Genomic DNA, 69,066 nt, shown 5'->3' on the forward strand with positions numbered 1-69,066 from the left:
ATTTAAGATGTAACATTAGTACTGATTTGAATGACCAGCCATGCAGTGTGATTCGAAATAAAGATATAGCTTTCTTACAGAGTAAAGCAACCCCTCTATAAAGAAACAAAATAAAACAATGAAAAGGAAAGAGAACAAAACTCACAGGACAGGAAAGACACAAATTCATATGTAACCACACTCAGAGGTTTACACGCAGCATTCTTATTAATTGTATTCTAATACAGCAAAAATCTACCACAAGAAATAGTCTACCTATAGCAGCATTTTGATACTGTGGATAGAACCAAAACACTTTAGTGTTTCAGTGTATCCCAAGTTGGTCTGTGGAGTTGAGCTGGAAAATGCCCTTAAGGAATTTTGAAGGGGTTACGGAAGATGACTTCAGAGATCAGTGGCTGTGTGTATGTGCATGTGTGTCTAATGATATTCAGCCTAGAGTTCTGCAATTGAAAAACGTAATAATATAGATTCCCGGTGCCTGCCCATCCAAAAAATAAGAAGAAGAAGAAAGAAAGAAAGAAAAAAGAAAAAAGACATAATAAAGTATCAGTTCTTATTTTGAAGGACAAAAAAAAATCAAAGGGGCTGATGCTTAGATAGTAACAAGCTGCCATTTGCTGACTTTGGTGGCCGACTGCACTTTTGGAGAAGAGGCTGGCCTGCCTTGTAGGACACACACTGCCGTCTGCAGGAGCAAGGTGATAGCCATAACTTACTTGCAAATGGCCTAGTGGAAAAAGCTTCTTTGTACTGTACTTGCCACTCTCTGTAAGCCTGTCATTGTTTCAGCAATGAAACAATGTTAAAATGTTTTTTTAGTTTCAAACTTTTCTTTGAACAAGTGCATGCCTTGTTGCTTTGACTCAGCAATTCCAATGCCAGGATTTTATTCTGCAGACGTACTGGCATACAATGTTTATGGCAGAGCGATTTGAAAGAGCAAAATACTGACCACCATTCACTGTCTGGTGGTTTGGAGCTGTCCATCCTCCACCTCAACCTGCCTTCACCTGACTCCATCCCTGTGGGTGGACCTTTCGATGAGGTTATTTTAGTTAAGATGTGACCCACCTCAGTCAGGAGGGGTCTTAACCCTATTATTAGAACCCTTCATAAGTTCAGTGAAATTCAGACATGAGAGAAAGCCAAGGGAGAAGTCAGAAGCCGAATATCAGTGGAACCTGAAAGAGGAGGCGAGGCTAGGAGAGGCCACCACGTGCACAGCCGTGTGACGGGGGAGCCAGGACCGGGCACCCCGGCAGCCAGCCCAGAATGCCACCTTGGGGAGGAAAGCAATGCTGTGATGCTGCCTTGATTTGGACTTTCTTTTTATCCTCAAAACCATGGCCTAATAAATCCCCATTGTTAAAGTCAACCCATTGCATGCTATTTGCTTGAGCAGCCAAGGAAATTAAAACCATGTCGGTCCATGAAAGAATGGTCAAATAAATACAATGAACTCATGCAATGGATAATCCACAACCCTCAAAAAGAATGAAGTGGATATACATACAAATAAACAGCCAATATATACTGAGTATTTAGCACATGGCAGTCCTATTCAAGTTCTTTCTGTATATTTCAGCTACTCTTACTCTCCCCGTCACACAGAAGAGAGAAGGGGTGGGTAAGTTGAGTCACATGCCGGAGATAACAGTTAGTGGATCCCTCAGCCAGGTGGGAGTCCAGTTCTTGCAAGTGGGTTCCAGAGTCCACAAGCTTAACCACATACAGACCTCCATACATTAAATAATTCAGACAGAACCCATGAAACACCATCAACAATGCCTGCTGTGGGGGAGAGAGGCTGGGGGAGCAATAAAGGAGAATTTGACTTTTTATGCTCCTCACTTCTTTACCCTGTGTCTTTATGACATATCACCATGTAGCCGTTTCTTACCATTAAAAACAAACAAAAACTCTTTTGAATAACCACTTAAATTCCAGCATAAAGAACTTCAAAAAATTCCACCTCAAGGAATTTCAGTCTCAAGATCAACTTGTAAGAGAAGTATTCATTTTATAAACAGTAAGGCATTGTGGTGAGGAAGCGGAAAGCATCAGAGCGGGCCGTGGGCTGTGGGGACCGGTCTTCGTGCTTCGGTCACTCCCCGTGCTCGGAGATCCAGATGCGCAGCGGCTCTAGCGGCATTTTGCTGACATGGAAACTGAGTTTCAAAAGTAGTTCAGAGGAGGGGGTCATTTTCGTTTGGTCACTTTTCAGGGATGCAGAGAGGGAGGGTGCTGGGCCAGCGCAGGCCAGAGGAGCCAGGAAAAGGTGATCCCCTTTCTGACCCTGACGCGTTGGGGGTTCGGGGGTGGGGGCGGGCGCGGTGACCTGGAGACGGTGGCTCAGGGACCGGCGGGCCTGAGTCGCCCCGGGGCGCGGTGGCGGGGAGGGCGCAAAGGGGCGCGGGGTTGGGCTCTGCGGACAGCGGCGCGGCGGGAGCTGGGGCTTCTCGTCCCGGATCGCCTCGGATCAAGGTCCCACATTAGCCGTGGCTTTGGGCCGGTCCCTTTCCTGAGCCTCCGCGGAGGCCCCTGAGAAGCAGGGAAACAGCGTCTCCCCGCCCGGCTGGGAGGCGGATAACACCAGGGACCCCGCACCCCGAGGACGGCGCAGGGAAGCCGCGACCCTCGCTCCCCACCGACCCGCGTCGCCAGGGGCTCCCCGGCACCCGCGCCCAGCGCGCCAATGCCCCGGGTGTCCGCTCCGCCCTCGGTGCCGGACTCGTCCCCCGGAGGTGCCCGGCGAGTTGGGCGGGGACAGGCGCGGCCCACGTGACCCAGCGGGCAGCCCCGGGACCTCGTCCGCCGCCGCAGGTCCGAGCGCCCCGCGCCCCGCCGCGAAGCCGTCCTTTGCCTCGCAGGACCCTAGAGAGCAGCCCCAGGACCCGGCCCCGCCGGTGCGTCCCGCGGAAAGGGCAGGTGAGTGCAAGGAACTGGAACAGCCGCGCCCAGGCCGCGTCACCCGGGCGCAGGGAGCGGCCACGGGTCTGAAGCACCCCCAGAGGCCCCAGACCTGGGTCCAGGCTGGTGAAGAGGGTGCAGCCAGCACCCCCTGTCCCGACCTCCAGGCCTACCCTGGACACCTCGATCGTGCTGGGGTCAAGGCCGTGTGGGGAGTGCCTCCTCCCAGGCTGGCCTGGCCTCCTAGGGCAGAGAGGCTCAAGCATAGCTTCTACATGGAGGGAGGGGATCTCTGCCTGGCCTTCCTTCTGAACCCTAAAAGCCCCAGCGCTCTTGGCTTCATCTTCTATTTGAGGACCAGCGCCCTGATCCTGGCCCTCGGGCCTGGCCAGGGAGAAGGGGGAGGGCTCTGTAGGTGCAGGGCAGGACCCCCTCACAAACCCCCAGAGACGCCACAAACTCGGATTCCTGGTTCCTCTCGGTGGTATCTAAATACTGAGAGCCCTGCTTCATTTCCCCAGAAAGCCGAGGTTGGAGCTTTCACATTTTCCTTTTCTTACCCAGCATGTGTGCCCGTCTGGTTGGCATAGCTCTTTCTGAGGGCTAGAAGCGGGGTGGGGAGGCCAGTTCCCCACTGGCCCGAGACAAGCACAAACGGCACCCACAGGTGTGCGTCCAGGAAAGGGCTGAGCTGGCCCAGTCCACCGACACCCACCACCTGCCCGATGCCCTCCCCTCCTGCTCACTGTCGGTCCAACTCCACCGACCTCAGCAAAGCCAGAGCTTTCCTGGGCATGGGCCCTCCCTGCCCGCATCTCCGGGCCCTTGCTCCTTAGACCCTACGGTCCCACCCCCACCTCGCTTAGCCTTGGCGTCTCCCCCTGAGATAGGGCAGCAGGGGGTGGCTCACGGGATTAGTGGAGGACAGGTGTAAAGGACTGGGGCAGGGCTGGGCACAGATGAGGAGTGGTTTTAGGGAAACCAGCCGAGGGGGTGGGTCTGCAGTGAAGAGGCCCAGAGCCCAGCAGGCCAAGGGGGAAAAGTGACCTGCCTGCTGTCTACCTGCCCAGGCTCCCCCTACCTGCCCAAGGGCTCCTTTGGTGCCTGGCGGTGATGGCTGGCATTTGGCCCTGACCTGGGTGGGTGGGTGGGCCTTCCAAGGCTGCCTGCCACATTCTTTTCAGAAGCAGCCCCCAGACGAAAGGCCCATTGCCCCCTCCCCACCACCCCCTCCCCGTAAAGTCCCCACTTAATTCTAACACCCCAGCACCATGCAGAGCTTCAGAGGGCCAGAGAGGCCATCTAGCCCGACCATTGGCCATGGCACAGGTGGGGAAACTGAGACCCTGAGAGGAGGCCTACGGCCCCCAGGCACAGGGCACAGGGCTGGCTGGCGCCTCATTTGGGGTGGAGCCCAGGTGCTGATTTCAACCCGTCCTCACCCTGGAGACCTGGCCTGGGTGTCGGGGCTAGAAATAAGACCATAAATGCATGCAGAGTCCAAGCCGCATGAAAATGAGGTTTACCAGCAACTTCCTCAAGGGCTGGGAAAGTGAAGCTTGGGCAGATGGAGGAGCTTGGGCAGGTAGGGAGACCTGGGCAGGTAGGGGGAGCTTGGGCAGGTAGGGAGCAGGCAGAGAGCTGCAGGACACCTGCCCAGGCCTCTTCCTTGGCCTCTGGAGCCGTTTCACAGCTTGTGGGGGTTGGAAGCACCTGTCTGCAGCACCTGTAGGAAGGGAAACAGCCCTTCCAGGTGGAAATCTGCTCCTTTTGCAGCTGAGGAGGGCTGGGGATAGTTTCCATCAGTGGGCAGCAGGCCCAGCCCACAGAAATCAACACAGGCCGGCTCAGGGCGGCCTCTGGGGAAGACCACAGAGGGTTAATGCCAGGGTGCAGCACCTGGCACCTCCACCTTCCCTCCCTCCTGCAGGAATGTGCCCACATCCGTGTCGGCCCAAACACCTGGCCCAGGCTAGAGTCCAGCTGCCTCAGCCATGGTTAGCTGGGAGGGCCTCTGACTGGGCTTCCCAGTCCCTGTTTGCTCAGCAGGAGACACCTCACGTCACCACTGCCCCAGTGTTGCTGGCCCAGGAGATGGTAAAGCTGTGTCGTCCCCTAGGAGGGCCCCCCTCCTTCTAGATGTCTTTTCGATTGGCCAAAATATGAAGTAACACCTTTAATGGCTCAAGATGACACACCATTGGAATTTAGTGGATTAGGTCCTGGTCATTTTCTAAGCCAGTTCCACTATCTCCTTCCTGTTTCTGAATCACCCTTTCTCCATTAGAACCAGTACACGGTCAGGGAAGGCTGCTGGTCGCAGAAACGAAGCTGTGATAAAATCTGAGCAGTGGAAGAGGCCCAGACCCAGGGTGTTAGCCCAGGAACCACATGACCAGGAGCTGTCTACACAGAAATTCAGTGTAGACAGATGGTGCCTTCTCTAGCCTCCTGCCCCCCTCCCCCCGCCCTGCCAGCCAGGGCAGGGCATCCTCCCCCTGGTTGTTCTGTTAGGGGGAGGGGGGCGCGTGGAGATGGGGTCTGGGGAGCAAAGCAGGAAGTGATGGAGAAGATGAAGCAGCTGAAAGACTGTTCCTTCCGCGAGCCCACGTGTGCCCGTGCTCTGGCCGTGCCTGGAAGAGGGACTGCCCCTTCCACACGCCAACAGACGCCCTGGACCCCCCACCCTTCAGTGTATGTGCCTGAGGCGAGCCACGGGGGTGCTAGCAACAGGGCCCCAAAATACCAGTGCCTTGCATTTCTGCATTTTCATGCTGAAGTCAAATACATTCCCGGTGTTATCTAAGATTAGATTCTAGAAATTGTTTTCAAAAGCTCCAAACCTCAGCATTCAGTGAATCCGCTGCACGGGAACAGCTGGACAGAGCAGTAAAGACCGAGGCCGTGGCCTTGAACCCATTAGCTCTGGGCCCCTGGCAGCCCGGGAGGCAGGCCCCTGGGAGGCCACACCCCTTGCAAAGGGGTGTTTGAAACCTGGACTGGTGCTGCTCCCCAACTCCCCCCGGGCCTCCCTCGGTTAAGGAAAATGGGGCGGGAGCTAAACGCAAACCATGGTCAAGATCTGTCAGGTGACTTCTAACATGGGACCCCCCCCTCAGTCTTTTCTCAGCTCTACTGGATATGTGTGTTTCAAAACCTCCAAAACACAGTTTCCAGCTTGCTTGAGCAGAGTGCAGTGAATAGGTTGTTTGTCACCTGCTGCGTTATCTACGGTATTGCCACCTCCAGGGTTGGGCCAGTCACGCTGCCCAGCTTCCCGCCCAGGGGCTGGGTGTTCTCTCTGGAGAGGCCAGGCCCCTGGTCATTTCCCATCCCGTTTCCCCTGCCATTGTCCCCAACTGCCCTCTCTGGGGGTCTCCAGACCCTCTGCACCCTCCCCTCGGTTTCCCTGGCCTCAGTGGCCTTTGCTTGTTGAGCTGGGAAGTTCAGTAGATCTCCTAACCAGAAACAAGCATTAAAGGCGTGAGGGGGAGGGGGGAGGGACTGGGGGAGGGGGGAGGAAAGATGGAGGCTCCCCTGGGGATGAAGCTGCGTGGCTCTGGGCAGGGGCCCTGACCCCTGGGGACTTTTTTGGCCATCGGCTTCCTTGTCACTGCCAGGTGCCCGGAGAGAGCCCAGCTCCCAGGCTGTGAACAGGCCACTCTGTTCCTTTTCTTTTGCTTTTCTCCCTCACACTTCTTAAATCAAGTCTGGAAACTTCTCCCGTAGGAGAAGGAGGGACCATGGCACGTCAGCTGGCTGTCACGGTTACTTTGTTCCTTCTGAAAACAGAATTTCAGTGGAGGCTCTTCTTTGGATGCAATTTTTTTCCAAGACATGGTAATTAATAAAAATGAATAGACCTCAGTCATCTATCAGAAAAGAACTTTTTGAACTTCTGTAATTAAAAAAAAATTATATATATATATATAACAATATTAAAAAGAAAGAGCTTTTTGTTCCCAATTTTAAAAACCAGAAAGCTGTGTGCTCTGAGGGAGCCTGGAGAGTTATTTTTGTTTTTAATGTTTTCTTGCCCAAAATATATATTGAGTTTTCCATGACAAGAGTTTGAATGGTTCCGGCACTTCAGAGAAGCCTCTTGCTGCTGTCCGCAGTAACAGTGAGGACGTGGAACAATTTCAAAAAATTGTTTTGCACTTACTAGAGGGCATAAGCCAGGGAACCGTTCAGTTTGGCCGATAGCTGTGGCACTCAGGAACCTCGTGGAAATGTTCACTTAAAATATAATTGGGGTGGTGCACAGAAAATGTCATGTTTCATAGTTACCCTGTTGTGCAACCAAATTGAAGCCTATTCGTAGCCCAGGGTAAGTTCTTCGAACATTTTCATGATCAGCGCTTTCTGTGTGCACACAGCCGGAGAGAGGGGCACCCCAGGGTGGGTTTTCAGGCTCCTCAGCTGGCAGTGGGCAGGATGGAGCCCTGTCTCGTGGTCCTGAGAAAGTGGATTTAGTCCTGGAGGCAAACGTGCTGAGGCCACACAGCGGTTTTCCAAGTTTCAGTTCCCCATGGCTGAGCCCATCACCCCAGCGCCTCAGCGCCCCGGCGTGTGACAGCAGGGCCCGCGCAGGCTCTACCACCACCCCGGGGGCCGGGAGTGGACAGCGCCGCTGCTCCTGCCGCGACAGTCACTGTCCCCTGGAGCTCGGATGGACAGTGCCTGGCGTGGCCTCACCCTCTGTCAGGAGCTGTGGAGAAGTGTTAAAAGGCTACCAGTCATGGGGACAGGGAATGCAGGGGTGGGGGGTAGCCAGGGGCGGCGCCCCTAGGGGGGAAGGGAGCTTTGCAGTTTTGCCCCCGCGTGCACGCACTCGGGGTGACGTCCTCCCCGGGACGGCGGTCACTGTAACTTGAGCATCCGTCAGTGTGCAGTGCCAGGTTTCGTTGTTTCTGATAAACCCTCCAGAGGAGGTCCTGCCTGGACTCTTTGCTCAGCCTCCTCTCTGGCCCTCGGGTCCTGCTCCCGCCCACCTGAGACATCCCCCAGCCACCCCATGGGCCCAGAGCTCTCTGCTACTTGCCCTCCCCCAAGTGAGAGTCTCCTCTTGAGCCTTGTGACTCACTGGGGTTTGAGGACCAGCAGTCACGTGAAGCTCCGTGCATGAGCTGCCCAGGGAGCTTGCTAAAATGCAGGCTCTGAATGCCTAGCCCTGGCAGTGCCTGAGAACCTGCATTTCTAACAAGCTCCCAGGTGCTGCTGCTGCTGGCTCATGGACCGCACTCCCGGCTGCAGGACTCCAAGTTTCTGCCTCTCTTGGTCGTGGAGCTTTGGATTTCTCTCCCTCTGCTCTTCTGACTCTGATTGGGATCAGCTCTGGGGCACTGCACTAAAGGGCAGTGAGGTCCTCTGACGCCTGAGTTCCTGACCAGCGGATTATCTAGAAGCACAGTGGAGTCCTGGCGGGTGGGGCCTCGCGGGGCGGGCTGGCCCTTTCTAACGCCCCCTGGCGTGCCCGTGTCCGGCCTCGGGTGGGCAGGGCCGCGCGCTGGGCGCTCTACCCGGCTGACTCCCCTCGTGTCAATAGGGCTCGCCTGCTGATTGTCGCCTGCCCCCACCCTGCCCCCACCTTTGGTTCTCCCCTCGTCTCCCGTCTCTTTTGCCTGTCCGTGGAGAGTGTGCAAATGTTCCCACCACACACGCGTTCTGTTTGTGGGAACCACGCTGCCGAGACTTCTCAGGGACCCTGGAGCCCTGACCCGCCCCACCCCAAGCCCGGAGCCCAGAAGTAAGGCAGGAGAACCTTCCTCACGCGGCACCTCCCCCGCCTCCTGCCCAGTGAGTCAGGCTCCAGGCGCCCGGCCCCGGGACCTGCCCGGTCTCTGAAACGCTGCTCGAGCGGGCAGGGGCACACCAACGCAGCCGTGCCCTTGGCACGTGGCGGGAGTGGACCTCTGCTCTGCTCCGTCCCCTCCCCACGATACTGCAGGGTGAGAAGCCTGAGGGATGGAGCATTTCTCCCCCGGCACTGAAGCCATGGGGACTTGTCATGCAGTGCAGAGAGAATGGGGCCCCAGGGATGTGCCATCATGGCACGTGGCCCTGCTCCAGAGTCAGCGTCTTTCAGAATTTTGGCATGAGGATTTTTTACACAGAGATTCACGTCTTTAAATTATGCAGTATCCAGACAAGCACTTGCTATCCCAGACAGTCATCTAGCTCAGGGACAGACCCCTCTGGGGAGGCGGGTGGCCTCCCCCTGTGCCATGCTCCAAGTTGGTTGGCATCCAGGTTCAGCTGTGTGACCTTGTGACATTCCAGGTGCGACCCTGACAGGAGGCAGAGATGGGGAAAAAGCTGGATCTATCCAAGCTAACCGATGAAGAAGCCAAACATGTCTGGGAAGTTGTTCAGCGAGATTTCGATCTTAGAAGAAAAGAAGAAGAACGACTCAAGTAAGTGTGTCCTGGCTGAGCCCACGAGGCCCCAGCATCCTCTGACCTAAGGGGGCCAGCACCTATGGGTGCTCTCCCGGTGGGCCACGGGCCAGGGGCGGGGACAAGGGCAGAGGCGGGAGCCAGGCCCTGGGAAAACTTTCTGCTTTCTGGGCTCGGTCTCCTCCTGACTAAAACGAGGGGCTCTGAATTTGTTCCCGGAAGTGTTTTCTTCCGCGGGGCCCAGCTTCCAGGGTGACAGCATCTCCTAAGCCGGGGGATCCTCAGGCCACATCGTTTCAGGCATAAGAGAGACGAATGGGGAAAGTCTGAGACCCAGAACGTGGGAATGAAAGGATTTTAGGGTGCACTGGCCTTTCGCTTCCCTCTCAAGGATGCGGTGTCCCCTTCCCGGGCCGGCCCCACTCCGTCTTGCCTCGGTGTTCTGCGGCCCAGCCTTGCCCACCGCCATCTCCCCCTCCTGCACCTCACGAGCCCGCGCCCCAGCCCCTAGCCTTTATGTATCCGCCAACTCCCTGACCTTCTTTCTTGGGGTCTTTTGTGGGTCGGGCAGGCCATGTAGAGAGGGAGCAATTTGAGCAAAGACTTGAAGTGGGCAAGGGAAGCAGCCAAGCTGGAGGGGGGTGGGGGCTGGGGGGTGGCAGGGGCGGCGAGCCAGGTGGAGGGGCCCAGTGTGAATGGACACCAGAGAGGTCGCGGGGTGAGGGGTCACGCGGGGGCTCAGGCCTCTTCTCTGGGCGGAAGGCGGCACAGGTGGCAGCGGCCGGGCGGGAAGGTACGGGTGGGTCTGGCAGGGAACCAGGAATCGGATTCCGGCTTCCAGAGGCTTCCTGCCTTCCTTGGCTCTTGGCTCTCTCCTCCGTCTTCAAGGCCAGCAGCCTTCAACGTCTGACCTCTGTGTCCTTCGTCATCTCTGCCCCTCCGACCCTCCCCTGACGTCCTCACTCCGTAAGTGTAGGGATCCTTGCTACCTCGGACCCCTCAAATAAATCCTCTACTCAAGAGTCTTAAGTTAATCACATGTGAAAGTCCCTTTTGCCCTGGAGGGGAGGTATGCTCAGATTTGGGGGGGTAGGGCCTGGACATCTTGGGGGGCCGTTACCCAGCCCCCGAGACCGTGACTGGACGGAAGCACCACCTCAAGAATGAGGGTGGAGAAAGACCGAGTCCCAGGGGCTCGGCGCCAGCCTGGCAGAAAAATGGAAAGCTATCCAAGGAGATAGAGCGGGAGTGCTAGCAAAGTGGGGTGCCCAGGGCCCCCCGCAGAACTGTGCCTGTGTTAAGGGATCAGGTGAACTCAGCCCAGAGCTTCCCCCTGTGAACTCTGACGTCCAGGCTTAGTGGGGAGGGGCCCAGGCCAGTGGGAACCCCCCACGCTGGGTTCTGTGTTGGGCTGCAGGTCACCCCAGGATTTTTGTCATGCAGCCCAGTTCACCTGCTGGCCTCTGGGGAGGCGCTGGGCTGCCCCAAGCCTCACACCCCTGCCCGCAAACCCACTCGGGGCCCCTCCCGGCCTGGCCTATCTTACCTAGGCAACAAGTAGGGGTCCTGCCCAGAAAGCAGCAGCAGCCAGATGTGCCCGCCCGGCCCCCTCCCCAGGAACCCTGTCTCCAGAGCCCACCCTTCACCCCTCTTGCTCTACCCTCGACCCCCTCATCACCCCACGTTTCTGAAGCCCCTCCTCTCCTTTCCCGTTCTGTCCGTGAAAACTCAAATGTTGTCCCACGTTTTCAGCCAGAGCAGCTCAGGCTCAGCCTCAGCCTCAGCTTCCAGGCCCCACCAAGGCCCCCAGCGCACCTGGCCAAAAGAGCCGGCCCTGGCTGCTCTCGTCAGTAGCTCTTCCCAGGGGACAGGTTGTGCCCTGTCTTAAGGGCTGCTGCAGCTGCTGCCAGCTCTTTATTTACAGTGGCAACTCGCAGCTTTCCATTTTGCATGTATCTGGAGATGCAGATACATTGCAAGAAGAGGGGAGAACCTCACTGTCTGGGAAGCAGAGAGCTGGAGCCAGCGGGAGCCAGGCAGGTGCTCCCCTGCAGGCAGGTGCTCTCTCTCAGGCTGATGCTCCCCCAGGCAGGTACTCCACCTAGGTAGGTGCTCCCCCCAGGTAGATGCTCCCCTGCAGGCTGATGCTCCCCCAGGCAGGTACTCTGCCTAGGTAGGTGCTCTGCCCAGGTAGATGCTCCCCTGCAGGCAGGTGCTCCCTCTCAGGCAGATGCTTCCCCAGGCAGATGCTCCTTTGTAAGCAGGTGCTCCCTCCCAGGCAGGCAGTTTCCCCCAGGGACTCTTGGGGTGGCCACCTCCTCCTACCCAGCACTTATCTGAAGTGGATCTAGCAGAAATCCCCATCTATGCCTCTTCTGACATTGGCCCTTTCTAATGTTCATATTTGACCATTTCATGGTGCAAGGAAGCAACAAGACCAGGTAACGTCTAAGTGCTTTAGGAAAGGAAATCCCTAGTGAGGTTATGGTTTCTGATGCCCCTCCCTGGGGGTCAGTCCCCTCCCGTGGCAGACACTTACATCAGAGGCTGTAGGCTCGGGTGGGACCAGCAGAGGACGGTGAAATGGGCCTAGCCTGCTGTGTCATCTTCACCTGCCATGTGGTTGGGGTGGGGGTGGGGGGGCGTTTAACACCCCGAGTGCCTATCGGACTGGAAGAGGTTGTGCAGGGTGTGTTGATAAGAGAGAGTATTCTGTTATCATGGGAGAGGAGGAGGCCCCAGGGCAGAACCACGGAGAGGCTACGTCATGGTTATGTTCAAACTGTATTAGTTTGTTTAAAGCTGCGAGAATGCAGTACACCAGAAGTGGAATGGCTTTAAAAAGGGGATTTATTAAGTTGCAAGTTTACAGTTCTAAAGCAGTGAAAATGTCCACACTAAGGCATCCAGGGAAAGACACCTTGACTCAAGAAAGCCTGGTGGGTCCAGAACCCCCATGGCTGGTAGATTCTGGGGTCTTTGTTTTCTACTTTCGAACAGCTTCCCCAGGGGCATTTTCAATCTGCACATCCAAACATCTGGGTCTCCTGTCAGCTCTGAGCTTTCTCCAAAATGTTTCCCTTTTGAAGGACTCCAGCAAATGAATCAAGGCCCAGCTTGAATGGGCAGAGTCACGTGTCCCTCTAAGTAAAAGGCCACCCCCACAACTGGGAACGTCACATCTCCATGGAAACAGATCCAATCAAAGTTTCCCACCCTAAAAGATGGGCCTGCCCCCATAAGATTGGATCATGAGTAACATGTGGCTTTTCCGGGGTGCACAATAGTTTCAACCCGGCACAACCACTGAGGCCCAAATAGCATTAGGGGGGCTGCTTCACACGATGCAAATGCAGCTCTAGCTGGTGATGCGTTTGGGAAGTAGAGAGGGGAAGCTCAGAGAAGGCTTCTCATTTCTTGTTGTGTTGATGTTTTTGTCCCTTGTTCACTGTCCTCTGGGTTAAATGCACTACAAATGACACAGCTGCGCCCACCTGTGAGAGGCCTTTCCCTCGTGACCCTTGGGGAGGAGTGCCCAGGGCCAGGGTGTGAGCTCACCAGGCTGTTTGGAGCCCCGAGGTCGGAAGGTGCAGGTTCGAGTTCTGCTGGGACCGGGCACTGTTGAGACCCGGAAAGGGCACAGCGGAAGCAAGAGTAGAATGCAGCCGCTTCAGAGTCTTGACGCCAAAATTGGTTCTGCAGAGTTGGTTGGCTAAAATCTCAGAAGCCCATTGTGAAATGGAAGCTAACTTTTAAAATAAGCCATCTCCCTTTTCCCAAGCTTGTATCACTGTTGGTCTGCACTTGAACCGATTTCAACACAAGCAGTTGACCACTCCTTGCCACCGCAGTGGCCAGCTCTCTGAGCTTCTCCTTGGCTGCTCAGCGTCCTCATTTTGTGTCCAGTTTCTTGTTCTTTCACCTGTGACTCCACGGTAGCCTGCATGGAGAGGCTGACCCTCACACCGCCGCAGAGTGGATGGCATTCATGAGCGCAGCAGCTCGGGAATTGGTCAGATGTGTTTTTAAAATATTGGACATACTCCAAAATGAATGCCAAGCAGATGGCCCAGCTCAAAGGAACTACCGAGGCTGTCCATAGGACACATTTCCTGGAGAAAAAAAGTTGTGAAACGGAAGAACAAACATGTCCACTTACGTGGAAAGGTTTTTATTACCCTGAACGCAGTCAGGTAAATGGGCGTGGGCTCCAAGCCAAGTCACGAGAAGCACCTGTGCCAACGGATCAATGCGCTAAACAGCCAACTCACCCAATAGATGGATTCGAAAACAATTAAACGACAACAACAAAAAAGAGTTTCTTTTAATATTTACCAAGTTAGCAGAAACGTGTGTTGGATGGATGGCCGTGCAGTGTTTCTCTCCAAGTACAAGCATCAGTCGGGTTAAAGGATGCCAGGCAGAGGCGGGCAGAGGCACCCACCTGTGCCCACACCTGTGCCCAGGCGATGAGAGGTGCACCTTTGATTTTCCATCTGTGAAACCACTGGCCAGCCAGCTGGTCCAGACCCAAACATTGCAAAGGAACTCGGGCCAAGTGGTTGTAAGGGCTGGGAACTAGTTTCACTAGTTCACTCACACCTGATGACCTGCCTAGTCCTTTTACCTGAGCCCTGCAGGCTCCAGGTGGCAGAGACAGGGTCCCCGTCCCATCTGCCTGTGGCTACGCTTCTGGCAGGGCATATGCCCAAAGGGATCAGCTCGTTCCTGATGGCGTGGCTTACTGCAACCTTGACAGGGGGGACGGAAAGGAATTTCTCCTGGGAGCCCTTGCTCCAGAGCAGCAGACCTGAGAGGGAACCCCGAGTGCTTTCTTTGCAGGCTTTTCCGGGCAGATTAAGGAGAAGGAATGAGGCATCTTGGCTTAGCTTTAGCTCCAGGCAGACAGAAACTCTCACTAAATTTGGCAGATGCGCTGGGGGCCTGGGGCTGGCATGTTTACTGTATTGAACAGAAAGTTATTTCTGGCTTTAGGGACAAGTACCACCCTCCAGAGAACCAAAAATTCAAAACTGTGCAGAATTATGGTGTTGATGATATTGGCAGCAGAAAGGCTGTTGTACGATGGGCTTGACTTAACACCCATTTCCTACTGCCACATTACTCTCGGGGTGCTGCAGTGGGCTGTGCTTGCAGTGCGTGAAGGGAGCCCGAGGGGCGAGGGGTTGAGGCCCCTGAGAGGTGGGGCCGGTTTCTGGTGCGAGAATCCGGCGCCCTGGAACCTGAATCGCTGCTCCCGAAGGTCACTGTCTGCCGTGTGCTCTTCAATCTCCTGCCCTGCTCCTCCCAGCTTCAGCTCTCGGGGGACCTCCAGCCAGTGTGGGTGCCAGGGGAGCAGGGGTGGGGCTTGTGCCTGACTCAGGGCAGACCTCGGACTCAGGCTCCTGGGCCAGGCTGAGGGTAGGGGTGGGGTCACCCCGCAGGAACTGGGGCGCCGGGGCCAAGGACGGAGGGACGTCCCCCTTTAGGAAGATGTCTTCGGGGAGTCGGGCTCAGCCCTGGGAAGGTGGACACTGTTGACACGGGGCAGCCACCGTCCTGGAGCATCTGAGAGGTCGCCTTCCCCTGTGGCCTCCACCGGGAACCTGGACCCTTTTCCTCCTGCTGCAGCAACTCGGTTGTCCTTCCCTCCACTGGTTCCCACTTGGTCTGTCAGTGTGGTCGGGTGCCACGTTAGAAAAAGAAAAACCAAAAAACAACCAGAAAGCCCTTTGGCCCTCACAGCCATCCCGCGGACGGCTGGCCCGCCGTTCTCCTTTCATCTGGGAGCAGTCCACACTCAAGGGCCCCCTTGCCCAAGTCCGCCACCTGCTCCACTGAAATTGCTCTAGTAGCAAACTCCTGGGGGCCACATCAGTAGCCCCTTCCCAGCTCTTGTTCTTCCTGATCTTTCCGCAGCACCAGAAGTGCCCTCCTCACCCACCGTCCTGTGTCCTTGGCATTCCGTATTCTACTCTCCTCTTTTGTACTTGGTGACTTTGAAAGCTCTTTTTCCTCAAAGGCCCAAAAAATATCCTTCTGCAGGAATGGGTCCAATGCTTTTGTAGACAAATCTCTGAAAATCTCAAAGAACAAAGCAGCCCATTGATATTTAAACTGCTGCACTCCAGAGAGAATGTTCACTAACCCTGACCCCCCACGCTGACAAAGATAACAAAACCAACGTGCCAGCACTGTCTGTTACAGAGGCCACTAGCCATGTGTGCCTCCCTAAATTTAAATTAGTTAAAATGAAATAAAATTAAAAATTCAATTCCACAGTTTCACTCGCCACATTTCATGTTTGTTGTGATCACAGATGTGGCTCATGGCTCTGTCGGATGGGGTGGAGAGCAAACATTTCCTTCATCTCCGAGTTGTTTCAGGCAGTGCTGAGCCCTTCTCCGGGCGAGGCACACGCCCGCTTGCGGGACGTCGCCCTTCCTGTCCTTTGTGGAGCCCTCCTTGACTGTTTCAGTAGTCAGCACTGGAGGGTGCAGGGCCTGGCCGCCCCTCTGCTCCCCTCTGTGCGCCCCTTCCCCGGGCTTCATGGTCTTCAGTGCCCTCCAGGCCAGCCCTGCCCAGGGGAGCTTTCCACAGCGCTGAGCGCACTCTGTGTCTGTGTTCTCCAGTGTGGCGGCCACTGGCTCCACGTGGCTGTTAGGTACCTGAAATGTGGCTGATGCAACCGAGGAACTGAACTGTTTATTTCATTGACTTTTAATTCATTTAAACTCAAGTAGTATCACTTGTGGCTAGCGACTATCATACTGAATAGCCCAGGTTTTTAGACAGTGCATCCCAAATTTCCACCTTCCACTCAGGTCTTTCCTCTGAACCTCCAACTCAGAGACCAACACCTGCCCGAGTCCCCTGCACCTGTAGCCCACACGCCCAAAACAGGGGTCTTTACTCCTCCTCTACCCCGTAACCCCTCCACCTCATGCAGGGCGAGACCCCAATCTCCTTCCCCTCACCCTTCTCCACCTCCCGCCTCACCCCCACTGCACCCCTCAGCAATGCCCATGGGCTCCACTGTCAGCATACACCCCACACCAGCCACTGCTCGGTGTCCACGACCAGCCCCCTCAGGCCACACCGCCTCGCTGCTCAGCCCCACAGCCGCCCACACTCCTTCCCCCTTCCACCCTTGCTGCCCCACGCCCCAGGAATCAACTTGAAAATTTCCAGATCAGGCCATCCACGCCTCTGCTCCAAACCTAGATAGCTTCCCCTCGTGTTTACGATGAAATTCACACCCCACCAGGACCCACGAACCTCACCCCCAGCCACCACTTTAGCCTCGTCTCAGGCCACTCTACCCTGTTCCCCCTGCTCCCCAACTCCTTCCAGCGCCGTGGCCTTCTGGCCATTTCCCTAACACCCAGCCTCCTCCCTCCACCCAGCCTAGGGCCTTGCCTGCAGCCCCCCTTTAACTCTCTCCTTCCTGTTACTGGTCTCTTCAAATGTCACCTCCTCAGGGAAGCTTCCCATGATTACCTTTTCTAAAATAGCTACCTCCCCTTTCAGCACTCCACTCTGCCTAGCCTGCTTTCTCTTTCTCCATAGGCCTTAGTGCTTTTCTGATGTGGGATTCATCATTTCCTCATCCTTGTCCAGAATCTGTCCCCCCTCTGGTATAGAAGCCCCACAGGGGCTCATTTTTCTTCACTGCTGCGTTGCCAGCACAGAAAGTCTCTCAGCTCCATGATGCATCCGTGAGAACCACCTGGGGTTTTGTCCTCAGACAGCCCCGGGATGTGGCTGCTCCTGTGACCCCCATTCGCAGGTGAGGAGGTGAAGGCTGAGGCCCTGGCTGGGACAGACGGACAACCACTAAATGCTGGCAGCCACAATATCTGGGCTGTGTAGTGTTTTGTGTAATCACTCCTCTCTCTCCCTGCTAAGTACTCCAAACTGGTTTGCGTTACTTGGGCATTAAGCAGACTTGAGGTCCACAAAGGGTGATCGCATGCTGCAATTGCATAGCTGTTACATGAATGCAGATGGCACTGCCCTGGAGGGACTCCCGGTTCGGTCCTGGCTCTTGAACTCCCTGCTTTTCTGGAATGTCCCAGGGACCCTGAGCTCACCCCACATCCTGGATCCAATGCCTCTGCTTTCTGCACACAAAAGAAATGAGCATTAGCTTGAACATGCTCAACTTTGGACCCTTAGCTTATTTGTATGTTGCCTTCTAGAGCATTTATGTAAAGTCTTTTTTGCAGCTGAGTGCTGAGTTCACTGAGCCGGCCCCCCTCCGTGGTGGTTCTGGTGTAAATTGTGGGTACTCCCGAAGCCCAGGGACAATGGTGCAATGGCCTGTCGCCCACCGTGAGTGAGCCACGTCCACAGGTCAGGCTGCAGCTTCCTTCAATAGAGCACCCTGTCTCAAAAGCTCCGCCCCCAAGGCAAATATTAGCCCTGCTCACCTTCCCCAGAGAAGCACACAGGTGCTGTTGTGAGTTTGTTGTCTCTGCAAACAGACCCGACATTCCTGAGATAATCCGGGGAAGGCCTTACCCACCACAGATCAATCAGGAAAGGAGCTGGAAGCCGCCCTTCGCTGGGCCACTTGCTCACAGACAGGGGACCCCGGGGCCAGCAAACAGGGGCTGAAATACGAACATGGACTCTGGCCTAATGACCAGCTTTCCCAGTGGCCTGAGCAGGCCTCACGGCGTCCCCACACCACCACCTACCTACCTCCCCATCATGGTTTATGTCGCAGCATCTAGCCACTCCCTCCAAGACCTCAAGGGATCTCCGCCGGTTTCTATTTCCCTTTTCGCAATTCTGATAGTTCTCCATGAGGTCAGGAACTTTAGGGCCACCGACATCATTCCGCATTCTGCATCATGCTGATCCCTGTCAGCAATTTTTTCTTGTATTTCAAATTTCCTAAAATTTGCAAAGTCTCTCTACTCATCAAGCAGCAATGTCCCCTCGCCCCCTCCCACAGCCCCTGGGAACGCTAATCTATTTTCTGTCTCCATGAATTTGCCTCGTCTAGGTATTTCCTATTCAGGGAATCGTAAGGTATTTGGCCCCTTGTGTCTGGCTTACTTCACTGAGAATGATGTTTTCAGGATTCATCCATGTGGTTGCGTATCTCTGAGCGTCCTTCCTTTTTACGGATGACTGATAACCCTCAGCATGGGTGGAGCACAGTGTGTCACCCCTTCACCTGTGGATGGACACTTGGCCTGTTTGCCCCTTTGGGCTGTTGTGAATCGTGCTGCTGAGAACACCGGCGCACAAGTATCTATTTGAGTCCTCAATCTCTGTGTCTCTGCGTGTTTACCTGAGCATGGCATGGCCAGTTCGTTTGGTAATTCTATGTTTAACTTTCAAAGGAACCCCCAAACCGTGTCCCACCATGGCTACACCATTTTACCTCCCCACCGACGCGTGTCAGCAATTATTTTTGAATTATGTCGAGGTTGGGTACCATACTCTTAAAACTTTTGCCTGTTGGTCCCATGACTCACCGGTTCTTTTATTCTGCTGCACCTCCTTCTTAGGCTCACGTCAGTGTCCCTTCAGGCAGCGGTCTCCTCCAGCACGGCATGGAGGGTGGGCTTTATATTTGAGAATCTTGTCTTTTCTCCTTGGCTGGGAATAAACTCTCAACTCACATGCTGAGGGCCTGTGGACCCACCCTAAGGAGATCTTACCCTTACCCCCAGAACCCGTGGGCCTGGGATGGAAAGATTGTCTTGGGCCGTCTGGCCGCTGGCCTCAGTGTCCACACGAGGGCCCTTGATGTGGACGGAGGATTGAGGTGGGGAGCTGAGCGTGGGGGGGCTCGTGGGAGGGTCTCTGTGGGGGGGCTCGTGGGGGGGCTCGTGGGAGGGTCTCTGTGGGGGGGGCTCGTGGGAGGGTCTCCGCGGGGGGGCTCGTGGGAGGGTCTCCGTGGGTGGGGCTCGTGGGAGGGTCTCCGTGGGGGGCTCGTGGGAGGGTCTCCGTGGGTGGGGCTCATGGGAGGGTCTCCGCGGGGGGGCTCGTGGGAGGGTCTCCGTGGGTGGGGCTCGTGGGAGGGTCTCCGCGGGGGGCTCGTGGGAAGGTCTCCGTGGGTGGGGCTCGTGGGAGGGTCTCTGCGGGGGGCTCGTGGGAGGGTCTCCGTGGGTGGGGCTCGTGGAAGGGTCTCCGCGGGGGGAGGCTCGTGGGAGGGTCTCCGCAGGGGGGCTCGTGGAAGGGTCTCCGTGGGGGGGCTCGTGGGAGGGTCTCCGCCCACCGTGGCTTTAAATACAGAAGAAGGGGCTGCAGGCCCTGACACGTGGCAGCCTCTAAAAACTGGAAAAGTCACGAAAATAGATTCTCCCCAGAACCTCCAGAAGCGATGCAGAGACCCCTGTGCACCTCCGGCCAGCGCTGTGGCAGGCGCACACCTGGGCAGCCACGCCTCGGCCCAGGGGCCTCTGCCCTGGCCCTGCGCCTCCACTTCCTGCCCCGCAGCCCGGAAGCTCGGCCGGCCAGGGTCTCGTCCACCCGAGGCGCTGTGGCCTGTGCGTGTGCCGGCGGGTTCGCTCTCACCCTGTCACCCGGCGGCCTGCCTGCCTGCGGCCCTTCCCATCGCAACATCCGGCTCCCTTTGTGTGGTTTCTGGTTGGGAGAGTTTGCACGTGTTCCCCAGGGTGACCGCTGCTTCTGTGTCCTCTACACCCACTCACTCCCAGCGGGCTGAGCCAGGGGACGCAGCTCTCCTCTTCCTCAGCTGGCCTTCCTCTGGAGCCCGCCCCTGAGGAGCAGGAAGGCTTACATTCGCCCCCTTGGCGTGTCCCAGACCCTGCCTGGAACCCTGGGCTCCGTCCCCTCTCTCAGGGTCTCTGCACTGCCTTGTGCCAGCGGCCTGGGGTGGGGGAGGGTACAGGCCCTCCTGAGGGTACAGGTCCTCCCAGGGCCCGAGGTAAAGGGGCCTCGAGTCCACTCGCCGTCCACTGAGCCAGGCATCGGGTCTGCTTTCAGGGCAGGGCCATTTGCTCGTGGGCAGCCGGCCTGCCCGGGCCTGGGGAAGCCAGCACCGCTTCTGACACCCACAGGCCCTCCCACTGCACAGAGTGGCGTCTTTGCACACAGCCCAGGCCTCCCAGGCCCTGCTGCCCCGGGCTGTCTCGCTGGGGCACAGTCTGGAAGTCGCAGGGTCTCCAGATCCCCACCACCCAGCACCCCCCAAGGGGTGAGGACCAGAGTGCTGGCCAGACTCTTCCCCCCCCAGCCTGCCGTGGCCCCGGTGGGTGCGCTCCCAGCCCTCTCCTCGGGACTGTCCCCCCCCCAGCCTGCCGTGGCCCCGGTGGGTGCGCTCCCAGCCCTCTCCTCGGGACTGTCCCCCCCAGCCTGCCGTGGCCTCGGTGGGTGCGCTCCCAGCCCTCTCCTCGGGACTGTCCCCCCCCAGCCTGCCGTGGCCCCGGTGGGTGCGCTCCCAGCCCTCTCCTCGGGAGTGTCCCCCCCCAGCCTGCCGTGGCCCCGGTGGGTGCGCTCCCAGCCCTCTCCTCGGGACTGTCCCCCCCCAGCCTGCCGTGGCCCCGGTGGGTGCGCTCCCAGCCCTCTCCTCGGGACTGTCCCCCCCCAGCCTGCCGTGGCCTCGGTGGGTGCGCTCCCAGCCCTCTCCTCGGGACTGTCCCCCCCCAGCCTGCAGCTGGGCCTGCAGCAGAGTGGCAGCCGGGTCCACGGTGCTTCCCCACCCCCACCCCCGTCCCAGCTCCCACGGCTGTCTTGCCCTGCGGCCGAAAGGGCACCTGGTGTCACCCTGCAAGACCCCAGAAGGGGGTCTCTACTCCCCTCCCTTCGTGTTCTCCAAGGATGAGGCGGGCGGAGGCTGCTGTCAGGACTCCAAAGCCGTGTAAAGCTCTTTCCCCCGAGCCCGGCTCACTCTCCAGCCACCCCGGCCCTTCGTGGCCCTGGGTCAGGAGATCCTCGCACCCCAGGTGGCCCTTGGCTTCCTGCCGGGGCTGGGGGCGGCATCCGAGGCTCTGCCTGGTGGAGGATGCGGGCTGCCCTCGCCAGAAAAGGGGCGCCCAGCGGGCGGGCGCGGGGCAGACAGGCCCTTTGTCCTGGCACCTGTGCCTGTCTCAACCGCAGTTAGGGGACAGTCCCCAGCTTCCTGCAACTGGTTGACCATTTTCTCTTGATTTCCGAAGTCTGACAAGAGTTTTATTTTTGTTTCTGTCTCCGTGGGTATTCTGGTGAAAAGTTTGGGAGGGAAATCAGTGAAATTTTGCCAAATGCCCCTTAAACCAGAGTCTCTTGGCACCTTTGGGAATTGCGTCATTGCTGTCTCCCTCTGTGCACTCTGGGGTGCCCCTGACATTCAAAACCACAGGTACAGGGTCCTCAAAAGACAAGGGCACCCCGCATCCATCTAACTGTTGTCAGAAAGAATGGACTAATTTTCTCCAATCTAGAACTAAAAATATTGCCTTTGGCAGACCTTCTCTGAAGTCCAGAACTAATGAATGTGTTCATTATCTGGGGGCGCATTTCACAGGTGGCTCACGTGGGCAGGTTGACCAGGAAGCTGTGTCACTGAACACCTGTTGGCTAAGGAAGGCTGTGGTTTTCCTGGGACCTCCGGGTGCCATAATTCCTTTTCTGGAAAGTGGCCAAGCCATCCCAGCTGGGCTCCCTTGGGTTAAACTTGGAGATTCGATTCCACTCCCACTCCCCTGCTGGAAGAGACCCGAAACTGTGTTCAGAAGAAATAAATGGTTTTGCCCTCAAACGGCAGGAGCCCCTGGGGGCTGGGAGGGGTGGGCAGTGACCTACTTGCCAGCCAGACACAAGGCTCCGTTGAGCTGCTCCGCTCACAACAGGATGCCCGCCCACCTCCACCTGCCTGCCCTCCTCCTGCAGGCGTGGCCCGGCGGATGCGCAGCGGCCCCACCCACTCGCTGTGGCGGGAGCCCGTCCTCTTCGGCCTCTGTGTCTTGCTCTCCTGCCCTGACCAGCCCTGAAGCCCCTGGACTTTCCTTCCTTTCCTCCCTAACCTGTGGTTAGACCATCCAACTGGCCACAGGTTGCGTCTGGGTCACCAGGCGGCTCACCTGGCTGCACCCCAGGACTCCACCTGTTCCCGGACCCACCTGGGCCTCCTGTTGGGCCCCAGCGCAGCTCCGGCCCCCAGGGGAGATGGGCCCTGGGCACTGGATGAGTCACCCCTCCCAGCGCAGCAGGACGCCTGAGCATCTGGGCCTTTGGGCTCCACACTCAGGCTCAGGGCTAGGGACGCACTCGGGGTTCACAGCTCCATCGAGAACCTTCCCATGATGTTTGGGGTCCGTGAGGCTGACTGGGCAGAGAGGGGGACCTCACCATCCTGTGGTTCTGAGCCTCTGAGTCTCGTGGCTCTTTGGCGATGAACAAAAGTCACGGACGTCCTGGCTGGAGAAGTGAATGCAAACAGACACAAAAATATTTGAATACAGTTTCATTTCCGTGGATAGCTTTAACGTCTTTGATCATGTATCAGTGAGAGTTTTCCAGAGAAAGAGAACCAAGAGGACCTGTGTGTGTGTTTACCTTTACTTATCCATTTTAAGGAACTGGCCTGATTGTGGGGCTAGCAGACCTGAGACATGTAGGGTGGGCTGGAATCTGGAAGCTCAGGCGGGAGGTGACGCGACGGCCTGGGCAGGACTTCTCCGGGAAACCTTGGTTCCTTCGCCTCAGGCCTCCAGGCGACGGGACGAGGCCCCTGGCTGAGGGTCAGCTCGTTGACTTAAGGGGAACTGACCCTGCACACGAACCGCGTCAATGCAAAGCCTCCCTGGTGGCATCTAGACCAGCTTCTGGCCCAGCAATGGGTCATCACAGCCCAGCCACGTTGACACGTGAAATTAACCATCTCAGGCCCCAACCTACCCAATTGCACATTTTTTAACCCAGTCCATGGGTCTGACCCAGAGAGGGGTGAATGCCCCCATGGTGGGGGCTGCCTGGGTGCCCACTTCTGAGCCGTGGTCACTGTTTTCTGAATGTGAGGAAGTTCCTGTGAGTGTGTCTGAGTCTGCTACAGCCGCTATGACAAGTTCCACACAGCGGTTGGGTGAGCTTTTGTCATCTCTCAGTTTTGGAGGTTGGAAATCTCAAGTCAAGATGTCACCTCTCCCGGGCTGGTTGCGGTCAGGTGCTGGCCGTCCTTGCTCGTGACTGCTTCTCTCTCTGCTCTGGTCTATTCTGACCTCCAGCTTCTCCTGGGCTCCCCGGGCCCTCCGTGTAGAAAGCTCCCAGGCTGCGGGCGATGCGCCCCAGGCTTCAGCCCCGCCAGCCCCCAGCTGATCACGTCTCCCGCGGGTCCCCTGCATGGCCGTGGAGAAGGCCTGAGCCTGGCTTTTGGGGCCCCAGCGCTGCCCCAGCCACGCAGCTGTGGTGACCCTCCTTCAATGCCTTCCCCAGGGTGCTGCGGGGCAAGGTGAAGAAAGAAAGCTCCAAGACGGAGCTGCTGTCCGGGGCGGCCCACCTCAACGAGACCCACTGTGCCCGCTGTCTGCAGGCCTTCAGGCTCCTGGGCGGTGGCCGCAGGCAGTGCCTGGACTGTCTCCTGCTCACCTGCCGCGGCTGCGGAGACGTCCGCCCCGAGGCTCAGGGCTGGCTGTGCGACCCCTGCCGCCTGGCCAGGTGCGCGAGGTGGGGGTGGGGGGCTGGGAGCCGAGGGCCCTGCCGGCGGTGGGCGCGGCCGCGGGAGCCCCCTGCGGGTGGGGGTGGGGTTGCGAGCCGCGGCGCCCCGGGCCTCTCTCCGCAGGGTGGTGCGGCTGGGCTCGCAGGAGTGGTACTACGAGCGCATGCGCGCCCGCTTCAAGCGCTTCGGCAGCGCCAAGGTGATGCGCTCGCTCCGCGGCTGGCGCCAGGGTGCAGGTGAGTGGGCGCCGGGGCTTAGGGGGCCGCCGGGCCCTTCCGTCCCCAGGCCGATTCCCCAGGACAGGTGTGCGTGCCTCTCCGTGCCTGATCGCGGCGGCGGCCGGGGGAGGCGGATGCTTTCCGTGGGGGGCCACCGCGTCGTGGGGGGCCACCGCGTCGCGGCGTCCCCAGGTGTTCCCAGCAGGTGCGGCGCTCGCCGCCAAGCCCCCCCCCACCTCACCCTCCGCAGCCCAGGGTGTTCCCGCAGGTCCGACTTGGGGAACTCTGCAGTTTATGGGGGGGGGGGTTTCATGTTTCGGATCCGGACACTGAGCTACCAGTGCACTTGCACCCCAGGCCACGGTCGTTTCACCTCTGACCTCACCCGGAGCAGGGCCTCGTGGAGGACCTGTGGAAAGAGGGGTCCTTTCAGGGGACAGAGGGAAGGAGGCTTGGGGGCACCTGAGTTTGGAAGCCTCCCCTGATCTGGAGACAGGAGCATGAAGCAGTGTGTGCGCCAGGGAGGGGGCAGCCCTGGCCCCCACCTTGGGTTCTAGGCTTCTGCGGGTGAACCTGGCCATCGTGGTGGGGGGGGCAGTACTGCCCAGGTCCAGTGTCCAGGCCTGGGGTCTTGGGGTCTTGGTCAGGCATATCTGCCACAGAGGCCAGCTCCTTGGCCTGGGCTTGTTTTCTCTCGGGGTGTCCTGCAGCCCCCTCGCCCCCCCAGACCTCCCTAGGCACCTCGGGCTGCTACCCTAGAGCCTCAGGGCAGCACAGGAGTGGCCCCTCCTCAGCGTACCGGCGTCTCGCGGGCCGAGGGCAGGTGTTTCTGGGCATCTTTGCTCCCGGTTCAGTTCGGGTCAGAGGCATCTGTGCAGCAGCCTCGCCTGGAGCCACAGACACCCGCGCCAAGGGTGGGGGCGCCTGGGACGTCCCCCCACTGTGAAGTTCTCAGGGAGAGGTGGACTTGATGGGCAGGGAAGGGCCAGCCCCCCACACACACACAGACCCTCCGGGGCCAGCCCTGCCTGGGGGAGCGCTCCTCAATAAATACCTGTGTCAGCCCCTCGCGCCTCGGGGCCAGGAGCTCGGGGACCGTGCACAGCTGCAAAGCCCAGAGGACATACACCCCAGAGGCCAGACCATGGGCGATCGGACACCCTGTGGCCCTTCTGAACCCCCAGGGGGTTTGCAGGCAATGCCCAGGCCTTGGCCTCATCCAGGAGTTTTGGGTTTGCAGGGTCTGGGGTGGGGCTCGGCAATGGAGGCTTGTGAAAGGTGGCTGGAGCTCTGGGGGTCCCAGGGGCCAGGCCGCAACTCCATCCGTCTGGGAATTGCCACCACGAGGACCTGGAGATCCCTCAAACCCAAGCCCCTGGCCGCTGCCTCCCACCCCGTCCAAGATGGGTCCCCAGGGGCTGTGTTCTCCCAGGTGTGGTGGCTGTAAACACAGGTTACAAGGAGAGAGCAAACGAAAAGCAGAGCATTGTGCTTTTCAAAAAAATGCATTCAAATGAAACTTTTTAAAAACTATTAAAGTTATTAAAATCAATGTTTTGAACCCCGGCCCAGTCAGAGACTATTAGACTGTCCAGCTGACAAGCCACAGGGGTCTTCTCTGAAAACAAGCTGGAGGGGCCACGGGCGTGTTTCTGCGAAGATCTGAAGAGCCAGGAGGCTCTGAGGACAACCATCTCAATGACGGGCAAAGAGCCGGAGGCCCTGCGGGGACAGCTCTGTCCTCAGCCTTTCCTTTGGTTGCAGGTCTGCCTGGCAGAGGGGGTGGCTCGCCCAACGTCAGCAGTAAGTCATTTATGCTGCAAAGTGTTTTATTTCCGTTTTCACTCCTAGTCAAGAGTGCTCAGGAATTCTCTGCCCCGTGTCAACCCTTTGGCTCTTTTGGCATGATTTGGCCGAGGTAGTTGGGTCAGTACCAGCCTCCCAGGGCAGGGTGTAAAAGGTGGGTGTGGGGCTGAGGCGCTCAGCTTCCCGTTGGCACAAAGCAGTCCCGTTTCCTCTGCCGGGCAGCCTCCCAGAGCACTGAGGTCCCCGCTAGTTCACACCGGGGTCCCCCAAAGCACAGAGTCAGGGCAGGGGCTGTGGGGAGAAGGGTGTTGGGGGGCAAGAGCTTCTCAGTCCTCAGGGCCCAGTGGACCCCTCGGTGGCTCCCTGGGATGGGCAGGCTGACCCTTGGGTCCCTTCCAGCTCTGGAAGCCCAGGGTTTGTTGACCTGACTCACTGTCTGCAGTGACCTAAGGAAATAAAGCACAGACCAGGCCAGTTTGAATGTGAAAAGGGAGAGAGCATTGCGGCAGGGCTAAGGAGGGGAGGGGTTGGGGGTCTCCAGGCCTCGGCCACACCTCCCTCCCTGCTGTGCCTGAGGCCGCCTGGGGGCGGATGATATGAGGCTGCGGTGGTTCATTTGGGAAAACATGACTCAGCTCTAGGCCTCATCTACCCACTGCCACCCCAGTGTTCTCAGATTGCTTGAGGAAGCTGGTAAAGGCAAGGTACTGAGTGGCTGAAGGCATGACTAAAACCTTTGGTAAAAGTAATGCCAAATACTAGTTTTATGTTGTAATGTAGATGTGTTCTAACCAAGGGCCAGGTCTTTATAAGGCCAGCAAAAGACTTTGCCTGAATGTTTCTCAGTGGATAAGTGGGTGTATGAGTGGATGGATGGATGGATGGATGGATGGATAAGTGGATGGATGGATGGATGGATGGATGGATGGATGAGTGGATGGATGGATGAGTGGATGGATGGGTGGATGGATGGATGGGTGGATGGATGGATGGATGGATGGATGGATGGATGGATGGGTGGATGGATGGGTGGATGGATGGATGGGTGGATGGATGGATGGATGGATGGATGGATGGGTGGATGGGTAAATGGATGGAAGAATGGGTAGAGGGAGGGATGGATGGTTGGGTAGATGGATAAATGGATGGATGGGTGGATGGATGGATGGGTGGATGGATGGATGGATGGATGGATGGATGGATGGATGGATGGATAAATGGATGGGTGGATGGATGGATGGATGGATGGGTGGATGGATGGATGGATGGGTGGATGGATGGATGGATAGATGGATGGGTAAATAGATGGAAGAATGGGTAGAGGGAGGGATGGATGGTTGGGTAGATGGATAAATGGATGGATGGATGGATGGATGGATGGATGGATGGATGGATGAGTGGATGGATGATGAGTGGATGAGAGGGTGAGTGGATGGGAGTGTGAGTGGGTAAGTGGGTGGGTGGATGGATGGATGGATGGATGGATGGATGGATGAGTGGATGGATGGATGGATGGATGGGTGGATGGATGGATGGATGGATGGATGGATGGGTGGATGAATGGATGGATGGATGGATGGATGAGTGGATGGATGATGAGTGGATGAGAGGGTGAGTGGATGGGAGTGTGAGTGGGTAAGTGGGTGGGTGGATGAATGGATAGATAGGTGGATGGGCAGTCCAGTGGACTGTCCCCAGGCTGGCTCTCCAGAGATGAAGTCATGCAGGCCTGTGTTGCAGGTGGGCCTGAGCCGAGCCCTGGAGAGAGCAGCGGAGAGAGTGAGCAGACAGACGAGGACGGAGAACTGGAAGCAGCAGCGCAGGTCCAGCCCCGTGGCAGCAAAGTAAATCCCCTCCCCACCCACCACCTCCTCTGGCTCCAGCTGGAGCCACGGGTTCCGATTTCCTAAACTGTGAGTGCTCTCCAAAACGCCATCAGTCCCTGCAGTGTGAGCGCAAAGAATCTGCCTCCATTTCCCGTGGTGCCACAGTCTCTAGAGCGTTGAACGCCGTATACACTTGTAAAAAACACAAAGAAAAGGCTGCAGGCGGATGGGGGGAGCAGAGCCTGCTCAAGAGGTTCGTCTGGGCCACCCCTGCCTGGCCCATCTGATGGGCACCATGAGGGCAGGTGGGTGTCCTGAGGGCAGGTGGGTCTCCTGAGGGCAGGTGGGTCTCCTGAGGGCAGGTGGGCGTCCTGAGGGCAGGTGGGTGTCCTGACGGCAGGTGGGTGTCCTGAGGGCAGGTGGGTCTCCTGAGGGCAGGTGGGTCTCCCGAGGGCAGGTGGGTCTCCCGAGGGCAGGTGGGTCTCCCGAGGGCAGGTGGGTGTCCTGAGGGCAGGTGGGTCTCCTGAGGGCAGGTGGGTGTCCCGAGGGCAGGTGGGTGTCCTGAGGGCAGGTGGGTCTCCCGAGGGCAGGTGGGTGTCCTGAGGGCAGGTGGGTCTCCTGAGGGCAGGTGGGTGTCCTAAGGGCAGGTGGGTGTCCCAGGTGGGTGTCCTGACGGCAGGTGGGTGTCCTGACGGCAGGTGGGTCTCCTGAGGGCAGGTGGGTGTCCTGAGGGCAGGTGGGTCTCCTGAGGGCAGGTGGGTCTCCTGAGGGCAGGTGGGTGTCCTGAAGGCAGGTGGGTATCTAGGAAAGACACAAGGGTGCCCTGAGGTCCAGTCAGTGTCCTGAAGGCAGGTGAGTGCCATGAGGTCAGGTAGGTGTCCCAAGGGCAGGTGAGTATCCTGGAGGGCAGGTAGGTGTCCCAGGTGGGTGTCCCAAGGGCAGGGGGATATCCTGAAAGGCAGCCCAGGTGGGCGTCCTGGAGGGCAAGTCTAAAAAGACTGAGCTCACCCACCCCTGCTGAAGCCAGTGCTTCCCAATTTACCTGAAGCCCCACGGACTCCTCCTCTCTAGGACAATAGGCCCCCTTAGCCATGGAGAGACCTGCTGCCCACCCCCACCCCCCCCCAGGACTCAGAGCCCACCGAGGCCCCCTGTGTTCCCACCAGGACCATGGAGGGCACCTGCTGCTTGGCTGAGGAGGGTCTGGGGACGCAGAGGGCATGGTGGTGGGGCAGGCACCGGGGCGCCCTGTCGGTGCCACCTCGGGCTTCTTCAGGCTTGCTTGTGGGCTGCCCGCTGCCCCCCGCCTCCGTGAGGCCGAGTGGGGACGGGCCGTGGGCTCCAGCCCTCTAACCTGATGCCCTTCGTCTCTCTCACGCCTGGTGCCTACGAAGAAAAAGCGCCTCCTCTCCATTCACGACCTGGACCTGGGGGCTGACTCGGACCCGCCCGCCCAGGCTCGCCCACCCTCCCCACCCCGTTCCCCGGGGCCGGTGGCCACCGACAGCCTGCAGGTCAGTGCGCTGCCCCCGAGGGGGCTGAGCAACGGGGCTTGGGCCCAGGGGGTGGTGCTTGGGGGGAGCAGAGGCTGCAGGTCCTAACAGGTGCTCAGGCAGGGGGCGGGGCACAGAATCTAGAAACTTCCCTGCCTGAGCGCTTCCCTTCCCAGCTTTACTCGGGGAGGAGTTGGGGCCTGGGGCTCTGTGCGTGGCACAGAAATCAAGCAGAACCGCAGCAACTGGGGGCCAGGACAGAGGAACAGTCATTCCCACAGGGTCGGGCAGCCACCGCGGGTCCTGGCAGGGCTGTCCAGCTAACCCGGACATGGTCACCGGCTTGGCAGCTCTGTGGTGACCGAGGTCAGGGAACCACAAGAGACTCTGACCCCTCGTCTGGGAAAGAGGGGTTCATTTCTGCAGAATGGGGTCACTTTCAGGACTAGAGGAGGTGCTGGGCAGACAAGAGAACTTCCGGCTTGTAGGGAAGGGTCTCAGGGGTGCAGGGCCTGGGACATCACCCACTTTCAGAGGAGCCCCAGAGTCCAGCTCCCCTGGGCTCAGGCAGTGTCTTCCAGAGCTGGGGGCAGGACAGGTCTGCCCCAGGCTGGCCCGGACACCCTGCTAAGGTGCTCATTGGCCTGGCTTGCAGCCATTCCCCTTCCCGGACCCCCCAAAGCACGGCCGGCCGGGAAGAAGGCGGCAGGGCAGGCTGCCCCTCGAGGGAGTCCCCGTGGGGGTGGGGGCGGGACCAGGAGATGCACCCATCTGCCGGGAGGCCATGCCCACCCCTGGCCACCCCTGCCTGCCTTGACCTTCTAGACCATTAGGGTATCTATTGTGTGCAAAGGCACCCCAGAAAAACCAATTTTACAGCCCACGTCCTCTGGCCTCCGTTCTCTGGGAGAGTTCGAGCTCCACCCCCAGCCCAGGGTCACCACAGCAGGGCACGTGGGAACCGACACTGCGGGCGCCTGCGATTCCAGGGCCCAAATTTCAGGTGGCCGGCGCCGAGGGCGTCTGATTAGGCTGATCAGAACTTTCCAGGGTAACCCTCGAGACTGGGGCCCAGGCCCCTCCCCGGGGGCTGCCGCCTCCCCAGGAACCCCTGAGGCTGACGTCCCTGTGTGCTCAGTCCCTGGCAGATGAGCTGTGCAGAGAGGACGCTGCCACGTGGGACGCCACGGAGGCCGTGGGCGAGGCCATGGAGGCCGTGGCTGTGGGCAAGGCCAATGCCGGGGCCCCTGGGCTCCCCCCCGGGCCAGGAGAGCAGAGGGACGGCCCTGCGCCTGCTGGACAGGACACCGCCGCCCAGCCCTGCCTGCCTGGGGACGCCGGCCAGGTGGCTCTGGGGGCAGCCAGCACTCCTGGTGGGTGTCGTCAGCCCCTCGTCGTCCGTGTCTGCCGTAACAAAGCACCCCAAACTGGGGACTGCAAACAGCAGACAGGTGTCCACTCATGGTTCTGGAGGCCAGAAATCCAAAACCATGGTGTCCCCAGGGCCAGCTCCCCTGGGTCTGCCGGGAATTGTCTGTCCCACACCTGTGCCCGGGGCATTCTGGCTTGGGGTGTGTCCCTCCATCCTCCATTGCCACGTGACCTTCTGTGTCTGTGACTAAATGTCCCTCTTCTTAGAAGGACACCGGGCAACATGGACTAAGGTTCGCCCTCCTCCAGGGTGACCTGGTTTTACTTGCCTAATTCCATCTGAAAAGACCCTATTTCCAAGCAGCGCCGAGGGTAGAACTTGAACACATCTCTTTGGGGGTGGGGGCACCATTGAAACCACACAGTTAGGGTCCCCGGAGTCCCCCACAAGGGGCAGGGGCCTGCCAGGCATGCAGACATGGTGGGCCAAGGGGCAACAACCCGCGCTCTGGCACCCACTCACCGGCCGGGAAGCCGAGCCTGGAAGCCGAGGAGGACGTGGGTCTGGTGCAGGTGGGGACGTGCAGCTTCTCCCAAAATGAAGGGGACTGTCCCACGTGGACAGCCATGGAGCCAGTCCCTGCTGGGCGCTGCCTGCTTGGTTCCCGTCTGCCTGCAGGGGCCCACCTAACGTGACGTGTGCGGGGAGCCAGCGAGCGCAAGAGGCCCTTCAGGCTGAGAAGCTAAATTTGCTCAGTTTAATTTTGTGGCCAGACAGATTTGCTCCGTAATGAAATCTGCAGCTGTCCCCCTTCAATTGCTCTGTTCTTCCTGTGCCCTGTGGGAGTGCAGACACGGGGTTCAGGAGTTCAGGCACCCCATTAGTGTAAGAGCCAAGACAGTCACGAGGACACGCAGCCTCCCCGCGCGGGAGCTCCGCCGCTTCCTGCTTTCCTTTCTCAGTCCTTACAGGCATCAGACCTCATGACCCACCTGCTGATTAGGTCCTGGGGCTTTTCGGGGGAGGGGGGAGACACAGCTTTACTTCTGCCCACAGAACAAAGGGATGAATCTGCACGGACAAGTTCTTGGGCCTTGAGTCTCCTGAGCATCAGGAGGGAGGGGGCGGGGGTGGGGAGGCGGAGGGAGCCTCCCTCATGCTGAGAAAAGCTTTGCAGTCAGGCCCTTCAGAGCCCGAAGCTCAGCTCTGCCGATAGATCAGCTACCTTACTTAACTGACTCTAAGACACGTTTTACACCTATTAGTATCTCAGCTTGGGAGTGCCTTATTTGAGTGTGCTAAGTAAGAAAGCAGTGCACCAAAGTTTAAAGGGCAGTGTTACTGCTCTCCAAATGCATCAGGCGATCAACAGGGTCTGATATTTGATGAAATGTGGCACGCTACTTGATCAAATTGCTTACCTTCTCTGTGCCTCAGTTTTCCTCATTGTTGAAAGGGGTTAATAATCTGCAGCTCATCCCACCATTGTAAAATTCATCCTCCTGTTGTGAGGTTGTCTCAGTTACCCAGTGCCGTGTAACAAATCATCCCGGCTCAGTGGCCTGAAACCCCACCACTTATCATCTTAACGTTTCCATGGGAGGAGCCCAACCCATGGGTCCCCCAGGCTGATGGTGAGGTGTCAGTCAGGGCTAGGGTCTCATCTGGAGCTCAGGGTCCTCCCCCAGACCCCCTCGAGCGGCCGCAGACTTCTCAGTCCCTGTCCAGTACACCACGTGAACAAGGAGCTCCCACGTGCTTGCTTCCTGGGCAGCTGCCTCGTGTGCTGGGCCCCTGTGTGTGCGTGTCGGCCTGAGCACTGAGTGGGGGGGGGCCTCCGGCTCTCGGGAGGGGGGATGATAATGAGCTTCGCCCCCCCCGCCCCCACCGAGCCTCAGGAATATGCCTGTCAAGCCACACCTTGGGCAACACGTGCACGCAAAGGTTTGCAAGCTGCCAGCCTAGCACCCAAATAACCAGCTTCCGAAAGTCACCCCTGCAGGGACACATCCCTGGGCCCGTGTCCGCCACTCCCCGCACACGTGCAGTTGGCTGTGGTGTAGGCATGCTCTGTTTGTGTTACATTAATGTTCAACTCCTACCTTGAGTGCCGGGGTGAGGCCTGCTGTTTTCCTAAAGGTCCTGGGTAAAGACATAATCTCTGTCCCATTCTTGTTTTAAGAATTTCGGTCTCTTAACATCAAAGGAATAATGATGGCTTCCGTTTCTGAAATCTCTCATTTTCCTTCATTGGAGAGCACGTGTGCTGACTCTCAGCCTTTTGCCTCCAAGTAATTCAAACCTTCTCTTCCTCCCAAGGTTCGCGTGGCCTCAGCGCCGAGCAGCTCTGCACCCAGGGCCTGGCCCACGGGGTCATTACGGAGGAGGAAACCGTTGAGGCTGGTGGGCCGGCCTCGCAGCCTGCTGAGTGGGAAGGGCGGACCTCATCGGAGCGTCAGGTAACGGTGGCTGGAAAGAATGAACTGTGTTCTCTGTTTGGGTGGAACCCTTTTACCTGAAAGCCGAGTCGTTTTAGAGAAGTTACATCTATCTGTATTTTAAAACTGTAGAATTGCACAAGCCTACTGAAGGGACAGAAGAGAAGTCACCAAGCTGTAGGATTTGCTACAATGTACACGGTCCATGTTGCCTTAACAGTCGGTGGAAATAATGTTATTTCATATTTAGCAGGCTTCAGAAATTTAAGAAAATTAAGAAAGTTCAGTTAATTCCAAATACTCAAAACCTGTTAAATTACTGAAAAATCACTCATTCACAGACACTGATTTATGAATTAATTTGTCACGTTTTGGCGTGAAATACCACAGGTTCCTCTTCCTGCATTTACGCTGTCATTCCATTTACACTTTTTAAAAATGTGAGCAAATACTTCCTAGGGGCAAGGCAATGTTGTTCTATATGAGCATTGCGTGGCCTGAGTGATCCAGGCTCACTGAAATCTGAGCAGGCCTCACTCCTGTGGATGCTGCCATTCAAGACGCAGGTGTGGGGGCAGGTGGAGCTGCCATTGGAGATGCAGGTGTGGGGGCAGGTGGAGCTGCCATTGGAGACACAGATGTGGGGGGGCAGGAGGAGCCCAGCACGGGCCAGGGCTGCCCCCTGGCGGAGAAGTTCTGTCCTGCAGGCGCCTGGACGCCCCAGAACCCAAGCTCCCCATCTGCGGCCACTGGGCTACAAACCAGGGACTGCTCCGAGGCCTGGGCTAACCCCTGACAGTGGCTGCACAGCACCGCCTGGGGGCATCGGGGTGGAAGACCCCGGCACCGGGCCCAGGTCTGGGCTAACGCTTCACCTGCAAACAGGAGCGGGCAGGTCAGGGGAGTCTAAGGGATATAGGCAAGTCTAGGGGCTCTTCCAACCTCAACTTCACTTCCCTTCTGAGCCCCAAGAAATGGTCTGCTGAAAGTGGGCACCAGACTTTTAAAAAGAGTCTTTCTTAAAAACGGCTTTTCAGGGCATCAGGAGGAGTTTTTTGTTGTTTTTCTAAAATTGATTGGCCCACAGTGTCTGAGGAGCCTGTGAGCCCCGTGCAGCTGCCTCTCCAGAGCGGGCATCCTCGGGCACAGCTGGCTCTCCTCCTGCTCTCCCCCTGCCCCAGGCCAGAAGGCCACGCTGACCCGCGAGGGGCCGCTTCGCCTAAGGAGCGCACGGCTCTAGGATTTCGCCTGTGCATGGAGGCTCTGAGAAGGTCCGCAGTGAAGCAGCCCATTCCACATTGCTTCGCCTGGCGCGGCCCCAGGTCTTTGACTGAAAACCCCTTTTCGTGTAAGGGTGAGAAAGGCCCCAATGCGAGAATGGGGCCTTTGATTCAGAGCAGGGAAAGACCAGCGTGGCCCCTGCGAGGGCCGGGGGTGGGGGGCGCCAGTGTCACCAGGATGGGGCCTGACCCCCAGGCTGTGGCTAACCAGGGGCTCCCAGGCCCCTAATCGGAAGGTGGTGGGACAGAGACCAGACTCGCAGTGTCTGATTTCAGGAAGCTCTTGACCTGGCAAAATTAGAAACTCGGTAACACATGCAGCGTGGATTCTAGCACAGGGACTCCCCGTTAGCGTGACAGCCTCCGTCTCGGTCCGCCGGGGCTGCTGTGGCAAACCCAGGCCACACCGGTGCAGCACTGCAGGGGGAGCTGGAGGGAGGAGCAGGACGCAGGGTGCCCGCCGCCCTGGGCAGGTGAGGCCAGGTTCCTGTGGAGGGAGGAGCAGGACGCAGGGTGCCCGCCGCCCTGGGCAGGTGAGGCCAGGTTCCCGAGCAGACACCCGTCCAGACTCCCCGAGAAAGCCCCCGAGCAAGTGGGCGTTCATTTTAACCGTAGTGGGTCTCGGATGGTACCAGCCGCCATCCGTGGGGTTTCGTTGGGTGTGTGTGGCTGGCGCGGGCAGTTGGCTCCCATGTGTGGGTTCCCCGCAGGCCCCCGTCTCCCGGGAGAGCACCTGCGCCGCTACCGCCTTATCACGAGCTGCTTTTGGCAGAAGGAAGAAGCGTCAACCCAGCTTTCATTGAGGTTACTAATGAGCTCCGAGAGGCAGGTGCCCCTGGGGGCAGGTGCAAGGGGGTCTAACAGCTCTCAATCCGATGGGGAATCCCGCACCCCAGTAAACCCGTCTGTGCTATCCTGGAGGATCCCTGTCCTTCACCGTGAGGACTTGGCTGGGACAGCAGCGCCAATCCCCGCGGACTCACTGCCACCTGTGATGGCCTCTACCCCCCGCCCCCTCACCCCCCACTCCTGCCCACCTGCCCCCCTCACACACACACACACACACACACACACACACACACACACACACACACACACACCACCCGAGCCTTCTGCACCCCCCTTTGCCTTTGGGGAGGGAGATGAGAACTTTCCAGTTGATCATTGTGGGGTGTTGTTTTTTTCTTTTTGTTCTGGATGTGACATTTCACAGTGACAGGCTGAGTCCAGCACTGGTTGGGGGGTGGGGGAGACTCTCATCATGCCCTGAATTTGTAGCGGGGGGTCACACGGTGACGCACATTGCGTTTAGCGGGGTGACAAAGGCTGTGAGCGGCACCTCTGCGGACAGACAGATGCTGAATGGACTGCAGGAAGCATCAATGGCCTGTGGCCACTCGAGTCGTGGGCTAAAGCTTCCTCTTGACATTTCTCAGTTTGTACTGTTCTCCAGCAGGCTGCCCACTCGAAGCCCTTGATCCAACATCAAGTTAATTACCAGCTGCACAAGGCAGAAGCATCTTAACACTCTCAAAGTGACGTTTCTCTCTTTTAAAACAAGGTGCACGTAAATGAGACCGTTAAGGACAGGAAAGAAGCATCTGCAGGGCTGTGAAGAAAACCCAAAGAATTGATTTTCTCTTGTCTGGTCTGGAAGCTAATAGATTTTGGTGACTCAAGAGTCTGATGACTCAAGGGGCGAGGAAGTTCTGCTTTCGGTCACTTTAGGTTAACACTTGGCACATCACCTGGTCCACTAGGACCTGAGGCTCTTCTAGCTGTTGCTTCTCAGTTTGGTCAACATGGCATAATTAATTCACACCTCTCTGTGCTGGCGGCATTGGCTGCCCACCACTAGGGACCCCCCCTCCAGGATGCAGCTCCTTGTCTTGTGGGGTCTCTCGGCGTTCCTGCTTTATTCTTTCTGCTCCTTCTCCTGGCACCACACTCAGGTTTTACTTGGTGTTCCAGACCCCTGGGGCCCATAGAGGAGTTTCTTAGTGAACTTTTCCAGGCTCTTGTGGATGGTGTTCCTTGTCTTCTTTTGCACTCCTGGGAAATGTGGCACATCCAAGGTGGGTAGGAACAGGTCCTCCCCCCACTTCTCTCTTCCTCTCCTGCAGACCTTTAAGCTGAATCAGCACAGGTCGGCTGTCAAGTGCCCACAGACCCCCTGGGGAAACTGGCCGTGCCTCCTTTGGCCAAGGTAACACCGCAGGGCTGGCCAGGCAAGGTGCCCACAGCCACTTGGGAGAGGAGGCTGAGGTGCCGCCATGCACTGGCCGGGGCAGAGTGTCCTGGGTCCGCAGCGTATCAGCAGGAGCTGTGGGCGCTGTGCTCAGGAGCAGGGCCGGTTACCACAGTGCGCTGGGTGAGGTCCCTTGTCCCCTGCAGGCAGCTGCGGGCTGAGCAGAGTGTGAGAGGGAACTCAGGGCTGGCGCGAGGGTGACCGCTTCTGAGCTGGGCTGAGCGAGAGTCCGGCTGGGCAGCCAGAGCCAGGGAAGGACCCAGGAAACTCCATGCAGCCCCTCTGCCTCCAGCTGCCCCAGGTCCAGGCCAGTGAGTTAGGCTGGGGTGTCCTTCCCCATTTCATGAGCCTGCAATCCGCACCCAAGGGCCACCTTTTGGGGAGCACTCAGTACATATCCCCTGGCCTCAGGCAGGGGCGTGGGCATGTCTGTGTGCCTGAAAGACAGATAGACAGACAGCCCCGGGGGGTGCCCAGGGAGCAGGGCCACCCCTGCCCATTTCACAACTGCATACCTAGCAGTCGGCCATCCTCTCTGCAGCAGCCTAGGTTGTCACTGCCCTCTCTCCTGGGAGCAGGGAAACAGCAGCTCTGTAGTGAAGCTCGGCTTAGGGGGTTGGGAGTGGCAGGGCAGGAGGAGGACAGAGTGGTGGTGAGGGGGCAGGGCAGGAGGCTGGCATCTGCTCCCTGTGCCAGCCTGGCCATGGGTCTGGCTGTGGGGTCCCAGCCTGGGCGCAGGTGGGGACTAACCTCCAGCCCACACTCCCTGCACCCAGGGGCCGTCCACCTTGTCTCCCCAAGGCCAGCCTCCCCTAGAGGGGCTGAGCCCTGCCTTAGCCAGGGGCACCTGGAAGCAGGAGGGGCTCCTGCCATAGGAGGCCGGGAAGGGACCCTCCCAACACCGTGGCCCCCTAGGAGAAAGGGTCAATGTCAGAGCAGCCCCAGTGTGGGCCCCGTGGCCCCCGGCCCAGCCCCTGCTGACCCCCATCTCGCCCTGGCCCTGTCCCTGTCTGTCTTCCCAGCAGGTGTCTCCAGACCTGCCGCTCCCCCCCGCTCCCCCCCACACACTGGCACCCCTCAAAGCACCCCAGACCCTCCCCTGTGTGTGAAGGCCTTGGCCGAGGCCCTGCTCTGGCCCTGTCGTGCCCCCTCCCCTGGCCCCCTCCACCCCCCACTCAAATCCCAGCCCCAGGGCGCTAGCAAAGAGCGACTCAGCCCTGGGGGTCCTGGGCGCTGAGGGCCTGGCACCTGCAGGCGTCAGGAGGGAGCCAGCTCAGGGCCTTCCCACCCAGCCCACGTGCCGCAGGTGTTTGCACGTGCGCGGATGTATGTGCATGTGTGCATGCTGGGCGTGTCCTGTCTGCTGGGTGTGAAGTCACTGACCCAGGAGGGAGGCCGCTCCGAGGGCCCCCCGCTCCCCCTCAGCCCAGGGCCATCCCCGGCTGGGTCTCGGGGCCCCGCCCTGCCCCATCCCCGCCCCCCAGGTTACGGTTTGGGCATCGGGATCCCATAGGATTTGCCAGCCCCAAGTCCTGGCAGTTCTCCTGGCGGAGAGTGTCCCAGCTGTGTGTCCGTCTGTCTCTAGGATCACAGGCCCTGCGTGTTCCCTGGCCAGCCCTCTTGATAGGTTTCATTGGGATAGAAAATTGGATGACTGTGAACAACTTCCTCTGTGACCCGAGGGGAGAGGGCGAGGGAGGGTGGGATGGAGCTGGCCTGGTAGCCATGGGCTCCGTAACTTCTGGAGACGTGGGCCATGCTTCCTGGAGGGCTTTGGGGGTGCGCAAAGGGTGCTGCCCTCCAAGGGGTACATGGGGGCAGAAGCTGCGGGGGGAGCCGGGGAGAAGCTCCTGGGGGCCTGCGCCTCCCACATTCCAAGTCTGCTTGTGGGGCCGGAGAAAAGCCCTTGGAACAGGATGGGTGGATGGGCGCAGGCGGGCCCCCCTCTTCGCATCTGTCCCCTGCCCGGGGCCGCACCCTCAGACGGCGCATCAGGCTCACAGCAGGACGCGAGCAGGCACGCCAGACAAGCAGGGTGCAGTCGGGGCGGGAACCTGGACAGACACACAGCAAGGAAGGTGTGGGCTGGGGGAGGGGCACACCCTAGCTGGGTGCTGGCTACTCCTCCTGGGCAGGGGAGACACTCCCTGAGAGAGGGAAGAGGTGCGGCTTTCTGGGGACACGTCCCAGGCAGAGGGGGGAGCGGCCAGGCCCAAGGCCTGGGGTGGAGGCTGGGCTGCCCGGGACGCAGCGAGGCTGTGAACTCTGCCTTCACTCTGGGGGCAGGGCGGGGGGGGGGGTTGGGGGAGGGGGTTGAGCAGAGGGTGCTCTTAAGGGGCTGCAGCTCCGAGGACCACATTGGCCGTGATACCCAGGGTAGTGAAGGGGGCGAGGGATGGAGGCTGCGCCATAACCCAGGCAGGAGAAAGCGGCGGCTCTGCCCAGGGACAGCCGTGGGTGCGGCAAGAGGCAGGGTCTGGGCACCTTGCGAAGGCAGCGCCACAAGGAACGGATATTCGCAGCGAGCCAGAGAGGGGCAGGGACCGCTGGGGTTCTGGCCCGAACAAGCTTTGGAGGACGGCCTGCGTCCGCTGAGGTGGGACGCCCACGGGTGCCGCGTGGGGAAGAGGAGATGGGGCTCAGCGGGGCGTGCTGTGTTGGGGGTGGTTGCTGGGCACACACAGAGACGCGGGGAAGGCCCTGGGTGGATGAGCTTCAGGGCAGAGGCCCAGGCTGGAGACAGCACTTGGGAGTTGGCACTGGGCTGGTAGTCAAGGCCACAAGATGCAGGCGAGCTCCCAGCACCGAGCCCTGGGACACGGAAGGGCCAGCAGGAGGCCAAGGAGGGCGGCCAAGGAGGGGAGGCGAGCCGGGAGAGGATTCCTGGGTGCCAGCTAAGGAGTGTCAGTGTGCATGGGGATGGCTGCTGCTCGGGCAGGCCAAGTGGGGTCAGAACAAAAATTCCCCGTTAGGTGAAGGCACAGAGGTCATCGCTGACCTTGACAAGGGTGTATTGAGGGGGTAGAGCATAAAAGCCCAATGCCCTAGCTTCGAGGCAGAACAGGTTGCAGTGATTTACAGAAAAAGGAAATAAGGGAAAGGCCAGCAAGGGAAGGCAGTTGGAATAACCCAGGACGTGAGACAGTCCCAAAGGCGGGTGTCAGGACTCTGCAGAAGTCAGTCATTTAAAAAAACAAAAAAAAGGAGGGGACTGGTTCAGGTTAAAGGAGGCTAAAACACCTAGCACAAAGGTTATCTGATCGGGCGCTGGTGTGGGAAAAATGAAGGACGTGCAAAGCATTCTGAGGGAAAATCCAGGACGCTTGAGGGTGGATGCGAGGGTCTGTTCTTAGGGAATTCTTCCTCGTTGTTTTGAGGAGACGCAGCCTCAAGCATGCGGTGAGCTGTGCCTGCGGTTTATCTCCAATGGTCATCAAAAGGTGTGCACACGCACTCACGCACACACACATGCACGCACACACACACGCACACAGGTGGATGACAGATATGGCGAAAGGACCATTGTTGAGCTGAGGGAACACAGATAATTGCACTAGTTTGCCATTCCTTCAACTTCCATGTGTTTCGTGAATGTTTCTTTTATAAAGTTGAGGTTGGAAAGCAGTTGGGTTCGGCAAGCCAGGAGGGCTTCTCTTACAAGGAGTTCTGCTGAAAAGGGCCCGGAGGGGGCAGCGGGTCAAGAGCAGGTTTTGTGTTGGTCACACATGGGAGAAACGCCAGTAGGCTTGTCCTGGTGGCCGTGGAGCGGGCAACAGGGACCAAGAGGAGTGGCAGTGTTGGTGGGGAGGCGAGAGGGACCGGAGCCTCAGGCAGCGGAGAGGGTGGCCTGAGACTGCATGGACGCTCAGCGTCTGACCGTCCCTGGCTGCCTGTGGCCCCTCCCGGGGGTGCATTTCTACCGGCCCATCTCCCCGTCTAATCTGGTGCCTGACAGCGTGACATCGAATGCAGTTTCCTCATGCGCAGTCTCTGAGATGAGGTTTTCAAGTTTTCGTGTCAGTCTTTTTTCTAGTGGGTCTGGGATGAAAACTCCATCCTGTGACTCATGGATCCTGCAGCAGTCGCAACGGCAGCCTCTTGCCCAGCACCACTTTCTCCTCTTCCTGTGATGCTTTGCCTGTCTCCCATCCCTGGGGGGCTGGCTGCACAGCAGGGACTTGGCAGTGGCCTCTTGGCTCTGATCTCAGCCGGGCCACTCACCAGCTCTGTGATCTTCAGCACACTACTTCCGGGGCCTTGGTTTCCCCATCTGCAGACCAGGAGGGGGGGGCACAAAGCCCTGGTTTGCCTCACAGGGTCCCTGCGAAGGCTGGGCGAGGTCACGTGCCCTGGCGGTTGCAGCAAAGCTGATGCCCTCATCAGCCCTCAGCAGGCCCTGGCCCTCGCCGAGTCCGTGTCGGATCCCGGGTTAGTTTCCTGGGGCTGCCAGGACAAGCCACCCCAAACTCGGGGCTCAGAGCAGCAGAAATGTATTCTCTCACACCCTGGGGGCCCGAGGTCCACAATCATGGCGTCTGCGGTTGCTCCTTCCCGAGTCTCAGAGGGGGCCCCTTCCACATGCATCCAGCCTCGCAGGGACGCCACCCTCGGCCCCGTGGCTGTGCGCACTGCCCCCCTCTCCACCTTCCCCTGCCTTTCTCCCTGGGCCACTGCATCAGTTCCCTCTGCTTGCTCTTAAAAAGACAGTGACCATTGTATTTAGAGCCCACCCCAATCCAGAACGCCCTCGCCCCGAGATCCGAAGCCTAAGTCCATCACAGAGACCCTAATTCCAAATTGAAATGAGCAGGCGCAGGGTCAGCACTGCACACACCGTCCCGGGGACACAACCCAGCCCACTGCCGTCCTCTTAGGGCCTTACCCCATCATGGCCTCTGACCGTGAGTTCTTCCAGGGGGGCAGCGGTAATTCCCCGGAATAATCGGCTGGCCTCTGTGCTAAGCACCGCCGTGCCCCAGCAGTGCTGCAGAGGCCTCGGGGACACAGGCGCCTCCAACGCGGAAAGGGTGACAGAGCCCGGCCGGCGGGCACTCAGCTCCTGCCTCCAGCGGTAAAACGTTCGTCCCCATGACCTGCCTTATACCCAGCCCTAAATAGATTCAAAGAAACTAATTCGGAGGAAAAGCTGCCAGAAGACACACGCTGTGCATAGTAGAGCTGCTCCCAACCGCAAGAAGTTGGGACAGCAGGAGCCATCAGCGGGACCCAGCAGCTCGGAGCCTGGGAAGAAGGTGGAGGTGACCAGTGCCCAGCACAGCTCCACGAGCTACACCTCGGGGGCTTCTGCACCAGCAGGCGAAAGAAAAGAGACCAGGAAAGCACGGTGATCACGGTTACGCAAAGGGCACAAAACCTGGCCTCCCTCGTTCACCCGTGCTTGCACGGTGCACTTGCGGGGTCCCTGTTCTCGCGTCCTAACCCAGGGCCGGTTGGGGGCGCGGAACGGGGGCCCATGAAGTCCCGTCACCCACTGTGGCCGTTTTGGTTGTGAAAGGTCGCGGGGAAGGTTTCGTGACCTCTCCGGGCTGGGGGAGCGAGGCCCTCCGCAGCGCGTCTCACGGGCAGAGTCTGCCGTCCGCGCCCCGTGGCTGGGGGAGGCGCCCCCACGTGTGCGCGCCTGCGGGGCCTTGGCACCTGCTCAGGGACACCAGGGTGAGGGAGGCGGTAGCAGGGAGCTGCTGGGGAACCGCAGCCCAAGACCCGCTTCCCTCTGAGTGATGGCGGCCGTTGGTAAAGGGCTCTAAGCCCCAGTGGGTGAAGTTGGGGCCGTGCCATCCCCTTAAACCAGTGACAGCCACTTCCCTGCACTTGCACCGCGCGTCCTCTGAATAAACTCCCTCTGCCCACCCCTTGTTTGTGCTCCAATTAAAGGCCTAAAGCTATTTGCAAAAATGACAAAGAAGTGGAAGCAGAGAAATGCCACAGCGTGACGAAGGTTCTCACCAGAGGCGAGCTCTAAATTTCACTCTGAGTTTCTTACTGCTCAGAGCGAATAGGATATAAATTTAATCGAAGAAAAGGAAGCAAGTTCAACAGGAGACACACTTTCCTGGCTCAAACTCAAGAAGGGATTCGTGGGGAAGGTCCTTACCATGGGGTTGTAGAAGTCACCCCGTGGCACCTCACGGCTTTATCGGCACATCCCCAAAAGGCCCAGCACCCGTCTGGGCTCTTTGCAGCCAGTTCCGGCCAGGCTCTGGGAATCAGGAGCCCAGCTGCAGCGGGCAGGGGAGAAGCTGTGTCCGGTGCCACCAGGGCTCCTGGCACAGGAGGATGCCAGGCAGACAGTGGCCTTGGGCTCTGTGGGGGCTGCTGGCTCCAGGCCATTCCAGGGTGCACCCCAGGGCCCAGGCAGTGTCAGTGTTTCCCCAGGCACTGCAACCACAAGGCTCTGTAGGGCTGGGATGACCCAGTAGGGGTGTTTGGGGGAACCGGCTTAGGGATAAAGGGGAGCCTCGTGGACCCAGCCTTGGCACAGCGGTTATGCTGCCCCGGTGAAGGTGAACTCACTAGCACGTTCCTTTCAGCTCACAGATGCGGACGTGGAGGAGGAGACCCTGAAGAGAAAGCTGGAGGAGCTGACCAGCCACATCAGTGATGGGGGGAGCTCGTCCGAGGAGGAGGGGGTCCAGGCCGCAGAGGCCCAGCTGGACAGGAGCGAGGTGAGGTTGCCGTCTCCAGGAGGGGGCGGGCCTGCTGGGGGAGGCGAGGCGGGGTCGGCTCTGACGGGGGGCTGAGTGCCAGGACACACTCGGCCGGAGAGAGAGGCCTCGGGGGGGGGCCCTGGCACGTGGGTCACGGTTGGAACCCTGGCACAGGGCGAAGTGCCTGCTTGCCAGAATTGGGGCAGGGCCCAGTGTGCCAGGCAGGCTCCGTTAAATTTACAGGACCAGGTGTGAAGGGCCAAGTGCTCCCCAAGTTGGAATAAAATGCTCCATCCCTTCTCTGTGGAGTGAGGCCCAGAGAGCAGCCATGGGACATGCAGGCTGGAGGGAGCCGGGGGTCCGGGCTTAGAACCCAGCTCTGGGTGGCCGCCTGCCGAGCGATATCAGGGAACTCCCAGCCCCTCTGGGTTTTGACGCCTCATCTGGTAGAAAGGGGACAGTTCTGACCCCAAGGTTGTCATAAAGACGGGACAAGTCCCTCTGCACCTCAGAGCGAGCACCTGTCCTCCCTGCCTCTCGGTTTTGGTTCTGGGGCCCACAGGACAAGTCCGGGCTCTGGGAAGGACGCCTTTTGCAGGAGAATAGGATGGGCTTCGTGGCTTAGTGTCTTGCCCTGGATTAGCTCCTGCCTTCTCCTCCAAGAGTGTGTGCAGCCCCTCGGGGTGGGGAGCACAGGAGGGAGGCTGGGCAGGGAGGTGCAGGCCCCTCCGACCTGGGGTGGCTGCTTCGCTCCGTCCCTCGGCTCCCGAGCCCACCCCCTGTGCTGGGGCTGTTCGCCCACCCTGGGCTCCCACACCCGCCCCTCGGCCGTCTTCTCCTGCAGACTGGTGGGGATCCCTGGTACCGGGGCAGGGGTCACAGACCCAGCCATGCTGCAGCTTGTCCCTGAGTCACCAGCCCTCCCCAGGATGGGCAGCCAGCCCAGGGGTCAGCCGTGGGTCCTGAGGGACCTGGACAAGAGCCGCATGGGGTGACCAGCGTCTGGCTGAGCAGCAATCAGAGCTGAGCGAGAGGCGCAGCAGACGTGCGTCTCTGCCGTCAGGGGAGAGCTGGTGTCCAGCCGCTGCTGAGTTCCAGCCTCTCTTTCCTAGGGAAGCCCGGCCCCCGGCACAGCCCCCAGGCAGGGAGCGGAGCTTTGGGGTCCTCAGGACGACACCCAGCCCAGCAGGACCGCAGCCGAGGAGCTGTCGCAGCTGGAGGACAAGGTGGCCGTGGCCATCTCCGAGGTCCAGCAGGCGGAGAGCGAGGTAGTGCTGCCGACCCGGGGCACGTGGCTACATGGATTCTGGCCACAGCCAGTGACCCAAGCTTAGAGCTTTCTCTAGGGCCCTGAGGTGGAAAACGAGTGTGGGGTCTTCTGTGGGAAGCCCCACTCTGCCTTTGCTCTGGGTGCCACGGCGAGGGGCGGGCAGGTGCGCAGCCAGGAGTGGGGCTGGACGCTGCCGTCGTGCCCTGCACCAAGCCGACTGGGGCACACGCACAATTCCCGGTGCTTTGGGCCCAGGGCCCAGTGCTGGCCGGCGTCATCCTGGGTGCCCGAGCCGAGGAGCCCAGTGCTACGTCTGGGTGACGGGTGCACGGATAAAGAACAGAGGCCGAAGGGCAGTGCTGTCACATTTGGCCACCCAGGGGCAGCCAGGGGGGCTTGGGCACACCCCGGAGAGTTACAAGAAGAGAGGGCTGCCCCACAGCACGCCTGCACCCACAGCGCCTCCTTCCACTTCTCCTCGTTGCCTGGAGCCGCTCCCATTAAGAGGGGGGGCAGGCCAGGCCTTGCCGGTCATTTGTCCCCACTTGCACTCACAAACTGTGAAGGACCTCCAGGGTGTCAAGTGTAGGGCGGGGCCCAGGTGATGTGGCCGTGGCTGCTGTGGACCTGGCCTCTGGGGTAGAGCACCTGGGCAGCAGGCAGGCAATGCCCAGGACCCACTCGGTGGACAAAGGGGACCATTTGTGGCAGTGACGCGGGAGGCCCACAGGTGCTCAAGGGCTAGCAGGAGAAGCTGGCGTGGGAACTCCAGGGGGTGGGAGTCCAGCGAGCACAGAGGCCCTGAGGTGGGGCTGAACTTAATGTCCGGGGTCAGCAATACAGCCCTCAGCCTGGAGCGGGGTCCAGGGAGTGAGGGAGGCCTGAGAGGTGGGCAGGTCTCAGAGGGCCATGGGGGCCTGCGAAGAATCAGGACATCTGGGGGTCCGTCTGAGTCAGGGTGACGGGGCCTGGCTTCTGCGTTCAGAGGCTTCCTTTGGAGCTGTGGAGGGAGCAGGACTCGAGCACGGTGCTAGAGGGGATGCAGGGGTCAGGTCCGCCAGGCCTTCGAATCAGCCCAGGAAAGCTGCAGCTGGAGCCTTTGCCCCATCCGCATTGGTCTGTCCCTTAGAGCCCAGCCACTGCCCCTTCCCCAGGCCCTGCTGGGGCCAGACCTCCGTACGCCCCTCCAGGAAATGTACAGCCCGTTTCCTCTCACCTGGGGGTGGCCATCAAGGAACCCCGACTCCTCCCCAGCGACCTGGGAGATGAGTGACGATGAGCCCCTGCAGCACACCTGCTTTGGACGCCAACGCAAAGGACAAACATAAGTAAAATTGGCTCCATGAGTGAACCAGGCGGCCGTGGCTCTTTCTGGTCCCTGACTTTGAGAGGGGAGAGCTGAGTGTCAGCCGTCTGTCTGTCTGACTGTGTCTCTGTCCACTGCCCTCCCAGGTCTCAGATATTGAGTCCAGGATTGCAGCCTTGAGGGCTGCGGGGCTCACAGTGAGACCCTCAGGAAAGCCCCGGAGGAAGTCAAACCTCCCGGTGAGTGGAGGGGCTCAAGTGGCCTCGGGGGGGCAGGGGGTGCCCCCAGCCAAGAGTGCATGGTGGTCCCTGTGGGTCTGAGACTAAGGGTCCCGGGCCAGGCACTGCCCCCCTCCCTGAGCTGCCTGCCTTTGCTCCCCGGGCCGACTGGTAGAGCGCACCGGCGTTGGGATCCTTTCAGGCTTGTTTCTCAGTGTTTCTAACTGACATTCGCTCTTTACGAGGCGGCCTTCAGCCCCTGCCGTGGGAATCTGAAACACACAGACACTTTAAAGTCCTAAAGAAGCAAACCAACGTAAGGAGGCTTAATAAACTGCCATTTTAAGACAGGAACTGCTAAGATACTTGGATGGGGGAGCAGGTCAGCAGACCTTTTGGAGCTCTGAGACCCACATTATTCTCCGCTGACTCCAGATAGGGTCTTTCAGACAACCACACCCGTGAGGAAAATGCTAGAAGCTTGAAGTGCTGTCGGGGAGCCCCAGATGGGGTTGCCAGGCAAAGTGCAGGATACCCAGTTAAATTTGAACTTCAGATAAACCACCAGCAATCTTCTAGTAGAAGTAAATTCCATGCAATATTTGGGCATACTTAAATGCTAGAAAGTTGTTCATGCTTATCTGAAACTGACCTTTAGGTGGGCATCCTGCGTTTTAATTTGCTAAGTCTGACCACCCTAGTCCCCAGGCACTGGTGTGGTAGGCTGGAGCAGCCATCCCAGCTCTCTTGGCCAAGTATTTGATGAGGCCGTCCTCTGGCACGTCCAGCTGGGCCCCTGACCGTCCACCCTCTGGCTGCGGGTGTAATGAGGTGGCAATGCTGTAAACGTTTCTTCCTTGTCCTCCAGATATTCCTTCCCCGGGTTGCCAGGACGTTTGGTCGGATTCCTGAGGACCCAAATCCAGAGCCTTCAGATGAGGGCGAGGTACGTGCCGTTCCCTCCAGACTCTGGTGGTAGCGAGACCAGCCCACGGCCACCCGCAGACCCGGGTGGGGTGCTAAATGGGGGTGCTAAAGTGTGCAGACCCTAAGAGCATGGGCGCGCTCATAGATTGGGCTCCTCAGAGTCAAACACCGCGACAAGGGTGCATGTGGAGGTGTTTATGGGGGAATGCCCAGGAAAAAACAGTAGGGGAGGGAAAAAGGGCAGGAAGGGGAGGAAGCAAGCAAGGATCTGATCAAGCGAATTCACACAGAGGGCTTCAGCTCAGTCCTCGGGGAGCTGGGGAGACGTGCACCCCAGGGGGCCCTGCTCAGGCCTGAGGAAGCCGGTGTTCAGCCCTCGGCCCCGGTCGTCCCTGGACTCACCCATTCCTTCTGCCCTTCCCTGCTTGGGCCCAGCAGACCAGGGCAGGGCTCCATGTGCGCAGATCTGGTGGCTGAGAAGGGCAGATGCCCACCACCACTTGTCGGGATGGCAGTGCCCCATTAGCAGGTGGCAGCACAGAGGGAGGAGGGCGCCTGGAGGGAGCCACATCTCCTGGCTTTGGGCCCTGGCAGTCACGAGTGTTATCAGGGACCCCTTTCCGGTCACCCTGGGAGCCGGGCCTCTGTTCTGAGGCCAGCCTGCTGGCCAGCAACCCCCATCATGAAGAACTACCCATTCCTCTTAAAGCAACAACACTGAGTATTTCTGTACAGGTTGAAAAGGTATTTCGAATCCATCATTCCGTCTGATTTTGACATAGCCTGATGGGCAGGCATTCGGGTCAACTCTTTTCCACCCACTCTGGGCCACAGCGGGACGTGCCCCAAAGCCGGGCAGCAGCTTTGCAGCTTGTCTCCAGGTGCAGCCCACAGAGCAAGCCGGCACGCTCCTGGGAAGAACAAATGGGGAAATGGGGCCATTTTCCTCTCTCCACCTTCCCTGAAAAGACAAATCAAAGAATGAATTTCTTATCACACTGTAGAGAGGAAATTGACAGGAAAATTAGTTCCCGGTTCAAGATAAGTTAGGGAAGGAAAGGTCTGGAGACATATAACCGTGGGGAGCTGGAAATTGTGTCAGGTTCAGTCAACCTCCCGGTAGCCCGTTAAAGACTGATACTGGCCCATTTTCCAGACGAGGAGACTGAAGTTCAGAGAGGGCAAGTCGATTGCCCGTTTCACACAGTAGTTAGGTGGGAGAGCTGGGACTTGAACCCAGGTCTGTGGGGCTGAAATGTGTGCTCTTGCCACCCTCCCACCCAAAGTGAGCAGTTCTCCAAAAGCCACGCACCGAAAGCATTCTTGAGAGCGTGCATCTCCATCCTGTTAGAAGCTCCGAAGTTGCCAGAGCTTGCAAGCTTGCTGGCCCGACTGGACTCTGGAGGAATTATGAGAACTTCAAAATTAGCCTCCAGTGTTCCTAAAAGTTACAATTTAGCTGAGGCCCAAGACGTTTTCTTTTTTCTAGGCAATGGCCGTGCCCTATCTTCTAAGGAGAAAGTTTGATAACTCCCCTAAAAGTGCAGGTAAGGCCTCTGCTGCCCTCACTCCCGGGGGTCCTGGGAGATGGCAGGGGGTGCACGGCGGGGGAGCCAGGCCCGGCAGGGTGCTGTGCCATCTTCCACCACCGGGGGAGCTGTGCCGGCCACGCTTGGGGACCCGGGCCGGGTGCAGGGGCCGCTGTGAGGGTGTCCTGGGCCACAGGAGCTCCCTGCGTCCTGCCCACCTCGGCTTCGTGGTGCCAGCCCCCGGCGCGTGCAGGGCCCTTCTCACCGCTGCACCCAATGGGGAGCCCTCCCCACCCCTCCCTTCCAGGAGCTTCTCCCCACCCCCTGGGGCACATCTCCCCATGTCCCTGTGCCACTCACCGTCTGCCCCAGTCACGTGGCCCCCCACCCACCCTGTGCCTGCTCCCTCGCTGCACCCCCACCCAGCTCCCTGCAGATACTCAGCTCAGCCCACAGCAGAGCTGGTGCCCAGTACCGTTGGCAGATAATCCCTGGATTCGGGGTCATGTGTGGAGCAGGAGATGGCAGGGGAGGGGCCACAGGGAGGCTGCAGGACCACCGGGTGCAGCCCTTCAGGGGGTTTCCACCAGGCCTCGTGGGCTAAAATCCAAATGGAGGCTCACGTCTCAGCTGGGGGGTTTGGGGGTCCTCGAGGCCACCCTGCGACTGGCTTCGTGGAAGGTGGACTTGGCCAGTCACGAAGCTCTTCCTTTGGGTCCGAGGCCAGGGGGTCTCACTGCAGCCCCCGGAGGCTCACAGACACGCCCGGGCCATCCTGCCTGTCCTCTCCCATGCAGCCGAGACGTGCCTGTGGCCAGCTCTTCTCAGTTCACAACAGCGATCTTTTTAACAGTCCTGATTTGTAGTGTTTGCCGATTTCCGTGGTGTCGGATTCCAGGCGAGTCGGATGTCACCGGCCACCGGCACCCCCCACCCATGGGGCACAAGCCCCGAGCCAGGCAGGGGCCCTGCGGGGCAGTGCAGAGGTGGAGATGGGCTGGTGTCCGCCCGCGGGGCTCACCTGCTCCTGGTAGAGCATGGACAGCTAACCAGGGTGCGAGGCCCACCGTGCAGCCGTGGCCCCAAAAGGGACCTTCTGTCCCCAGGGGCAGCGTGCCAGGACCACCGGGGCCCGTGGTCGGGTCCCAGAGTTAAAGGGAGTGGAGGCATCAGACCCCAGAGCGCCCAAGAAGTGAAGTTTCTATTGTTTTGCCCAAACGGGGATTTCTGAGGTCACGAGGAAGGATTGTAAAGCTCGCTGCAAAGTAGAGGAGAAAACCTCGGGCTGGGCGGTTACTCGCACGACCACCAAAATGCAAACAGTGCTTTGTTCAAGGGTTTCACTGCTGTGAAAACATCTCGGATGGGATATATGGATTTTTATGCTACTTCCTCCATGTTTTAGGAGGCAAAGCCATGTGTTTGGGGTAAGTTTGCAGCTAATAAAGCCCCGCGCCCTCTGTTTCCTCGAAGGCAGAGACCGGGAAGCCTTTGAGCGGCAGGCGGAGTGCCGCGGCTCCCTGACTCAGCGGAGCCACAACCGCAGGAAGGAGAAGACGGGCCACGTGTTTGCGGTAACCCTCCCTCCCACCTCCGGGGGGCCTTTAAACTTCTGTGAGCGGGGAGACTGACATATTGCTAAGTCTTCTGAGTAAGGGAATTGAGATACTTCAGCCAGAACCAAACCAGAGAATCCGAGCAAAAAGTCCAACGTGCGCACCATCAATTAAAGGGAAATTGAAATCACTTTTACAGGGACCATCAAGCGACAAGAGAAGGCATGGTCAGTGATCGCCCATCCCGGGGCTGGTCTCAGCGTGCCGTCCCCGGGCGACAGGGACACACTGGGACCCACCCGCCGGCCCAGGCAAGGCTGGGGCACCCGGCTAGCTGAGCACAGGGAGGCCGCTGGCACCAGAGGCTGCGTCCAGACTCCGTGGGAGGGGGCTTCTCCAGGCCCGGGGGATACGGGGGGCACCCCGCAGGGTTGTGTCCTCCCACCATGGGACCGCGTCCAGGACCCTTTCTGACCCCTGCTGCAGCTCGGGCTTTCCCAGGCAGGAGCCCTGTCCTCTCGCGGCGCCTGATCACACCCAGGGTCTCCCCAGCGGGGAGTGTCCGTGAGGGACACTCACCTCTTAGGCTCACGTAGGCCCAGCCTGTGGGAGCTCCTCGGGACACCCCCACCCCCTCCCGTGCCTGGCCGCGCTCGGCTGCAGACCCCAGGTCCCGCCCCGCCAGGATTCTACTGACGAGGGAGTCGCCGCGTGCTTGCTACAGTTGGGGCCGGGGGGTTGGGGAGGAGTTTCCCCCATGAGAAAGCTTAGAGGCCAGGTCAACCCCACATGCCCGCCCTTTGCACCCCCCTGCGTGACAAGCTGGGCCGGGCGCCTCCGGGCTGACCCCCGTGACCTCCGGTCACAGCACGCTGCCCTTGCTTGTGGGCATCTGTGCCTCCAGGGGGGTGGGGAGGGGGTGTCGTGTCGCAGTCCCTGCACCTGCCGAGCTCCTCTTGCCACTCCTTCTCCGCCAGTGCGGGAACGGGGTGCTGTGGCTTTGGGGGGCCACTGCCTCCTCCCCAAGAGGCCTCCAGGAGCTGGGCTCGTCAGCTGCCCCCCACCCCACGCATAGCAGCAGGAGCTCTCCTGGTCCTTAGATTCCACACCGTGGGGTTGTGCAGCCACCCCAGGGTAAGGGCTTCGCAGACAGGAACTGATGTCCTCCCCAACACCCTCGCTGTTAAATGAGGAAACTGAGACCCAGAGACACGAAGCATCAAGTCCAAGGTCATAAATGGCTGCACCCCGACCTCGAAGAGCGCCAGCCTCAGCCCAAGCCCTGAATTTGCAAATGTGCCGTGGCCATCCCAGGGCCGAGCCGGTGGCCCTGTGTGTCAGGGGGCAGTGGGGACCTCAGGGACCCCGGCCCCGCATCCCCGCGGGCGCTGCCTTTAGCAAGGGCCTCAGGCTATGTCATGACAGTGTGAGCTCAGCTTTAGGAACCCAGCTGGGCTCAGAGCCACGGGCTTGAGTCATCGAGAGCGGGGACCAGGCAGCCCCACCAGCGAGGGGACACGTGGGGCATGGGAACCTGAGAGCAAGATGCCCGTGCTTGTCCTTCCTCGGCCAGGAGCGAGGTCACCTGCGGTCCCAAGCCCTGTGCCACCCCCTCCCCACAGAGCTCCTGTGATGCCGAATAAGAAAAGTGCCTTCAAATTAGAATAATGCCTCCCTGTTGCTCAGCGATTTAATTGTTCACCCCATTCGATGATGGCTGGTGTGTTGACCCAGGAATTCACAGGGTGGAGATCCAGGCAGAGAGGGGACAAGCCAAAAAATCATAAGGAAGTTGACTCATGCCTCGGAAAATGTAGAGGAAGGGTCTGACCAACATGTGCGAGCGTAGGCGCGTGTGTGCGTGCGCACCTGTGTGTGTCTGTATCTCTCTGGGGTGGGTTCCCGTGTGTGTGTGTGTGCACACCCGTGTGTGTCTGTATCCCTCTGGGGTGGGTTCCTGTGTGTGTGTGTGTGCACAGCCGTGTGTGTCTGTATCTCTCTGGGGTGGGTTCCCGTGTGCGTGTGTGTGCACACCCGTGTGTGTCTGTATCCCTCTGGGGTGGGTTCCTCTGTGTGTGTGTGTGCACAGCCGTGTGTGTCTGTATCTCTCTGGGGTGGGTCCCTGTGTGTGTGTGTGTGTGCACACCCGTGTGTGTCTGTATCCCTCTGGGGTGGGTTCCTCTGTGTGTGTGTGTGCACAGCCGTGTGTGTCTGTATCTCTCTGGGGTGGGTTCCTGTGTGTGTGTGTGTGTGTGCACCCATGTGTGTTTGTATTTCTCATGGGCTTGTGCCCCATGGGGTGGGGGGCGCCGGTGGCCGGCACTTGTCGCTTGTCACTTGATGGTCGCTGTAAAAGTGATTTCAATTTTCCTTTAATCGATCACACACACGTTGGACTTTTTGCTTGGGTATCTTGCTTGTGTATCTGTGTGCAAGCCCATCTGTGCACACTTATGTATGTGTGTGTGTTTGTGCTTCCCAGAAACCCGTGATGACCCACCAGCCCTGAAGGGAGGCCCGCTCAGAGCAGGGCGAGCAGAAGCCCAGCACCTGTGCCCCTTCACAGCCACGGCTTCCCTGCACGGCCCCTGCTCCCTGCTGGACGGTTTCCCCATGAAGACACACCTGTCCCTGGGGCCCCACGGGGGAGGTGGTAATGGCTCCCCCCCCACCATCCCCACACCCAGGTCACACCTGCCCGCCTGCTCGGGTCTGCGGGAAACCCCTAAGCCGATATTTCCTTCCTTTAGGACAACGCTCTTTACATGTCTGAAGGGGCACACGACCTTTCTTCCCTGTGATCCTTTTACCCCTCCGGCCCCTGGCTTTATCTTGCCTTCAGGAATGGAATGGAGACGGGGTGGCTCGGATGAGGCCCCAGGCCCGTGTGTGGCCCTGGCTGCGGGGGCTGAGTGGGGGCAGGTGTGGGCGTTTCTCTGTGGCTGTGACTGGAGAAGGAAACTGGGCATCAGCACAGATGCCTGCATGGTGACCAGCTGACAGTGAGGGCGGGACGGCACCCCCGCTGCTGCCGCACCCACGCCTTTTCTGCGAGTGCACCCACAAGCCCTGGCATCGGCTGACGACTCCGCAGCCCGGGGCCTCCGGCGGCAGGTCCAAATACAAATGCAGTTTTTCGGGGACTGGAATGTGGGTTGATCTGCGTGGCTGGGCTTCAGATTCTCCAGGGATTCGTGGAAAACATAGGTCTGCTGCTTTTTCTCACTTGTCTAATGGCACAGCTCCTAATTCAGTGCTAGAAACTATTAAAGGATTCCTGGCTAGATGAAAGGGTGTCTCTTTCTTTTCTTATGTGTGCCCCTCCTTATTCTCAAAGAAGATTCAAATAAAGGGGAGACCCCGAGTGTCCCAGGCACCCTGGGTGCACTCTGAGAAAGAGCAAAGGAGGATGCAGACGCTTGAGGCCTGGGGCCCTCGCTAGCCATTTTCCTCCAGTACTAACTTGAGCACAGAGAACTTCCCACCCCGAAACAGAGCACACAGACTTCTTTTTTAGAATGTCCTTCTCAGGAGGACTTAAACTGTTGCACATGCCCTCACTCATTCATTCGTGCATTCATTCATTCGGCAGACTATCTAGCCTGCCAGTGCAGGAGGCCCAGTTCTCAGCACTCATCTCAGGGTCTCACCGAGATTCTGAGGATGTGCGTTCTCTCCCCAGGATGTGGGTTCTCCCCCCAGGATGTGCGTTCTCTCCCCAGGATGTGCGTTCTCTCCCCAGGATGTGGGTTCTCCCCCCAGGATGTGCGTTCTCCCCCCAGGATGTGGGTTCTCCCCCCAGGATGTGCATTCTCCCCCCAGCATGTGGGTTCTCCCCCCAGGATGTGGGTTCTCCCCCCAGGATGTGGGTTCTCCCCCCAGGATGTGGGTTCTCTCCCCAGGATGTGGGTTCTCTCCCCAGCATGTGCGTTCTCCCCCCAGCATGTGCGTTCTCTCCCCAGGATGTGCGTTCTCTCCCCAGGATGTGGGTTCTCCCCCCAGGATGTGCGTTCTCCCCCCAGGATGTGGGTTCTCCCCCCAGGATGTGCATTCTCCCCCCAGCATGTGGGTTCTCCCCCCAGGATGTGGGTTCTCCCCCCAGGATGTGGGTTCTCCCCCCAGGATGTGGGTTCTCTCCCCAGGATGTGGGTTCTCCCCCCAGCATGTGCGTTCTCCCCCCAGCATGTGCGTTCTCTCCCCAGGATGTGCGTTCTCCCCCCAGGATGTGCGTTCTCTCCCCAGGATGTGGGTTCTCCCCCCAGGATGTGGGTTCTCCCCCCAGGATGTGCGTTCTCTCCCCAGGATGTGGGTTCTCCCCCCAGGATGTGGGTTCTCTCCCCAGGATGTGGGTTCTCCCCCCAGGATGTGGGTTCTCCCCCCAGGATGTGGGTTCTCCCCCCAGGATGTGGGTTCTCTCCCCAGGATGTGGGTTCTCCCCCCAGGATGTGCGTTCTCTCCCCAGGATGTGGGTTCTCCCCCCAGGATGTGGGTTCTCCCCCCAGGATGTGGGTTCTCTCCCCAGGATGTGGGTTCTCCCCCCAGGATGTGGGTTCTCTCCCCAGGATGTGCGTTCTCCCCCCAGGATGTGCGTTCTCTCCCCAGGATGTGGGTTCTCCCCCCAGGATGTGGGTTCTCCCCCCAGGATGTGGGTTCTCTCCCCAGGATGTGGGTTCTCCCCCCAGGATGTGCGTTCTCTCCCCAGGATGTGGGTTCTCCCCCCAGGATGTGGGTTCTCCCCCCAGGATGTGCGTTCTCTCCCCAGGATGTGGGTTCTCCCCCCAGGATGTGGGTTCTCTCCCCAGGATGTGGGTTCTCCCCCCAGGATGTGGGTTCTCCCCCCAGGATGTGGGTTCTCCCCCCAGGATGTGCGTTCTCTCCCCAGGATGTGGGTTCTCCCCCCAGGATGTGGGTTCTCTCCCCAGGATGTGGGTTCTCCCCCCAGGATGTGGGTTCTCCCCCCAGGATGTGGGTTCTCTCCCCAGGATGTGGGTTCTCCCCCCAGGATGTGCGTTCTCTCCCCAGGATGTGGGTTCTCCCCCCAGGATGTGGGTTCTCTCCCCAGGATGTGGGTTCTCCCCCCAGGATGTGCGTTCTCTCCCCAGGATGTGGGTTCTCCCCCCAGGATGTGCGTTCTCTCCCCAGGATGTGTGTTCTACCCCCAGGATGTGGGTTCTGCCCCCAGGATGTGGGTTCTCCCCCCAGCATGTGCGTTCTCCCCCCAGGATGTGGGTTCTCCTCCCAGGATGTGCGTTCTCCCCCCAGGATGTGCGTTCTCTCCCCAGGATGTGTGTTCTGCCCCCAGGATGTGCGTTCTGCCCCCAGGATGTGGGTTCTGCCCCCAGGATGTGGGTTCTCCCCCCAGGATGTGGGTTCTCTCCCCAGGATGTGCGTTCTCTCCCCAGGATGTGGGTTCTCCCCAGGATGTGCGTTCTCTCCCCAGGATGTGGGTTCTCCCCCCAGGATGTGGGTTCTCTCCCCAGGATGTGGGTTCTCCCCAGGATGTGCGTTCTCCCCCCAGCATGTGGGTTCTCCCCCCAGGATGTGGGTTCTCCCCCCAGGATGTGGGTTCTCCCCAGGATGTGCGTTCTCCCCCCAGGATGTGCGTTCTCTCCCCAGGATGTGTGTTCTGCCCCCAGGATGTGGGTTCTGCCCCCAGGATGTGCGTTCTCTCCCCAGGATGTGGATTCTCTCCCCAGGATGTGGGTTCTCCCCCCAGGATGTGCGTTCTCCCCCCAGGATGTGGGTTCTGCCCCCAGGATGTGGGTTCTGCCCCCAGGATGTGCGTTCTCTCCCCAGGATGTGGGTTCTCCCCCCAGGATGTGCGTTCTCTCCCCAGGATGTGTGTTCTGCCCCCAGGATGTGGGTTCTGCCCCCAGGATGTGCGTTCTCTCCCCAGGATGTGGGTTCTCCCCCCAGGATGTGCATTCTCCCCCCAGCCTTCTGGGCTGCCGCCCCCTCTTCCTCTGCCCTCTGGGCCTTGAATCTCTTCCCTAAGCCGCTCGAGCCCCACTGGAGCTGCAGCCCACGCAGCCCCGAGCTCCTCACCTTGGCTGTGTTCTTTCTCTGCCAGGACTGCCGCAAACAGCACCACAAAGCCAGTGGCTTGCATGTCAGGCATCTATTGTCTCACAGCCCCAGACACTGGAAGCCCAAAGTCGGGGTGGGGGCCGCCTCCTCCCCCCTCCTCCAGCTCCCCGTGGCCAGGCTTGTAGTCCCGCCCTTGTCTCTGCTCCTCCAGCCTCAGGCAGTCTTCTCCCTGGTGTCCGTCTGTCTAGATTCCCTGAGGACACCACTGTATGGGTCAGGGTCCACCCTAATCCCTTTGGCCTCATCTTAGCGCATCACTCCTTCAAAGACCCGATTTCCAAATAAGGTCACATCCATGGGCGCTGGGACTGACACACCTTTCCGGGGAACAAATTCAACCCATGACAGATGTTTGAGGGACAGCTCAAAGTCTGTCCAACTGAACCATAATCTTATCCCCCCAAAACTGTTGCGTTCACTCCATTGGTGTCACCCCCTCCTTCCAGGGACTCTTTCACCCTCGCAACCCATCAGGAAACCTGGCTGCTCTCCCGCCAATCTAGACTCAGACTCCTACCAATTCCCACCGTTTCCACCACCTCCACCCTCACTTTCTTTCCTTATTTGAAATAGAATTTAATAGCAGAGACTTTTGCCTGGTTATTGTCCACAGTGTCTGGACCTCATTTGGTATTGCCAGTGCCTTCTCTCTGTTAGGGCACACATTATGATTTTACAACTTCATTTTGCCACATCCATCCCAACATTTCTGCTCCCGGCATTGCACGTTGTCCAGTGTCGTCACTGTTCTGAGAGCGTTGTTTTGACCCATGCGGTAGGTTGACACACGCACCCCAAAGAAAGACAGGCCCCTCATCTTCATCCATGTCCCTGTGGTGTGGACCCAGTGTGAACAGGACCTTTTGAAGATGTCATTTTTAGTTAAGATGTGGCCTGACACAAGGAGGAAGGCCTTATAAAGAAAAGAAACTGGAATCCAGAAGTCAGAGAAGGCCACACAGGAGGAAGCCAGAGTCAGCAGAAAGCAGAAGAGCAGTCACCAGGAGAGGCCCCATGACGGGGGCAGGAGGCCAGCCACGGAGCCCCAGGGATAGGGGCCGCCACACGAGGCTGCAGGCTTTGCAGAGGAAGCCTGGTGTCCTAGTTTGCTGGCTGCCCGAATGCAATACACCAGGAACAGAATGGCTTTTTAAAGGGGGAATTTAATGTGTTGCTGGTTTGTAGTTTTAAGGCTGAGAAAATGTCCCAATTAAAACAAGTCTATAGAAATGTCCAGTCAAAGGCATCCAGGGAAAGATACCTTGGTTCAAGAAGGCCAGTGAAGTTCAGGGTTTCTCTCTCATCTGGAAGGGCACATGGCGAGCACGGGGTCATCTGCTAGCTTCTTCTCCTGGCTTCCTATTTCATGAAGCTTCCCGGGAGGCGTTTTCCTTCTTCATCACCAAAGGTTGCTGGCTGGTGGACTCTGTTTCTCGTGGCTATGTCGTTCTGCTCTGCTCTCTCTGAATCTCTCATTCTCCAAAATGTTTCCTCTTTTATAGGATTCCAGTAAACTAATCAAGACTCACCTGAATGGGTGGAGACACGCCTCAACCTAATCCAGCCTAACAACCACTCTTGATTAAATCACATCTCCAGGGAGATGATCTAATTACAGTTTTAAACATGCAATGCTGAATAGGGATTAGAAGAAGCGGCCGCCTTTACAAAATGGGATTAGGATTAAAGCATGGCTTTTCTAGGGGACATGCATCATTTCAAACCAGCACACCTGGCCTTGACAACACCTTGATTTTGGACTTCTAGCCTCCAAAACCACCTGAAGGCTCCACTGGGCTTGTCACAGCTGTCCAGCAAACTCAGCCACCCTCGAACCTCCTTCCCTGGAAGCTCTGGGTGAGCTGTCTGGCCAGGCATGGGAAAAAGCCTGGAGAGTCAAGGCGGGTCACCACAGACCACACATCACCAGGCAACCTTCTTAAGCCCCGGCAAGCTGGGAGGATGCCGTGTGCTGGGCTGGGGACCTCCAGTGCCTGGAGGTTAGGAGGGATGGTGTCTGAGGCCGCTCAGCACCCCCTGGCCTCCACAATGTTCATGTCCTCCTAGAGCCCCTGCCCCAGCGGCCCAGGCCAGGTGTCCACAATCTATGCCCAAGGGACCACCCTGGTCATGCCCAGGTGTTTATTTATTGTCTGTGGTTGCTTTTGTGCTACCGCAGTGGAGTGAATGTTGACTAACTGGCCTTCCGTGGTCAAGGCTTCTGCCACCTGGTCCAGGTGACTGTCGCTGATTTCTGCCACAAGGGGCAGACAAAGAGTGTAGCAGGGGCAGCGGGGTGAAGGGACAACTAAATGTTTCTCTAGCTTGTCTTCTCCCAGCTGGCCCAGCCAACACGGGTCCCAAACACAACAGTCACAAGAGGGTCTTTTGTCATTTCCTAGATTGTACATTCCACTCTATTTTCTCCTGACTTTGGTGAAAGGGGCCGGCACCTCAGACATACAGCACCTGGGCAGGGACTGCTTCAGGAATGACGGGTGCGCATGAGGGTGGGATCTAAACGAGCTGTGGGTCAGCAGCCAGGGCTCCACCCCAGCCACGGACACACGTCCATCCGACTGGGCAGGCTGTCACGGCCACGCCAGCCCTGGCCCTGGGACCAACTGGGATCCTAGAGGAAAAGCCTGGACCTCCTGCAAGGAGGACAGACAAATACACAAAACTGTAATGGGAAAAACTCAAGAATAACCACGTTTGAACCCCAAGCCAGCAAAGTGGGTCATTACCACTAAAACACAGCAGCCTGCATGGTAGACGTCATCAGCTTCTCTTCCAGGTGAGAAAGTGAAAATTCCAAACAGGGCTCCTGACTTGCCCGAGACCCCACTGCTAGGATCCACGAAGCCAGAATTCAAAGTCAGAACTCCAGGAACTGCAAGGTGGGGGCTTTGTGTGCTGTGTAAGAAAGGGAGTCGCAACCAATATGCCCACACCCTGCCCAGGGCAGACATTACTAGTGGAGCGCCGTGTGCTTTCCCAGGCGGCCTCGCTCTGCCTCGGGACCTTCCCCTCGACGACCTGCTGTGGATGGCACTGACTGGCCACCGTGGCTTTTCTTCTTGGCTCCTGGACCTACACGCTACGGTGGGTAAGGGTGAGAGTGCGCCAGGCTGGTTTTTGCCATGTCAAGGCATTGAAAAAGAAGAAGAAAAGAAAATTAAATAAGATTATGTAGAAAGTAGAATTAAAATGTTGCACATAGTAAGTATACATGTGTAAAGGTTTGTATGCGTGGACAGTCCCGGGTCCCTTGTGCTGCGCGCCCGCTCCGTGCTGTCCTGTCTGCAGCATCACAGAGGCCCTGCCACGCTGCAGGGACCTCGGGGTGTGGAGGTGGCCCAGGCTCAATGAGCAGGAACGCACCGGGCACCGGGGCAGGACAGGGACCCAGCTCATGGTCTCGGGGGTCGAGCAACCCTCTCCAGAGGCAATGGCATCTGAGTGGCATTGAAGAACGAGTAGGGTTGGGGCTCACCAGGCAGAGAAAGGGGCGGCTCCGCGGGACTATGCTGGTTAGTTTTCCAAAATGTCCCCAAACTGTGCACGCTCCGGCTGGCTTTTCCATCGGCACCGCTGTCAGCTCACTCCCGGCCACGCCCTGAGGAAGTGGGGGGCTCCTGGGAACTCACGCAGTGGAGGCAACATCCAGCCACGTGTCCCCAAGGAGAGTCCAGCTGAGTGTCTCCCGCCCCTGCCCTGAGGAGCGCTCTGATCTCACCAGCTAAGGCCACAGCCCTAAGGCCGAGAGGCAGGGTCCCAGGTCTTCGCAGCTATGCCGTCCTCACGAGCAGCTGTTTTTAGACTCCCTCTGGGATCATATAAGAGCTTTGGGTCTGTTTCATATCATTTCTAATACTATTTATAAATTCTATGATTTGAAAGAATCCCCCAGAGTTCCTTCTGGCAGAAGGTTGCTCTTCTAGAGATTTCCTTCCTGGAAGCAGAGCCTGGAGACACCCGTGTGGGAAACCTGCTGTCTCCTATTTCAAACAAGGAGCAGCAGAAGTAAATGGTTTCGTTGTGACCCCACGTGGACACTGAAAACAAGGATCTAAAAGATACCTCCATAGTTTTATTCTCCAACAGAATATAAATCAGAAAAGAAACAGTCACAGGGAGTTGAATGCACAGAACTGGCAACTTCATCATTAAAAGTAAGCTTTGATGAATTAACAAAACTGACTCAAAAAGGAGACAATCTGAATAGATCTATAACAAGTAAAAAAATTCAATTTCTTTTTTTTATTTTTTTCTGTATGCTCATAGCCCAACTCAGGTAGGGAAAAAAAACTCAATTTCTAATCAAATAGCCACACACACACACACACACACACACACACACACACACACACAAAGCCGAGGCCCAGATGGCTTTACTGTTGAATTCCACAAAACATTTAAAGAAGAATTAATACCAGCTCTTCAAAAACTTTTCCAAAAAACAATAAGGAATAAACAAAACATAGAATACTGGCAGTGTTACCCTATTACCAAAACCAGAGACATTACGAGAAAAGGATATTAATGTAGATTTTCTCACTTTAAGCTACGAAGTCAAAAACTCATTTTTAAAATGCTCAACTTCTAATCTTGATCCAGCTAGGCAAGTGCTCATCAAGATTAAACAAGTAGGACTTGGAATATAATAAAAAACTAATTTGCTTTACTAAAAAAATAACAGTAAGCTTTGAGTGTGTAGCACAAGTTACCCTGTTCAGCTCACCCAGCATCTGAGGCATTGCACCCAGCGCCCAGCTCTCCAAAGGATGCCCGCCCCACTGTAAATTGTCTGGTTAGGGCGCGAGTCCACAAGCTGCCTCTCCCAGGTCTTAGGCACCACACCTACCATGGGCTGGAGTTCGGCAGTTTCACTAGCATTTCATAACAACCCATTGTTCCACCGAGGCCCAAGGGCTTTTGCTTGCCGGCAGCGCTATCCCCAAGAACACGCTCGTCTGGGGACCAAGTAGCCCACCTCCCAAGGAGTAATGGGGTCATTTCACATTCGGCTTTGGACACCCAAGCACTCAGGATACGGCGAGCTGCAGAATTACCGTCACTCATGCCCATGACACCACATTCCAAAATTATCTTTATAAAGACCACTATCTTCTTATTTTATTGAGGGGAAACCCAGGAAAGATAGGTAAGCAAAAGAAAAATAAAGTTAGAATAATTTATTACCTGGTGACCGCCATTAAATCCTACCAGACTCCATTAGCTTTTTTTTTCTTTTGCATGGGCAGGCACTGGGAATCAAACCCGAGTCTCTGGCATGGCGGGTGAGAACTCTGCCACTGAGCCACCATCGCACTGCCCCTCCATTAGCTTTTTTTAACTCCCACAAATTAATCTCCAGGTAAATAGGTAAAGCCCATTTCTGACATCACCGCACACCTATAGCTTGGCAGGAAAGAGCTAAACCCACAAGGAAGGGCTAGTTACTAGTGCAGCTCCAGATGCCCCTGGAAGCTTCCACGACAATGCCTTCTTGGAGACGCAGCTGGTAACTCAACAAGCAAGCCTCGGAAGCCAACCCCAGGGCCACACCTGCAGCTCGTTGGCACCTGCGCTCGGAAGGGAGCAATCAGGCTGGACAAGGCAGCAGTGACCACCTCGCTGCCGCTGTGTGACGGTCACCATGTATGAGCTGCGTCCCCATCGCTGCACTGGAGCTCGGGCTCCAGTTGGGAGGGAGCCAAGCCTCCCAGTGAGGGTTGGGAGAACTCCCTTTCTCTTTGTCACAGCTGCCATGCCGACTCCAGGAGCCATGGCCTCTTGGGCCTGGCAGAGACGCCTACAGCTGCCCGTCACTCACGGGAACCACAAGTCACTCGGTTCCCAGGGACCGTGCTGTCCAGATCACTCACGTTTCAAAAACAGCTTTCGCACTTACAAAGACTCATGCTTTGACACATTTCTAGGGAGTCGGGTTCTCAGAAGGCGTCGGCGGCAGGATCGGTTTTGCTGGTAACTGAGGACTCCTTTCCCCACACCCTCGCGAAAACCACAACTCCCAAGGCTCCTGAGCACCCAAGGCCGCCTCTCCACACCAGGCTGGGCAACAGGGACCCAGAAGAAGCCCATGCTAGGGAAACAAGAAGGCTTGCCTAATCTTACAGCGCCGAAGGAAGTTGAATCAGTAGTTAAAAATTTTCCCAAAAGAGATCAATCCCCAGATTAGATAAATAGCTAACTAGCTAGATAGATTAGAAAAAACAACAACTACAAGAAACAAACATGAAGTCCAAAGCCACAGAGACTCTAGATTCTTCTCAGAACGAGGACTAAGGAGAACCAGCTGGTCAGTTCCTGCAGACGCTGCCTCGGCGTCCTGGGCCACGGAAACAGAGGGCCACAAGCCGGGGGGGCTTCGAACCTCAGAAATGGATTCTCTCATGCTCCAGACGCGTAAGCTCCTGTCCCTCTAAGGAAGACGCTGCCCCAGGCCTTTTTCCCAGCTCCTGCCGCTGCCCGCAGTCCTTGGTGCTCCTTGCCTTCCGGCTCCACTCCTTTCCTGTGTGTCTCTGCGTGTCTCTCCAGTGCGGACACTGGTCACTGGATTCAGGACCCACCCCACCCCAGTGTGACCTCATCTCAACCTAACCAGTCGCACTTGCTAACAGTGTTTCCAAGGAAGGTCACCTTCTCGGGTCCAGGTGGGCACGAATTTGTGGGGGCTGGGGGTGGTGGACTGCAGTGCAGAGCACATTATGGTCCAGGAACCACATCGAAAAGGCTGTGTGTCATATTGCTGTTGCTATTTATTGAGTGCCTGCTGTATGCCGCATCATTTGCCCTGCTGAGGGTGAAGCTCGAAGATCCCAAAACTGCAAAGTGCTATCCAGAGAGTGGGGTTCTCTTAACCATGGGGAGAGCAGGAAGCACAGCAAGGAGGACACTTTAATCATGACGAGCAGAAATCCAGTCAGCCCAGACCATGGGAGCCAGGGACCCAACGACCCAGCCTTGGGAAGGGCAGCTTGGGGGGCTGCGCAGGCACCACGTCTCCTCCGTCCTCTCTGAGCCTCACCTGGGCTTCCCTTGACCTGCTCCTGGGACGTCCCAGCAGGCGGCCCACGATGGCCTCTCTGGCCCCGACTCTGACTTTCCCCCTCCTAGGCCACAGCCCATCGTCCCAGGCAGCCAGGGGAGAGATGCGGGGCTAGGTACATTGCAGGTGCCAGCCAGCTGGTAAAGGCCACTGCCAGTGAGCAGTCCCTCCGGAGACGGGAGGAGCAGCGGTCACTTTATGCCCATGCATTTGGTCCTCTTGTTCCCCCCTGTTGCTGCCTGGTTTCAGTAACAGGACTCCGCTGTCCCCGCCAGGGCACTGGCCGTCCCACGGCCCTGGGTGCTGGTGACTCCCGCTGCAGCCCTCCCTCACGTCTCATCAGCCCCCACCAATGCCTGTGTCCAGACCTTCCAGAGAATGGGGGAAGAGGAAAGGCCCCTTTCTCTGATAAGGTCAGTAAAACCTTAATGCAGAAGTGAGGAAGGAAAATCAGAGACCACCAAAGCAAAAATCCTAAATAAAATCAGTGGAAAACCCACTAAGGGGAAATACATCACATGTAGAAAGTTTCTTTGCCATGCCTGTGGCTTTTCCTTGTTTTGGAGAATGCTCTAGATTTTTTCAAGATGGGCATGAACTGCCTTTATAATAAAAATAGATTTAGTTTGTCATTTATTTTATAATAAACATATTTTAGTTTTATGACAATAAACTCATTTATTTAAAACAATGACTTGAAGACTGTAAAATACAACTTTAATTACAGATTCAGGATAAAAATGGCTTGCAACTAGTGAATGCAACTGTAAACAACGTTAGGTAACTGCAGAAGCTCGGGGGAAGGGCTCCAAAATAAATCCAGTGGCTGTGTCGGGTTCTGGCCTTTTTACCTTTCTGTCTGGACAGGATGATGTAAAGGAGAAGAAAGGGGCGCCCGGGGGGGCAGCTCTATGCTGTGCCTGACTGCAGGGGTGCCCGCCCCTGACACGGCGGATGCCGGACTCTGCAGTGTCCCCAAAGGCAAGCGTAAAGGAGGAAAGGTAATCTGTTTTAAAACCACTTGGCCTAAATGAAATTAGATACTCCAGGAAGAAGCAAGTCATCGTGCTGATGAGAGTTAAAAAAAAGACAAAAGACTGTCCTGGTGGCCTGTGAGGGTGACACAGGCGTTAGGGATGAGAAGGCGAAGACGCAGGCTGGAGGGGGGTATTGCGGGGGGCCCCGACTGCTTCCTCAGGGGTGGGGGATAAAAGGAGGTGAGAGCCTCCGCTTCGGGCTCCACTCCTCCCGCGGCCACAGCAGCGCCCCGCGCCCTGGGAAACCGCAGTGAGTACCCAGGAGAAGCGCTGCAGGGAGCTGCTCTCTCTCCCACTGGGTGGAATCTTCTCTTCCCCTGGGCCTGGGTGGGGCTACCTGAGCCTCTGCAGCTCTCCCACACCGCGGCAGCCCGGAGCAGGAAGCTCTGCACCCGGGGACCTGCGTGCTGTCCACGTTGGAGGGGACAAGGGAAGGCACCCCCCTGACTCCACTGTCGCTGCAGGACAGGAAACCCCACTGGGGGCAGCAGCCTTCCCTCAGGCTCAAGGAAACCAGTCCTTAAGCTTCCCCTAAGACGCGGCTCCCCTAGCATGAGCCCGTCCTGTTTGGGTGCATCTTTTTACCACTCTGATTTCACAGTGGCAGCTCCTTTTCCTCCAAGTCGGGGATCCCCCACCACGACAGGTGTCTAAAAGGAGAGGGGTGCACGTTTTAAACCCCTGTGATGGTGGGCACGTTTGGGGGTGGGGCTCAAGGAGGGCCAGGAAGTTGGCTGAGCAAAATCAAGGCTCTGTGTTAGGGTCCTCCCCTGAAAGAGACGGGGTCCTGGGGGCCTGTGTGGGAGCCTTTTCAGTTATCTCCCGGAATCATCTCCTGGGGCCGGGTACGAGTCAGCCCTGAGATCCCCCCAGCTGCAGCTAAGGGGTCACCAAGTCTATTCAAGCAGGAAAGGGCCCCTGCTCCAGCAGGGTGAGAGGGGGGTTTAGCCTGTCACCTGTGGCAGGGCTTGTCCCGGTCACTCGTGCCGTGGGTTAATCGTGGAGAGTTAGCGGATCCGATGTGGGGTGCTGGAGCACGGTGGTAAGGACAGAGGGGGTGCCATCGGAGCCTCCTCCAGCAGGGCGGGCGGCGGCTGGAACAGGGCGGCAGGAGGCCCTGCAGCGCGGAAGGAGCAGGGCACCAGGTGCCAGCCCCAGCCCATACCCAGGCTCCGCTCTTCCTTCTGCAGCCCCAGCCGCAGCTGCACCCCTCCTGCCCCTCTCCCTGCGGAGACCGGGGTACACGGCCGGCATGGAGGCTCCCAGGCCTCCCCCACCTCTGGTGGGCAGCCCCAAGCCTGCTCACAGACGCCCCCCACTTTCTGCACCCAGGAAGGAGAGGGGCAGCTCATCCGGCCACCTGCCCGGGTTCCCTGGGGTGGCAGAGGGCGGCCGAGGCTGACCACGCATTCCCGTCGCCCTCGTCCCCACTTCCCAGAGCAGAGTGGAGGCAGACAGGGCCAGGGTTGCAGGGAGCGCGTCCACTGCCACTGGCCGCCCATTCCCACCCCAGAGAGCACAGGGCCCCAGACGAGAGCGGCTATGCATGCACACACACATGCACAGGCACTCACGCTCGCACATGTCCTGTCTCACACACATACACAAGGTACGTGCATGTACACATACTAATATGCATGCACACCCACACGCCCTCATTCGCACACTCGCATACATATTTACATACACCCGCACATGCTCTCACATGCATATGTGCACAAACACACACCCTCTCACACACACTTGGGCACAGGCTCTTAGACACACTTTCTCTCATGCACACACACCTACAGGCACACGTTCTCTTATATACACCTGCACCCACTCATGCACACCCTCTCATTTGTGCAATTTTGTGTGCACCCACACACCCTCTTGCACACTTTAACACACTCATACAACAGCTTTCACATGCACATATAAACACACATGGTGCTCACATAACTTCAGATACCCCAGTCCTGTGTGCACACGTCCTCACACGTGTTTAATGTCGCCCTGCCCTCTGTCCCCAGGCTGCACCCTCCCCGCGTGGATCTCACCCGAGGCGGGCCTCGTTGGAGGAGCCAGGGATGAGGGCGCGGCCGGCCTGGCTCCTGTGCCTGCTGCTGCTCGGCCTGGTCCTGCGGGGGGCGGCCCACAGAGCCCCCGAGCACAGCATGGAGACCCGCAGTGAGTGCGGCCCTCGTGCCCAGCCCCGCCCTGGCCCAAGCCCCCACCCGTAGGAGGCCCCGCCCCTGCCCGTAGCCCCACCCTCCCCGCGCTGGCCACGCCCCTCGCCACTCCCTACCCACCTTGGCCGGTCTTGGCTGAGTGACCCAGGTGTGCAGCGCTGACCTCAGGACTTGGGAGGCTCCGCTTCTCCAGGCCCCTCCCTGGCCACCCCGTCTCCTGGTCTCCTGCGCCCACACCCCGACCCCTGCCTCGCACCCCCTGCGGGGAGGCAGCCCCCACCCGCGGACCTTTGCTGGTGGCTGGTGTGCAGCCACGTGACTCGACGGGCGAGGCAGGCAGGAAAGGGCAGCTGGTCCTGGTGTGCGGATCCCCTTTTCCGAAGCCACCCCACCCACAAGGCAGCCTCGCCAGGCCCCGCGCTGCTTCCTCGGCGGGCGGGTCCCAGCATTGCTGGGCACCTGGGCCGGGTGCAGGGGCGTATGCCCGGCCCCTCTGCGCCCGACGGGACGGCCGCTGTCACCCGCCCCATGCCCGCCTCTGGTTCTTTGCTCCCCAGCCCCTGGCATCGACCCCGCCTGGTACGCTGGCCGCGGCATCAGGCCTGTGGGCCGTTTCGGCCGGAGGCGTGCAGCCGCCGAGGGCGCCCCCAAACCTGGCCCCAGACGCAGCCCGGCCTGCTTCCCCCTGGAAGGCGCCGAGGCCCCCCGCGAAGGGAGACGGTCCTGCTCGCCAGGAAGATAACTCCGAGAGCCGCGCAGCCCCACCCTGCCCTTCCGCCTGCTCCCTGGCTCCTTCCCTTCCCACCCGAATAAAAGCTGCCCTTCCTTAGGTGTCTGCAGCTGCGAGCAGATAAGTCCTGGAGGGGTCGCTGTGGGTGGCTGGCCCAGCCGGGGAGTGTGTGTGTGTGAAGCTGGCACCATCCTTGGGGACCTTCCTCCCCCAAGGCCCGCCCTCCCACCGAAGCGGCAGGGTGCCAGGCCCCTACCCAGCCCCACCCAGGAGGCGGCTTTTGGCCCCCACCCTGCTTATCTCCTTTGTTATCCAGAGGAGAGAATCTGGGGCTGCCTGCCTAAGGGATGGGGGCTCACACCCGCTGTGGACCCCACACTGGCTTCCGCCTGTTCCCACAGGGTGCTCTATGCCCTCCAAAAGTACTTGTTTTGGGGTCATGGGGCTCAAACCCTGACTCGTGGCTCCTCGGCCTCTTTGTGCCTTGGTTTCCACATCTGGACATGGGGACGATGCCCCTCACCCATTTGTGACCTCTTTGGACACAGTACCCACAGGCCAGCCCAGGGTGGGGGTGGGGGTGGTCAGGGAGAGAAGCCCCCTCCCCCAGGGTGCTCCAGGTGAGAGCAGCTGCATGGACCTGAGCCGGTGCCTGGACCCCTGGGCAGATGGCAGTCTGGGGAGAGCCTGCCTGGCCCTGGGCCCCCAGCCCAGCCCCCCTGCTGCCATGCCGGGAGGCCCACAGCTCAGAAGCTGGCGGGGGGAGGCCGAGGGGCCAGGCTGCCCACGGTGAAGGCTCCCACTCCTGGCCACAGAGGCCAGAGGAAGGGCAAGGGGGCCATGTCTCCTCCCCGGGGAAGCCCTCGCTGCCAGGGCCTCCTCTCCAGGGCGGGCTCTACCCGTGGGAGAAGGGCCGAGGGGGGCCAGCTCTCAGGCAGGCTGTACTGGCCACGGTCTTGGCGGGGGGATGGGAGGCGGGGGGAAGCAAGGGGAGGCGGGGGAAGGCAGGCTCCTGTTTCTAGGGCCCACAGCTGGTGATTGAAGCATCCATGAACATCCTGAATCAATTACATTGTGGGGGGGAGGGCACATGGTGAGTCTCCGGCACCCTAAGGGATTCTTCTCAAGGAGTTTTCCCTTTAAAAAAATTTTACTGTGTAGGAAGGAATTTTTTCTTTTCCTTGTTCAACACCTTTGATTTTTTTTTGGTAGGTTTGTTTTTATTTAAAAAGTTACTGTCTCAAGACATACATACAAGTCGGGAAACAGTACAATTAGGACAATAGAATGTAGAGGACAACAGGTTAGAGTAATTATAAAACATTTTTAGCTGGTTGAAAACAAAGCTGTAAGAACTGCTTTCACAAAGAACACCTTTGATTTTGATCTGCAAATTGTCTCAAACTTGGCCAGTGGGAACCCCAAGCAGGGAATAAATTTTAGAAGAAAAGGGATGGGCTCGTGGGTCAGCCCTTCGGGGACTGTGGTTTCACCCGGGCGGCCTGAGTGAGAAGCACTTCCACAAATGAGGGAAGAATGGGGAAACCTCCATCACAGGCTGGATGCAGGAGAGCTCCTGGATGTCACTAATAAACCAGAGATGGGGAGCGCCCAGGGGAGCCCCTGCCCGGCCCTGGACTCAGGCTAAGAGGGACCGGGCAGCTTCCAAGGCTGCAGTGGGGCAGCAGGCAGGGGATCTGGCCTCCGGGCTCTGGACCAGCAGGGCTGGGGCGGCTCATCCCCCAGAGCCTCCAAAACAGGCCCAGGCCCTGTGGGTGAGCTGTCTGCGAGCTCACCCCTGCCTAAGGGAGGAGATGCTCCATCCCTCCAGCCCAGGCAGCATGGGCAGGTGGGGGCCAGAGTGACGCCCATCACGTGTGGTG

The 69,066-nt window shown here is 58.5% G+C and overlaps 1 protein-coding gene across 1 annotated transcript; it reads left to right on the forward strand.

Annotated features, from left to right (window-relative positions):
- Window positions 1–2,832: 2,832 nt before the first annotated feature.
- Window positions 2,833–53,371, forward strand: MLPH (melanophilin). Its single transcript, XM_077151806.1, has 29 exons — window positions 2,833–2,931; window positions 9,196–9,329; window positions 23,706–23,927; window positions 24,052–24,164; window positions 25,911–25,949; window positions 27,693–27,796; window positions 29,173–29,292; window positions 30,410–30,644; window positions 32,963–33,153; window positions 33,642–33,937; window positions 34,263–34,435; window positions 34,762–34,834; window positions 35,072–35,190; window positions 35,283–35,299; window positions 36,485–36,567; window positions 36,756–36,806; window positions 37,796–37,935; window positions 40,926–41,037; window positions 41,525–41,680; window positions 41,786–41,953; window positions 42,054–42,282; window positions 42,810–42,910; window positions 43,079–43,292; window positions 44,387–44,542; window positions 45,997–46,089; window positions 46,937–47,014; window positions 48,485–48,542; window positions 49,998–50,098; window positions 52,563–53,371. Exons 2-29 carry the CDS (start codon window positions 9,220–9,222, stop codon window positions 52,587–52,589), a joined length of 3,579 nt encoding a protein of 1,192 aa, XP_077007921.1. The 5' UTR covers window positions 2,833–2,931; window positions 9,196–9,219; the 3' UTR covers window positions 52,590–53,371.
- The last annotated feature ends 15,695 nt before the right edge of the window (window positions 53,372–69,066 follow it).

This window comes from Tamandua tetradactyla, chromosome 3, assembly GCF_023851605.1.
Source record: "Tamandua tetradactyla isolate mTamTet1 chromosome 3, mTamTet1.pri, whole genome shotgun sequence".
Classification (NCBI taxonomy): domain Eukaryota; kingdom Metazoa; phylum Chordata; class Mammalia; order Pilosa; family Myrmecophagidae; genus Tamandua; species Tamandua tetradactyla.

Coding starts and splice junctions, on each gene's coding strand:
- MLPH (XM_077151806.1), top strand. CDS start 9,220: ATGGGGAAAAAGCTGGATCTATCCAAGCTAACCGATGAAGAAGCCAAA. Junction 37,936..40,925: donor GTGTTTGCACGTGCGCGGAT/GTATGTGCATGT, acceptor TTTGCCTCACAG/GGTCCCTGCGAAGGCTGGGC. Junction 47,015..48,484: donor AGCCTTCAGATGAGGGCGAG/GTACGTGCCGTT, acceptor TCTTTTTTCTAG/GCAATGGCCGTGCCCTATCT.